The 71,860-nt window shown below is 47.5% G+C and overlaps 2 protein-coding genes across 2 annotated transcripts; both read right to left on the bottom strand.

Annotated features, from left to right (window-relative positions):
• Positions 1–39,033: 39,033 nt before the first annotated feature.
• LOC149359792 (solute carrier family 22 member 7-like) lies at positions 39,034–41,802 on the bottom strand. Its single transcript, XM_089567750.1, has one exon. It carries the CDS (start codon positions 41,800–41,802, stop codon positions 39,034–39,036), a length of 2,769 nt encoding a protein of 922 aa, XP_089423876.1.
• Positions 41,803–48,383: 6,581 nt separating this feature from the next.
• On the bottom strand, positions 48,384–62,348 carry LOC149359791 (endothelin-converting enzyme-like 1). The gene is made up of 7 exons (XM_089567749.1): positions 62,199–62,348; positions 59,960–60,031; positions 57,488–57,792; positions 55,890–56,409; positions 53,765–54,352; positions 51,234–51,617; positions 48,384–48,674 (listed from the first exon to the last, which is right to left on the bottom strand). The coding sequence occupies exons 1-7, from the start codon at positions 62,346–62,348 to the stop codon at positions 48,384–48,386; spliced, it is 2,310 nt and encodes a 769-aa protein (XP_089423875.1).
• Between the last annotated feature and the right edge of the window lie 9,512 nt (positions 62,349–71,860).

Raw genomic sequence — 71,860 nt, 5'->3', positions numbered from 1 at the left:
AACAAAGTGAATTCTAGCCTCGAGGCTACCGTTAGCTAACTTTTTGGAGACGACTGCAGGATTTTTTGGAAGGAACGCCATGTACCTTCTTCCTCTTGGGAAGACACTGATGTCCCGGATGGCATAAAGAGAATATTTATTAAGAATTAAAAGATTTCTACTGGAAACGCTCAGTTGTGTAAAGCGCGTTGGCAGCACGAGGAAATGGAATTACAGTGACATTACCCCTGAGCGAAAAACTTGGTTGCATATGGACGCACAACGTCCTATCGATGTGAAGCGAAACGCGCAACGCAAAATAAGACGCGGGGAGCGCTCATTCGGATAAAAGGTTCAAGCAACGCGTTCCACGATAAACACGCAGAGACAGCGCCATGTACATATCGTCAGCGTTCAACGGCTAATTTCTTGGTACATCTTCACGGTGGTTAATATTCTAGTTTTAAGGCTAAATAACGTGCTGATTATAAGAAGCAACGCATCAAGCAGATGCCGTTAACCGCGGATAAAGCCAAAGTAAAACTATAGACGCGGATAGTACTCGTTTCGCAACAGGCTTCCGTTTATTATCATTAATAGCAACGAGACAGATTTATTACAAGAGTCAGCTTTAGTTCTGCTGTTCCATTACCGCGGCAGTTCATCCGCATGTTCTATGGCACACTGCCGCCGGCCTGCCTAGCTGCATACTCTTCGTGGCTGGTCTTGCCAGTATTGATCAGCATGGACCTAGTTTGCGATGCGAGAAGTGTATGTTGCGAAACGTTCGTAGCGTCGGCTGCTTTTGTGAGGAAGCTGATTGCCTCAGCGGAGTCAGAATCAAGGTTGTTGCGTAACGTTCAGATAAAGAAATCCAGAACACTCTTTCAAGCAAACAAAAGCAGGCTTCTTATCTTTATTGGAAGTGATCAATACCAACACTCCCGGCTAAGATTTCCCGGGTTGAGTGCAACAGCGGCGCACTATTCTCGTGTGCCAAGGGCCCTCCAAAACAGGAAAACTAGTGTGCGCTGACGAAATCTTCTCTCATCTTATCACAAAGATTTCTACACCATACTATTTGCTTTCCTTCTTCTTTTAGCGAAGTGCTAGTTCGCTAACTTTGTGTGCACGAAAGTTCCCCCGAGGTAACCAAGTCGTAGTTGAACGCGCTGACGTTGCTGTATGCAGCATACATATTCTTTTGGTATACGTGAGGTTCAGTGACCCCGAGGGAGACATGGGCGAAGAGGGGCGTGGTAATACAGGGCTTCAGAATAATTTCGACCATTTACGGACGTCATAAAACACAAAAACATGTTCTGCATTTCGACAGCATCGAAATAAAGCGGTACAGAGATATTATCCCCGGATTTTTCGCTCAGCATCCGAACTTCATAGCCCCCGAGCCAGAGCGGGTGGTATTGACTGCATCTAACATGCACGCATTGCATTTTGCTGATATGTCGTGAAGGAAAATCTAATTCCATATTTGACTTCTGAACTGCTTTCATAAGCACGAAACATGTATGAAAGTTTCGGCAAGTGGCGCTGCAGAACTACCATTGCCACTGCATCATCCCGGCGGCAGGCAGAAGCCTAGAAGCTGTTCTGTTTTCTATCACCACACGAACGGTCGCGAACGGTGTTCAGGGCAGAGCTGTTAAGTGTATGAACTGTTAGTTTCTCGGTAGCGGAGAGTTATTACAGCCGTGCTGCCTTTATCACTCATTGGTCCTCAGTCGTCCAAGTACCATCACACATAACCCTTACAGAAATTTTTTCGACAGTTTATAGACTGCTATAGACTGCCCATAGGCTTTTGTCTATAAAGTCTATAGATTCTGTACCGACAACCTAGAGAATAGTCTGTAGGCAATTGAACTGCTTTAGACAGTCTGTAGACAATGTACAGATTTATGGCCATACATTTATAGTAGACTTTTGTCTCTCCTACTATACAGCTGTCTCGACGACGCCAGAAGGCAGCTCAGTGCTTGTTTTCGACACCGACATCACACGACTTGCGCGTAAACAACCGGAGAGCGCCCAGCACTAGTAGGCAAAAATAGCTTTCAAACTGCTCAAGAAATATCGCCAAATTAAAGCAATGCCTCTATTTTCCATTCGGAGAATGTTCTTCGAACACACCATTTAATGCACTTGACACAAGGGTCAGGAATGCTCACAGAAACATTCCTCGACCGACTACACGTTAACACAGGGAAGATGTGGTAGCAGCGGCTCATCTTCCAACGGATGAGCGGCCACTACACAGGGATAAGAAAGTAGAAACACTAGCTAGCAAAGCCTCGCAGTCTACTCGATCGATGAGCACACGAAACAGCCTAATCTGCGTGAGAAAAAATAACAGCGTAAGCACGGGCTAATCTGTAGGCGTATCTCAGCAGTTGTCCAAATACAGAGTCAAATAGCGAATAAAAGCGTAGTACAGCAACCGACAGAGAAAAGGAAAGACTGCCAGGAGAAAAACAGAGACGCTAATGTTCCACGGGCTCCTGTAGGAATGGAGATGGTAAAATAGAACAAAACTACTGCGGGATACCAGAGCGAGAGACAACGAAGTCTGCAGCAAGAACCCGGGATCTGCTGGAACAAGCAGTGCTTCATCGGGTGCTGTGGAAGCAGGCGTGCGGGTCAGCGCGGAAATTGGCCTTGGCGTCTCCGGCTGGCTCTCGTGCCTTAATTGAGGCAGTGGCAAAGAAGATGCCAGGAAGGGCCAGCGCTCGCCGTCATGACTGCTCGGAGAGCCCAGTAATGAACGGGACGTGGGCCGAGGAACAACTCGCATAACGGGTGGAAAAGTTTTAGGACAAGGAAACCAACATTACGTTCCATCCTCTCGAATAAGTGACGTGCCTCAGTTATCGCAGTGGCCTGAAGTGTTGTCCATAGGATGTCGCAGCGGGCAACTGAGGCCACACTAGCAAAGAATGTGTACACAGGGCAGTCAGAAAGGCACTGGTGACACAACTGCGCACATCACAAATATAGTACACGAAAAAGTAATCTTGTATTGTCATAGGTTTTGCATCTCTGTTATGGGATGTGAATAAACTGGCCCAGCAATGTATCCTGGTGATTTATTGTGCACCGCTGCTCTTTCGACTGGTGATTCAAGCGCTGCTTTCTATAAGAAGTTACGGATGTTTTGTTCTTGTGTTTCCTTCAAAAGTGTTTTGCTTTAAGGCGGTATCAACGTGCTCAACAATGTTCAATTTTGCCATACGTGAGGAAGGAGTAGAAAAAAAAAACTAAGGTAAATATTCCAGGAGGCAATATAACACACAGAAAGAAATTAATTTCTTAACTTGGCAGTGGTTTTCTTCTAGAAAGCTACTGCTTTGAAGCTAAGTAGTGAAATTAACGAAAAATAAATAGGTATAAATGAGGTGCCCGAGCTATACTTCTGCAAACTTATAATAAAGACGGAGTGTCCTAGCCCCAGTGAAACCAAATCATGGCTGTTGGGAGTCACATGAGCTTCTTTGAAGTAAACTTTTTATTCGCCAAAAATAATTATTGGAGCCTAACCAGAAAACTTCTGAACCAAAGCCTTAAGGAATAAAGTGCTAACTTCGAAGTTGTAGATCTCCATATGAAACAGCAAGTTATGTATGCCATTTACGTAGCTTCATTTACCATCCTTAATGAAACCTACCGCGTAATAGCTACAGGCCCATATCTCTAGCACAGTGCACCTTCAAAGCACCGTCGGAGACAGCGCTCGAAAGAAAGGGAAATTTGCTCACCGAGGCCCGTCTTGGCAGGCGGAAGAAGAATCGCTTTCCCTGCAAAGCTTATAAATTTTGCCAGCTTTTATTAGGGGCGGCTAAAATTGCTACTTTACATAAATCGTACATTGGTAGAAATGTTTCTGCGGGCTGAGTTTCAAAGCAATCTACAACTTCGGCACAGACACTTCCCAACAGCATTATCTGAAAAGTTAGCTCACTGGTCTTTACCAGTAACTCAGGTTTCCAGAATAGAAATTTCTGCTGACTCGGCCATGCCACTTTCAAAACCATTCAGTTTGTTTCAATCACCTAGCACATTCAGTATTTTTGTCAATCTTGGTTACTTTTAGCGGTGACACTCATTATGCTTGCTTCAGAGCAGCTGTCACCTTAGTACTGAAGGGCTCGTGTTTAACACTTTGTGAATTTAATTTCTTGCTTTCTTCGTCCCGGTGCTACCTAATTAAATTCGTTCTCGTCATTACTCTGCAAGAACTTCTCAAATCTATACCCCAGTGTTCGTTTTCTAATAAGCAATAGCAGCGATTCACTCTCTCTCCTACATATTTTAAGGTTTTCTTAAGAATTAATGCAAAAGGAGAGGGAATTGCCTAAAAGTGAAAAAATGGGCATAGTATGCCTTTCGATAATGAGCAGGAAATGATTAAAACGACTGACAACGCTATGGTACGTTCTTGAGAACCTAAATGCGTGCGCTATGTGTCGAAATATCTTCGCTGACTACAGCGACTAAAGCCTGCCAGGATCGCAATAATATTTAATCGACGTTATTAGCATAATGAAGCATCTTTAAAGCAAACCTGATGTGCTGAAGCCTCTAACAAGGTTTCGAGCAGAATGCCGCGAAGTTTATTCTATCTCAGCGTGCTTTGAATTCACAGTCGTGCGGCTAATTTGGGCCGGCCAGCATTTTCTACACGAATACTTGCACTGACGTGGAGGATTTGAAAAAAATTCGGACGATGACTTTGAACAAAGTGAAACAAATAAAGGAATTCTGAACCTTAAATTGCTGGGTGCCTTTTAAGTGCTTGTTGGACTATATTTTCAAAGATGGTTTTTTCGATTCACTCTTTTTACTGTCTATTGTTCAGCACTGATTTTGAAAGAGAAACAGGCGGATACTATAGCTCGTTGGTTATTAGACTTGATGGCAATAGAAGCCGCCGCCAATTAATTAGGCCACATAATATATGTCACTATTGCAAAACCTCTTAACAAAATTTCTGAGTTTGCGTGCACCTCTTGCAGTGACGTTATGAGGAATCTAGAAGAGTGCGGTGAGGGGCTAGTTGGTACGACATTATGAGAACAAAAAATAACTGCGCAAAAGGACGGGACAAGAGCGTTTGTCCCGTGTGGGTCTCTTTCTCTTGTCCCGTCCTTTTGCGCAGTTATTTTTTGTTATGAGGAAGCCAGCCACCCAATTTTTTCTCTAACCCAAAGGTTACATGCAACGATAAGGAAAGATGGAGGGAGTAGTCAGAATCGGCAAAGAAAGGAAAGTGTAAAAATGTTGCTCTTGCTTTTCTCGACCAACCCTGTTAGGTTTCTAGTCATGGGCACTTTCCATGAAAATAACGCAATGAATGTTGTCTCTACTGCATAATAATTAATTTCATTTCAATTTCATTTCGGCACGGCGTCGGTCGCGACGAATGCATAGGAGATAGAGAACCAAACTACTAATCATAATGGCGGCTGAAATGTTGGTGGCGCCGCGATTAGGCACCCTGCTGTTGCAGCATATACTCCGGCTAAGGGTGCGGACCGCGTGTGCGTGCATGCGTGCGCGCGCGCGCGTCTAGCTGTGTCTGTGTTGCGTCGAAGGATAAAATCCGCGATCAGCGTCTAGAAGGTTCTCAGCTAATAAAGTCGTGTCGCACGAAAAAACAATAACAATGAAGTTTGCTAGTCAAAGCGGAAGCCCAGGTGATACTTCTTTAGGTATTAGCCAACAGAGCACATGCTTAATGCCTTCCACTGGGACAACAACAACGTGAGTATACAAGAAGCATCCGAAGAGTGGCGCCAGGACTGTGTCACGTACCTGGATCAATGGCGGCCTGCATGAAAGCGTTTATTAGAGTGTGATCGGAGTTTGTGTTTACCCCCGTCGTGTGAACGCGCCTCATCTCCCTCTCGGGTGTCATGACCCGACTCCAATGCTTTGCGCCATATGTGTAACAGCGAAAAGGAATCCCTCAGGTGACATTTTCACTGAAGCGCAGGGGTTGCCGGGCAAGTGATCCGGGTTCTCGCGGATCAAGTCATGCTTGTGTTTACAAATGGTTACGATCAACCGCTAGCCTAACATTACTCAGATAAAGCCAAAGTCGGAGTGTGGAAACCGGCAAAGATTCCCCTGAGACAGGCTATTTCGCGTTGCTCGCACGGCATTGCACAGTAGTGCGAGGGGCACCTGCAGTACAACGCCGCGCCGGGTTAAATTAAAACAGAGTGTTGCCTGATCCTCTGTACTAATAGTTTGCTTATTCCCACGTCATCAACGGCACCTAAATGACCCGCTCGTGGCATGACAGCACTGTTTGCTTATTTGATCCCAAGCATGCTCTGGCCATTGCCGCTGCTTTCGAATGTCGCTGATACGGCGGCGCGCTCGGCCGCTCCTGTTAAGCCTGATTCGCCCAAGGCGAACATTTGGAGACACTGTATCTTTTTTTTCTTTCGTGTATTGAAGCTTTGGTATCGCACGGATGTGTCTTCCGGGGCACAGACAGCCAGTTTTTTATCATTATATTTCATATATCATATATTTCTTGCGACGTAGGTCGCAAGAAACCTACATCACCACCGCCATGTCCTCCGTGTCCGACCCAGCCTGGCCAAAAACGCTAAGAGGGAGCTAAGGAAGCAGGAGGCTTTTTTTTCTGTCATCAACGCTTCCGTTCACGCGAAGTCTCCATTACTGCCTGGCCCGAGAACTCCGGTGAACACATGGCACAAACAGGACGTCACCAACCTTCTCGTCGTTTCGAGGGGGTAAATGGGGAAGAAAATTGGGAAATTTATATGAGATTTTCTTTGCACCGCAGCACCTTTTCGCCCGGTCTTTTATTTTGCGGCCCTTATTACTCACTGGCAATAATCTTCCTGTCTAGTGTAGCCTCGTGCATGCTTCAATATTTCTCTTTAGTGTCTGGCAGTGGCACATGGTGCAGCTTCTTAGTATCTTATGAGCTGAATATCAACAGCAGATAAGTAAAGTGCAATGTACATTCTCTTCTAGGTTGCCCGTGCAGTAAGTGAAGTTCAGAACGCCCTTACAATTAACGCCGCATGTAAGAGAGCCGTCACACCTAACTATCTTCATGAATTGCGTTTAGCTCCGCTCATCTCGTTTCCTTTATTCGTTTTGGTCATAACTTGAAGAGATTAAAGCTGCCCTAAGTGACAACGCACTCTTGTGGAGCAAGTGTTAGTATGCCCAGTCTCAATGGGATCATTTTGGCGTGAACGGTCGAGTGTTATTTTGCGCAACATGTTCACTGACGCCTATTATTCTATATGACGGTGCAAGGCCTGTGAGGAATACGCTCTCGTTATCGCTTTTGGTGCTACGAGCAAGTACATGGCGAGTAACCAATTTCCTCGTAGGAGCCATATAAACTGTTAACTGCATACTGCTAACATTGCCAGAGGTGCAAATCAGGGTTTACAAAAATCATTGCCCGGTTTTCAGCTTTCAATACCTGTGGCCTGTGTTTACATCTTCACGTTTCTTTGATCTTCGTAGTTCCAGTAGGTGCGTAAAATTCATAGGCTCGTCCATGCACGGGCTCACGTAACTGAATAGATATTTAGAGGTAGTCACAAATGGCAGAAGACATACAATCCATGAAATTAGAGCAGTAAACACTAACGCGGCGCGCAAATTGCACTGGGTTGAAAGCATTCCCCCCCCCCCCCCCCCCCCCCGCGCAACGGCTGCCTGCCGAACCTGTTTGCCGAGCGCCTGAGGGCAACGTCACGTATAAAGCCAGCCGCTGCTGAGAGCTCGGTGAGGCTTCGACCCACGTTTGCTCCCGATTTCGTCCCGCGGGTAGCTATGAGGGTTCTCCCTTCTAACCCCTCTGTGTGCAGGCAGCATTCGTTTTTCCAGAGCCGAAGGGTCGATGTACGGAGTTTTCTGTGCATAGATTGAGCAGTCGCCAAGGGATTGCGACCTTTAAGAATTTCGTAAAAAGAACGAGGCATTTACGGGGCATAGACCTACCTGTCCATCGCCTTCGAATGGCTGCTTGCTCCAGTGGGTATAAGTAAACGCAATCATCTTTATGGGCAGGCCATCCGGGCTGCGCCAGGAACTTGTGCATACGCTTTGGTAATTCTGACAAAAGTTGCGATTTGTCTAACCGATGCTCAGGTAAACGCCGGAGAAGGTGGAATAAACAAAGTCATCCCTCATAATTCTAGACTGTTAGGAAATTACGTGCTCATGATTTGCATTTTCGCCGCTTTTTGGATTGCGTCCAATAATATATCCTATATCCTTTTGGATTGTGTCCAATCCTATATCAATCCTATTGCAAGCAGGGTATCACAATTTCATTACAAAAGAATTGGCACCCGGAAGGCCCACAAAATCAAAGGAATGTTCGGAAAGCAGCCATCTATATGTGGAATTGGCGTTCGCGCTTAAAGTGCTCGCATTAACTAATTTGTTGGTAGTTTTTCCTTTAACGGAACAAAAAACAGCCGCAAAACATCGCCATTTCTTTCCCGATACACCTGCGGTAACAACAGAAAAGCATGAAGGCAAAATAAAGTTTATTACGCAATTACGAAAAATTCGGCCTAACCACACCCAATGCTGATATCGGAGAGGATTTCCTACAGTAGTAGGCCTTGTTAGGCTGATGATGATGATGATTTGGAGGACAGTCACGATACTTTTGATTTAATGGAAAATTAGAGGGAATTTTACAATGTGCAGATAATTGCTGGCCATCGAATTAGTAGTTAAAAGCCTTCACACGCCAAGATTGTTAGGACGAATTTTTCTTCAAACAATCCTCTTGCATTCCAGGCGCGAGGAGATGAGCTTGACGCTATCTCTAGGTCCTACATTTGACAAAACAGAAGTAAGATTGGTTGAGAGGCGGGCTATCGGGTTGTTCATTCGGTTCGACAGGTGCGATTTTTGTATAGCTCCTAAATTTACACTATTACTGGTTTGGAGTGGCTATGGAGTGACAACAACAGCTGCTGATTGCCCAACTTTTGCTATCTCATTCCTGTGCTTCAATAGGCATTGCCAAACTTTTGTTATCTCTTTCCTGTGCTTCAATAGGCTCAGTCAGATCGAATGCCATTAGCGTCTGATGCGAGCTAAACAGAGACCACAACAGATAAGACTGCAAGAGGGCTCGCTTTAGTCAAAGCTTTGTTCATTGACGCACAGCCGGCATCGAAAGTCTACGGGACACGCGGGAAAGGTAGATTTCGTCTCAGCCATTGCCACTGACTTGAAGTCAAAATGTGGAGACTGCCCGGCTGGAAACAGCAGTGAGCGAAGCCTGCAAGCAAATTGCCTTTTTCAACGTCTCGCGTGTTCCATAAATTTCTGACGCCGAGTGTTCATCATCTGCGCCCAATGCCACAAACGAAGATAACGTAATTCGTTCAAAGCTTTGCCTAGAATTTTCAACCAAAATTTTCGAGTGGATGATAAAGGGCAGTGCATCATTTCGGCCCCACTCCCTCCCATTCGCCCACTGTTATTCTCCTTTAGCGCATGTGCGTAAATGAAAATGAAAAAGAAAGAGAAAAAAAAATGAAAACGGTGATTTCGCGTCCCTTCTGTCAGCTGTACTTTTTCGAACTACCTGAGTGCGCAAGCTTGGTCTACTCATTTTCTGGTGTGACAAAAACGGCAGCGTCCTTCTTTAGTCATCACTTTCCCGAGCAGGTGCTGCCACTCCGTGGGAGATGGAAACGCCAGCTGTAAACTCATAGGGATTGGTCCGGTGCGTCGTTGGTGATTTTTATTTGCCTCTCTGGCTTTCATCGCGGCGTACCGAGCATTGCGCAGGAATCCCGGAGTGAGCTTGCACGAATTCCTCTGCCTGCGTCCACAGGTACCGGCTGACGTGTTGGTTTCAAGCACGTCCACAAACAATTTTTCACGGCTTTCCCGGACAATCGAGTGCCGCCCACTTCGTTGGGGTTCTTAAGCCAGGAAGGATAGCTTTCCGTCCGCATGACTTGAGGGACTCGTTAATCAGCCAGCCACCCCGTTCCACCCTAGCTGAGCCCGCTTGACACGGTAAACACGTTCGCGCCTGTCTAGACTCGACTGTGGAGATTAATCGAGCCACCGTCTTCCCCTTCTGTGTCGTCAGAGAACGCTAATAGGCCAGTCCTTCGGTTTCCATGCACGAGTGGGACAGCCTTTGCTACTTGTTTGCCTCCGCGGACTCACCGTGGTTTCGTTATCATATGCTATCTGCAGGACAAAATCAGCATAGAAAAATTCGAATATAATGCAAACATTTCGGAGCGTAGACAGTATAAATAAGGTGCCACGGTCTAAAATCCCTCTTTACTCCAACCAGTCATATAAGTGCTACATTATTCCCTCTGCTGCAAAGAGTTATCGAAACGAGAATAAGCACTTAACATCTCTCTCCCAGAGTGCATGACGTTTGCATCTCCGGTATAGCGCACACAATATAAGCAGCAATGAGAAGCTTGCGGCTTAGCCAGAAAGGTATCCGATAGGCACCGTCTTCTCGGTGACAAGGCATCCGCGATTTATTTTCCAGCCAAGCGAGTTACAACAGATAACGGAACTCTCCGAGTATGTACGTCGGACTGTTATTTGGAACTGTTTGCTGCTTAATTTGCCACGAAAGATACCTTCGACGATTTGAAGACGCAAAATTGAGTTTTCGGTAATTTTTCGACCAGTCGGCGTCCCTTAAAATTGTGCGTAACTTCACTGGATGTAAAGTGTCCTATACATACATATATATATATATATATATATATATATATATATATATATATATATATATATATATATATATATATATATATATAATGTAATATAAATAAATGTAATAATAAAACTAATAATATTACACTAAATGTAATATAAAACTTCATTTCATCAACCAGTTTCATGGCGTTTAACAGTGTCAACCATCTTCATAACCAAAAACAGAGCTTTTGTAACACGTCATTTCATCCCAGAGTACTGTAGTTGTGTCCATTTGTCTTTACTATTTCTTTTCCCTTATATTCAGGCGAGTTTGTTTATTAACATTGTCATTTTTCAGGTCTGCTATCACGCGAGTGTTTGTTGCATTTTGTTGTATTTTTTATATTGTAAAAGACTGCATTTGTACCATTATTCATTTCCTGCGCGAAAATCGCATGTGGTGTAATTTGTTCTCTTTTAAACACTTAACATTTCATGCATAACTGCTGCACAAACTGCCATGTAAAGGGGGTGGGGACCCAGTCAAGCTTGCCTCAGAGCAGTTTTTGTCCCCACTCCCTGTATTTTTATTTGTACTAAAAATGCAAAATAAAGATTGATTGATTGATTGATTGATTGATTGATTGATTGATTGATTGATTGATTGATTGATTGATTGATTGATTGATTGATTGATTGATTGATTGATTGATTGATTGATTGATATACACACACACACGCGAGTGTGTTGCGCACAGCTTTGAGTTGGCAAGGGACTGGAGAGCTAAGCGTTTTATACTTGAATGCGTGCGGCTTTCATGACATATTAGTGCACATAACTGCAGGGTTCAATACCTACACATGAATGAGGCTAACAAAGCATCTTTTGTTGACTCTTTATATTATTCAAAGTGCAAAGTACTTTATAAACAGTGGTAACTAGCAAATAAAATGCACGCTAAAATGTTTCTCAAGCCACACAGAGCACAGACGACTTCAAACAGTGCACAAAAGCCTTGCGCTCTGTCGCATCCTACTGGAGCAACAGCAGCAGCGCAGACAACTGTAGTCTGACTGGGCAGACTTGCGATAGCACGCAGAAGAAGGAAAAGTCTGGAGACGAACAAAAAACATCGAAAGCAGTAGAACAAGGATGTACGCCTACGTAAACACGACAGCCGAAATGACTCGCTACTTGTATTTTCCCATCGATGCTTGGAACACATATACGTACTTCGCTATATGTGTACATCTAAACCGAACCTCTTGATGCATACTGATGAGCTGCAGGGTGACCGTAGTGCGTCGCCAGTGGCCTGGATGACTGATAAATAAATAAACAGGGCGTCATAAAAAATGGCCCTTGGTCGCCCTGAGGGAAACAGCCAGCCTCGCCGAGCTACGCAGCCGCACCCGGAGGCCAAGTAAGCAAATGGAAGCGATCGTATTCGGCCCAGCGGTGATCGGGAGACCCCTGTACGCTTCGGAGGCCAGGGCAGATTCCGTGCTCCTGTGTGCGCTCGTTCTGGCCGTCGTCCTGGACCTAGGTGGATCTAGGCTTCGTTCCAAGGAACGCTACTAAAGGTCGGAGGTCAGGAGTGAACAAAGTAAAACTAGCTTGATGTAGACTACCGGAAGTAGGAAGAAGAAAACGAGAAGTATATGAATGCTCAATTAACCTCGGAGATCACTGTTGGAAACTTCCGCGGATTTAATTTCAATAATTGCGATATGTGAGAATCCCTTATAAAGACAACAGACGATGTAAAACGCCCACTCAAACTATAGATATTACTTCTCGTAGGCAGAAATTAAAACAAGCAAAATTATCAGTAATGAAGCAACTTGAAGAAGCATAATTAAAAACTTTTGTACCTTTCATAAAACTCTCATAAAAATTTGCATACTGACGCCAGCTTTCCTGGAGAATACAAGAGTTGAATAAACGCGAACAGAGTTCAAACCAAGCGTGTACTGAAATTTGACTTACATTACGTATCGGCATTGGAAAACCAAACATCTGGTAAGCGCAGTAACAACTTCAGTATGGGTGCTTAGAAACTTGCATAAATAAGCCGTAGAGCTCTTTCAAGATATCACAAGTGCGAATGTTTGCTCAAGATTTCGGGCTCCACATCATACACGGAGAAAACACTGCGCAAACGTTAACCACGAACGAAGACATTGCTTCAAACTAGCCAGCTTAGAAGAAAGGACCACACGCAAGGGAAATGTAGGTGAAAATTGTCAGGTAGCGAAACCTCTTGTAAAAAATGTAATGAAAGAAATTTGTGTCGCAAGGTGAGGTTTATTAGGCGAGGGTTTTTCAGACCAGTGAGTCCGCATTTTGAAATTTTTCTCCACGAGAAGTGCATAAATTATAAAACTCATATAAGGCACACAAAAATTATTTACAACGCTAAACAATTCAGAGCGCAGTTAACATATTACTGCATAGCGTGTCACATATGACGCAGCGCCTATCTCTTGTCCTAAGTAATCGTTAACGCGAAAAAAGGAAGTCTCGCTTATTCAGTAGCATAGTGTGTACTGTCTGGCAGCAATTCCCGCCGTAACTCAATCTTCCGGAATATTTTTCACTTGTTTTTTTTAATGTACGTGGAGGACTGTTATGTGCTTGTTGTGGAAATTCAGCTGGTATAAAAAGATTTTCTTCATTGCACCTGGAGATATAATTATACAAAGGCTATTAGGTAATGTCATTGCTCGTTTTGTTACAGCATGCAGGTATTAATAATTTGGGAGTACAAGGCTTTTCACAATTTTAGTGGCAGAAGATAAACACCCTGTAATCGAATGATTTTACGTACTTTTTCACGTCAGAGAGATTAGGTGCCTTTCTCAATTATCCATTCCTCTTAATTAAAGCGGTTATCGGACTCAATTACGTTTTACGATGGAACTTTTGCCAGGTAAATTCGCCCTTATACAACGTGTGCATATTAAACGGAGGAAAGGCGCTTTCTTTGTGCTATTTCATGAAGCTTGTGCCACGAACGTTCAAGACGTATTCAGAATTTTTTATCACTAGTCAATAGCTATACTTGGTAGAGCAGGAGTTCGGTTTCAAGTAATATGTCTGGTCAAATCTTTAGGGGAATCCCCCAAGGTGGAGTAGATTTGTAATAAGGGAGTAATTACTCATTGGCATCCACCCGAGCGCAGCCATACGGCTACAAAGGAAAGCTATACAGCTTTCTCAGAAACTTCGTAGTTAACTTCGTAGCTTTCATTTGTAGCCGTATGGCTGCGCTCGGCTGGATGCCAATAAGTAATTACTCCCTTATTACAAATCTACTCCACCTTGGGGGATTCCCCTAAACATTTGACCAACACAGTTCCCACTTCGAGTTATTGATCAATCCGCTCTCGCCCTACCATAAGCTTGCCGTCCCGGTTGCCGGAGAAAGACGAAGACGGCGTTCCGAACGGTCGCGTTTTTGATGCTCTCCGCAGAAATGGATATATCGGCCCTAGGCCGAGGTACTGTTGCGGCTTCTGCTGCCAGTAATACTTACCGTACTGTCCTTCCCCGTCTGCCTGCTGGTAAGCTGGTTTTTAACTCCGTATTTCTGCATGCGGACCTTGCTGGCCGTCCCTATCGTGCCCAGGACTTCAGAGATGCCTTACGGGGTGTCGTTGACCTCTGTGACATCAGCTCTATCGGACAGTTTCAGATGTCTCACGTATGGATGATAACATGCAAGACAGCGTTGGCGAAAGCTAAGCTCATGAGCACTCAGGAGTTACAAGTGAAAAACCGCCGTTGTCTAGTGATTGACCCGGAACCGAAGACAGTAAAGCTCAAGATACTATGGCTCCCTGAACATCTTGAAGATTTTTACATTCGGGACGCCCTTCGCGCTTGCGGAACGATTACGTCCATCACAGTGGAGCACTGGAGGGTTCCAGAAATGGAGAGCATGCGCACCTTGAATCGACACGTTGCCTTGACTCTTGCTGATGGCGTCACTGTCAATGACGTGCCTCACATTTTGACAATTTGCGGTGTACAATATCTGGTTTTAGTGCCAGGAAGGCCACCAATGTTTCTCCGTTGCGACAAGGTTGGCCATATACGCCGTCATTGCCGCACTCCTCGGTGTGATGATTGTCGGCGTTTTGGCCATACTACAGAGGAGTGCGTAGTGTCGTATGCTGATAAACTACGCGGTGGCACCCGTGCCATGGACGACGCATTGCAGGAGCACTTGATGGACGCAACAGAAGTTTTGGATGCTGTTGGTGGCACGCCAGCCGTTGCGCCCATTGACTCAGCGACTACTGATCCGCTGTCTGGCCCCGTTCCTGCTGTGCAGCATGAGCCTACCCAGCCTTCACAGATGGTGCAGCTGTCTGCAGATGATGAGCGTCGATGCCTGGCGGAGCAGGGTCCAGCTATATGTAGTGTCAATGATGGCACTCTTGGAGCACGTGCCTGTGCTGTGCGTGGGCCAGAGGAAGACAAGGACGACGGTGTGGCTCCGGCGCCGAGTGTCTGCTCTGCTACATCTTCTGAGGCTCCTGCCGGATGTGCCACACAGGTAACAGAGTGCCAGCCTGGCTCTTCACTCCCCGACAGCAACTGTGATGCCGATGAGCAAATTTTAAGTGCGGCCTCGAAGCGCGGTGTGTCTCCGAGATCTGCCTCCTCTCAGGAGGACAGTGTCCCCGCCAAGCACAAGTCCCGCCGTCGAAAGTCGAAGAATAAGAAACCTCCTCGGCGCTGAAGATCAAGGAGAAAGGGCGTCAACTCTAGGGAGGTCTCACCTTCCGGAGTGATGCCCCCAGACACCGTGGATGCCTGATTGAAGCTCCAGTTAGCCACCATGGCGTCTAACCAGCAGTTGACTGTCGCAACACTCAACATATGTGGACTGCGTTCAAGGCAGAAACAGGTACAGTTACGCCGATTGCTTTGGGGCAATCGGCTAGACATTGCCGCTATTCAAGAAACTAAGATAGAAAGTGAAGTGGATACAGAGATAGCCCTGCGACCTTTCCAAACAGATTACAACGTCTGTGTGTCGCACTGAGTGGGTCTTTCGGCAGGTTGCTTTCTTTTCTTAAAGAAGAGTCTGCCTATTTCTGACTTTTAAGTACCAGGTTGACATAGAAGGGCGTCTGATATGTTGTGACTTTCGACGTCATGGCGAGTCGTGGAGGGTTATCAATGTGTGTGCTTAAAATAATCCGGTGCAACGAGCAGTTTTTTTTCATGCCATTGCAACTCTCCTAGGATGTGATCGTTATGTTGTTTTCATGGGTAACTTCAACTTTGTGTGCGACCCACGCGATCGCACAGATCCTAACCAAAACGCCGATAAGAACTCTGGTATATTATTGTCTATTACCGAAAACGCAGGTTTAATTGATGCCGGATTGCCATCCGCCTTCACATACATCAGAGGAGCCTCACATTCACGCCTTTATCGCATTTACGTTTCCGTAGATCTCCTTAAACGGCACATTTCATGTGATGTCAAGCCTGTTTCTTTCTCAGATCATGCTATGGTCATTGCGCGGATTGGAGAATGCGCCCGTCCCAAATTTCAGCCGCAGTGGGAACTGTGGAAGCTTAATTCCGAGCTTCTAAATGATGAGCATTTTCAGCAGCGAGTGATGACAGCTTTCGAATCTTGCTTGGTCATGGATGTCCAATTATTTGCAGCTTGGGAGATGTTTAAGCTTGAAGTTCGTAGCATAGCTATTGAGATCGGCTCCGTGAAGTCTTATCTTAAGCATGGTGAGGAGAAACGGTTACTTCAGAGTCTTTATAATCTGCATACGCTTGAATGTGAGGCTCCTGGCTTGTACACAGAGGAAATTGGTGCTGTTAAGTGCAACCTTCAGAAGTTTGATGCAGAACGCTATCGTGCGGCCCGTGTACGATCCCGCAGCAACCGTTCTCTGCACTCTGAGGAGCCTACTAGACAGGCCTTGCTAGATGAGCGTCGTCACGTGGCTGCCAAGCGAATTTCTGAGCTCTACTGTGGTGATGCCCTGGTCACAAGTACAGATGTCATAGTTACCGAGTTTGAAGACCACTATAGCTCTCTGTTTGCTGCCACGTCTAGCACTGCTGATGATGATCATATAGCGCGATTGGTGTCCATGATTAACCCACTCAATGAGGATGAGTGCAAGGCAATAAGTGGCTCTTTAAGCTTGGGTGAATTGCAAGATGCAATTGATCAATTGCCGCTTTCGAAAACTCCGGGGCCTGACGGCCTCTCAGGAGAATTTTACAAGGCATTTAAATCCGTTCTAGCCCCTGTCCTGCCCCGAATTTTTGAGACAAGTATTGATGTTGAATTTCTGCCTCAGTCATTTACGAAAAGTCATATTGTCTTTATACCAAAAACGGAGGATAAGGAAAAACTTCGATTTCTAGATGGCTACAGACCAATCACGCTTTCTAATGTAGATTATAAGATTTTTGCTAAAGTACTGTCAAATCGGCTGCAGCTTGCAATGTCTACTTTGATTGGGCCTCATCAAACATGTGGCTTGCGGGGACGATCATTACAATCTAACCTACATGTAGCGCGTACGGGGTTGCAGTATTGCAGTAACGCTCAAGAACAATTAGCAATGCTGCAAATTGACCTGGCAAGGGCATTTGATAGAGTGTGCCATTCATTTCTTTTTGCACTTTTAAATGACGTCAATCTCGGTTCAATACTTTCTACTAGCATACGCCTTTGTTACAAATCCTGTACCACGCGCTTGATTGTTAATGGCTGTCTCTCGCAACCAGTCCCAATTCAGTCTTCGGTGAAACAAGGGTGCCCACTGTCTCCGCTCCTGTTCGCATTATACTTGGAGCCACTTTGCATAAGTGTTATAAACAGTAGAGCTGTCAATGGTTTCCGAATAATGGGCCACGAACAGAAGGTATTGCCTTATGCAGATGACCTTGCGTTTTTTTGTACTGATAAGCCAAACGTCGATGAGGTTATTCGTTTAACGGAGGACTTTGGTTCGGTGTCAGGAAGTCGGATTAATCGCTCTAAGAGTTGCGGTCTTTGGCTTGGTAGCTGGGGTTCGACTCCTGCTGAATATGCTGGTATAACATGGACATGCAGGCCACCAAAGTATACCTTGGCGTCCCTTTGAGTGCCTATAAGCATAGCGCACATTATTGGAAAGACCGCGTGTCAACTCTTCAGCGCTATGCTCAAACGTTTGTCCCCCATGGCCTCTCAATTTTTGGCAGGGCGACCGCCTGTAATATGTGTCTCGCCACTAAAATATATTATGTACTGCAAATTATTAATTGCGCAAGACTTCCTATCCAGCGCTTTCACAGGGTTTTCGCTACTTTTGTGTGGGATTCGTCTTTTCAATCCATGAGGCGTGATAACCTTTTTCGGCCTTTAAGCGCTGGCGGCCTAGGTCTAGTTCACCTGTATGTCCGACAGATAGTGTCACGTTTCATGTTTTTCCGTGACACTACACACCCAATAGTACGTTCATTCCTGTAAACAAATTTAGTTCATGTTTTACCCAACCTCATTGTGTCTTCTATTGTTTGTGACCGTCCGTGTTTGTGGGGCATAATGCAAGAGGTGTATTTGGCTGTCCGTTTCCTACTTGTTCGTTTTTCTCCTGAGTTCCTCTTTTTAGTGTCGAGGAAAAAGTTGTATAAGGATTTGATTAGTGTGCTCATCCCTCCGCCCATGTACCGCTCTCTGTATTTTGGTTTACCGGGGCATGACGTACTCAAAAGAGTACGTAAGATGCCGGTCTCGCCGTGTACTAAGACCTTTTTCTTTAAGTTACACACCGGTACGTTGCCCGTTAGAACATGGTTAGATAAAAAGGGCATTTTTGTGTCTACCGTTAATTGCCGCCTTTGTGATGAACCAGAAACAATTGAGCATTGTTTCATCAGTTGCAGAGATGCAGTAGTCTTCTGGGATATCCTGCAACGCACATTACAAAAAGAATTCATCTGACTCCACATTCTGTTCGCTATCTCACTGCGCTGCAATTTGTTGATGAACCCCTGGACATGTTCTTTCTGATTGGACTGCACAGCCTCTGGAAAACCCGCATGATGGACAGACATTGTGAACCTGTTGTGTCTACAAAGGATCACTTCAGTCGAATGGTTGTGCATCTAAGAGACGTGTATGCCCAGACTGAGTACGAACCGGAGTGGCACTCACTATTAGTGATGTGCTCTGCATAGCCCCTTTTCTAGTGCATGGTATTTTGAATATGTATTGTTTACCACTGTTTTCATAATGGCTTGTACATAGTTCATGTACATAGAACATTACATCACTGTAATAAATACCATGTTGAAGAAAAAAAGTCCCGGTTAGCTCAATTGGTAGAGCGACTGCTCCGGTGAAGCGGTGGTCCCGGGTTCGAACCCGAGACCAGGACGAATTTTTCTTTAACTACGAAGTTTCTGAGAAAGCTGTATAGTTTTACTTTGTAGCCGAATGTCTGCGCTCGGGTGGATGCCAATGAGTAATTACTCCCTTATTACAAATCTACTCCACCTTGGGGGATTCCCCTAAACATTGGACCAACACTGTTCCAAATTCGAGTTATTGATCAATTCGCTCTCGCCCTACCATAAGCTTGCGTCGCGGTTAGCTCATCTGGTAGAGCGACTGCTCCGGTGAAGCGGTGGTCCCGGTTTCGAACGCCGGACCAGGACGAATTTTTCTTTAACTACGAAGTTTCTGAGAAAGCTGTATAGCTTTCCTTTGTAGCCGTATGGCTGCGCTCAGGTGGATGCCAATGAGTAATTACTCCCTTATTATAATATGTCTGGGTTTATGCAATTTTTTTTTATCAAAAGCATGACGAGAGTTCGGCTCTGCGAGATTTTGTGAATCTTTTCAATAGCATTCACGCCTTTTCAAAAATGAACTCACTACAACCTAATATTATCTTCTCAACCCTTGGAATTGAATAAAAATCTTTCGTTGTGGCCATGTTCGAATTTTTACCTAGTACAGGAACCATATTTTGTGACAATTCTTTTTCCCGCTCAGTTTTGTTTGTTTTCTATTTGTCGTAGCCGTGTTTGATATCTCAGCTTGCTATATGCATCACGCGGCAGTTATCGTGCAGGACGCCGCCGATGGTTGCGACAAATAGTAGTTAAAAGAAAATGCTTTTTGAAATAAATCATCGAAAAAGGGGGCTCTCAATTTCGCAATTTCTATTCAATCTCCCGACACATCCAATGCGTGTGTTTGCTGCCAGACCTACTACGCGACGATTTTGACGCAGTAGTGTGGCCGCTGCCACATTCTTTACGTTTATTGATTTCCAATGCCAGGATTCCTTCCCCGCGGCGTAAAATTCTTCGCTTTCGAGATATCAGAGAACCTCCTCCTCCGAATGCGACTGAGTTCCTTTCTTTTTTTTTTTTGGCCTTTTGAATGAGCCTTGAATGCTTGAGGAAAAATAAACCAAGTTAGCACCTGGAGAGGGTAAGCGGGTGAGAAAGTAAACTGTTGCACAGAATTGCGTTGGAGGAGTAGGAAATGAAAAAGCTTTTAGAAAAAAACAAACGAACAAGTATGCATGTGCATTTCTTTCTCAGAAACAGTTTGCTTTTCGTAGCTTCGTTCCTAATTCTTTACTCTTTATGCAACCCAGTCCCTCACTCTTCCTCGCATTCTTAGCTTGCTCCTTGTAGTATGCAGCACCATGACCGAAAGCGCGGAAAAGAAATTCTCTTCGAGGAAACGAAGGTGGCCTCTTTTGGGGAACTGGACGGGCCGAAGGGAAGGCAAATTGAAACACACGGCGGATTTAGCCAATATTCAAAGTCTCCAACTGTCCACACCGAGCTCAGTCTCACTGGTCCAAAGCCCACACGGATAAGGCAAAAATATCGGGGTCTATTCGCAGAAGGCATAATTCATCGAGACACACCGCCTGTCAGTATTATCGAAAGTTATTGGAGGAGATGTTTGGGGATTAAATATGAATTAAATATTAAAATAATTCGAAAGTGAATATGGGTGGTCAGTTTTATTGGTCTGGTGTTTTCTTTTGGCGAAAATTCAGCAACAAGCAACAATCCCATTCTCATTCCCTTCGTCTTCAGAGAACGAAACAGCTGTAAATATGTGAGAGCGACAAGGAGACAGCCTTTGTGCTGAATAAATATGAATAAGTGCTGAAGAACGAGTGCCTCGGTTTTTACCTCATTTAGTTTTCTTGGTGTCGCCCGCTAGGCACCAAAATATTTCTGACCTCACAACCATGATAAAACATTGCAATATTCACTGAGCATATATATTAGGGAACAAAGGCAAGCTATTGATATCCTAGTTGAGATTAAAAAATGGCAGAAGCTTAGCTCAGCTAGGCCAGGATATACGTAGCGAGAGTGCGATTAAACTTTATTTCACCTTGTCGTTTAGCTTGGCTTCTCTCCGGCTACGTCCAATGTTTAGCTTTGGTAGTTATCTCCCCGTTGCGTCTAATCGCGGGTACATTAAAGATGGTACATTTGTTATGCAGCAAAGTGTGACGCATATATTTCATTCTCGGTTTTTCGTCTTGTAGTTGAAGCCTGGCTTCTTTCGTGTCTCCGGCTCACTACCCATATCTACCGACGGCTCTACCGACCCGCCTTCTATATATATATACAGCTGCACCAACCCCCCTCCTCCTACAGCGTATGCGCACAGCTGTTGCGACTCGGTTTCGCCGGCACGCCGCGACACCGGCTCCTCCTGTTACGTCACGCCAGATGGCGCGGCGAGCGACGGCCACCTGCTGCGGCGGTTGCCAGGCAACGGCTCAAGATCACGGTGTGGACACGGTGAAACTGGTGCAACGGCGAAATGGCGAGACTTGCGCGTAATGTAGCGCTCGCTACAAAAGTAGCAAGCAGCGTGGGCAAGGCATATAATGCGAAGGCACGATAACCGAAGATCCTTCGGGTAACTAATTGAGTTTCAAGAGAAAGCAAGCGCAGCAGCCGCTGTAGAGAGTCAGTTGGGTCGATAAGATTAGAAAATTTTAGGGGAGAAGGTGGCCTAAGCTGGCAAAGGACAGCGTTTATTGAACGTATATGCCAAAGGCCTTTGTCCCGCCATGGATATGGTCTGCCTCATGTTGAAGATCATGATGACAGTTATGGTATATATTTCGCATGTAATGGGTGTATAACCTGCGAGTTCTAAAGTAAAAACAAAGCATCCGGTCTTAGTTCGTAATGTGCAGTTAGTCCTTACATGAATTATCACGACCCCTCAGCTACACACTGCTTTCTTCATCCAGAACGGCCTTATGTACACTGCAAAAAGCCTGCAAGGTGCTGTGCGTGTGTGCTGGTGCGTGACATATGTAAGCTGTGTGTCATTGTCCGTTCATACTTCCGCATCAAAAACTGCGGAAGCAAAACATACAAGCGCATGTTACCATCACCTTGCTTCTGGGCCTGTATAAATCGTAAGTAGTGTTCTCGGAAAAGCTGCTCCATGGACTACGTCCTCATACTGAGCTTGGGACATCTATTGAGTGTATAAAGAAACAATGCCCTCCTTAGACCCTAAGTAAACAATTTCCCCGATGTATTGGGCACCAAAATCCCAGACGCAACTGCCATGAAAAGTGTTTATTGCTGCCAAAAACTTATTTTTTCCACTTTTAGAACCTGTGCCCCATCTAGTGAGTTGAGTACCAAGATACCATCGTTTCTCTTCTCTTCAAGGACTTACAAAAAGTTGTGATTCAGTCGTTTCTCTTCTCTTCAAGGAGTTACAAAAAGTTGTGATTCAGCGCGAGCGCTCTTTATTGTAACGGTCGAAGAAAGCAAGTGTATCTAAGTTGATTTCAACAGGCGGAAATGTACTTATAAGCGCTCCCAACCGTGTAAACAACCCACACATGCAAAAGAAGTGAGCGAAGAGGGGGCTGTAATTTTTCAGTTTGCTTCGGAAAATTCATGCTTTTCCGTATGTAGGACATTTCCCAGCACGCAGCCGAAAGCTGACAACGCAGCCAGTCCTGTCTTGTGTGTCTTGTCTCCGTTTTTTAGCGCCAGTACGCCTTTTGCGTAAACATGTCATGCTACAACCAACTAGCTCAAATCAAAGTATTGCAGTAAAAAAAACATTTAAATCGTGCTTCGGAACCAAATGATGGTATCCTAAGAATTGTAGCACACTTGACAGTTCTGATCTCAAGTATATCAAAGCCTGCACGTCAACTTCGTGAGTTTTGTTTTGCTTTAAAGATGCATCTATGGAAGCAGAGAAATACGAGCGCGACCGCTGATTATTCGTCGTCAGTGCACGAAGCACCAAGCTGTGCACCAAAATATGTCCTGTACAAGCTACAGCGAAAGAGCCAATGTTCTTATTTTTGTTTTGCTCTCATTAACTTCACAGCTTCCGTTCTCGTTTGCTGCCAAATGTTTACTGATTATTTCGGAGCAAACCATTGCATTTTGGGCAGCTTTAAGCGCTTCTTTTTTCCACGAACTTTTACAGCTACATAACTTTAAACGAAAGGTAACTGCTGCTTTCGTTGTTCAGAACGTTTTTTTTTTTGCGTTCCAAGAACAAACGAGCGTCGACAGACCTGGAGCTTGCCGTAAGATCAGTTAGTAAATGTCTTGCGTACGGTAAGAGAGTGGACACTTTGTTGACTTTTTATTAAAGGTGACAGAGGAATTGAGGCCATGCATCTCGGGCTAACCACTTTCCCTTCCGTATTTGAGGCATCAAAGGTTTGCGTTTGCTCATATGTGGTGAGGCATTGCGCATCAGCTTGCAACGTGCCACGCCAAGTAAAAGATCACCGGCTCACTGCGGGTTGAATTTCTGGGTACCTCCGAGTTCAGAACTTTACTTTATTCCTAGTTTGTAGTTTGGATTAACCTAGTTCTTCTATTCACAATTCTTTCGCAAAAACAGCCCATTAACATCAAATAAAATCCGGTCGCCTTGTTTAGAAAAAACAATAACATCGACACAAATATTCAAACATATGTAACAGATGAAACAATAGAAGTGGAAGCAAAGGCCAGAAAGAGTGGAAGGTTTGGTTAAGCCATTCTGTGAGACAGAAGTACGGATGCGCGATAGACTCGAGTCCACGAGGACCAGAGTTTTTCAGCTTTTGTATTCGTGAAGGTAGAAGGGAAATCAGAGCGCCTAGCTTGGGCGCAATAGCTGAAAATCGAAAAACTCTTGAAATTGTAAGTTCAAGCGAATACAAAGTACACAATCTGATAAGCCTTATGCTCATGCAAAAGCACGAGTTTGGAGAAGCCGAAGCTTTGACAGTCCTCGTGTGTGTTGTCAGTTTTTATCGCGGGTCGTGGCTTCTACTTTTAAGAAAGACGACGCGTACGAAAAATGTTCCAGGATGATCAGGGGTAATTTTAAAACGCTGCGAAAAAAAATAAAGGGTATTTAACCAGAGATATATATTTAGGGCGAAAGATGTGAATTTATGAGGCTCATAACTCGAACCTCTTGGAAGTTAAACACCGTATACCACGCCCTACCCTGCCATACCCTACCATACTAAGCCTTGCCATGCGAACCCACGTGACCTGACTATTTTGTGAACATCTTAACGGACGAGACATTGTCCACCTGCGGGTACGTTTCATCTGTTCTGTCTCCCGCGTAAGCGCACAGGATTTCAATCAATGTCATTAGTTAGTTGTTCTTCCCTCACGCACTGCACGACGATAACAATTTCAGACGAAATCTTTCTGTCAAGCAACTCTCCTCTTAAAGTATCACCTCTGCTCGTAGTTTACCATTAGACTGAATAGAAGCGGTACCAAATAACATTAGCCTCAAAGACGCAAGGGTGAACGCAGGTCCGAAAGAAATGTCAACAATACAGCAGATATTTCGCTCAGAATGAATGCCAACTTGCTTCAATAGGACACCGTAAACCAGAGGCAGAAATAGCAGCTGTATCTCTGTAGTGTCGCATAGTACTCCGTCATTGTGCTTCCCAGCGCGCAGCTCATTCCGTAACGCGAATCATCTCGTCTTTCAAATGGCACGTTAGAGAAGAGGTGGACGACGAGTACAAAGCGCACGTGTAAGTGAATGGTTCCCGCAAACCCTTTTATAGCGAACTCTCCGCGATTGCCTCCTACGCTCGTATGACTCCCACAAAGGACTACGCTTTCTCTTTCTCGGGTGCAGCTTTTCGTCGTCTCTAGTTTGAGAACTGCGCCGAAGGAGTAGGTGACTCCAGTAGAAAAAGAAGCAACGAGCATGGCTCTGCTTCCAGGATAACAAAATAAAAAAAAGATGAACCAAAATATTGAAAAAACGAGAACGCACCCTCAAAAGAAAAATCGCTTCACGTTTGCAGCATCCTTCTTTAAATTCTGCGGCATAAAAATGCTATCACGCACACTCTTTGCAAACGCAACCTCAATATTTGTTTGGGTCCATGCATTTCGCAAATTATAACTTTCTTTTGTGCAGTTCGGGTTCTCTTTTAGGGGACGTCTTGAGCACAATAAAAGGGCGTAGCCGCTTATGCGTCGTCTTCGTGTTAAGCTATCAGCGTGATATCTTGCTCTCCGCAAGTGGGGCGCTAACGGCATGCAATTTCTTGCTGTTTAAATGCTGTTTAGGCAGAAAGTGTGAAGGTTTTCGCGTGCAGAATTAGTAAGAAAAGTTCCTAACGCATACATTAAGTGGTGCTCTCAACGCTGAAGTACGAGGCACTTCGCTGAGGGAAATAAGTAGAAAGCAGACCTTGAAAGCTAAAACATCCTCCGAGTATGTTTTGAGTGCTCACAAAAAGATTGATTAATTTGTGCGGTTTAACATCCCAAAGCGACTCAGGCTATGAAGGACGGCGTAGTGGAGGGCTCCGGAAAATGTCGACATCCGGGGGTTTCTGACGTGCACTGACATCGCACAGCACACGGGCCTCTGGCTTTTCTCCTCCATCGAAATGCGACTGCCGCGGCCGCGATCGAACCCGCTTATTTCGGGTCAGTAGCCGAGCACTATGAACACGGAGCTACCGCGGCGGTCATGCACACAAAATGGCGCCTGGTTTCTTACATGTGTAAATCTGGTGAGCTGTCACTGGAACTAGAGTGTTAAACGTTATTTGCAAACGAGCGAACAGGGTTATTCATTTGCAATAAAAGCGCAATATTTTTAGAATTATTTAATATCTCGTACCTTTACTGCGTATAGTGATAGAGAGACTGCTCATTATAACAGCTGACATTTTAGTGAACATCTTCGAACTTCACTGAGCCTAGTTGCAGTCATTTAAATGGCTTTTGCAAATCTTTCACTGGCCGATTGGCATTCAGTTTGATGACTGGTGACTGAATGAGTGTTTGAAATAGCATTTTTCAATACTATAACTAGCATGGGACGTTATCTAGAGGAGCGGAGTATATTATTGTAATCATAATGAGATTTTAAAAGCTTCTGTTCCTGAACGGCCTGTGAAATGTAAAGTCCAGAGCATCGAGGTTTGATAATTTGAGATATTGGGATATCGTTATAGAAAACTGGAAATAAAGATCTGATCCCGTCAACTCTCCAGGTTTAACTTCTTTTCTTCAACCCAAGTTTTATCAAAATCAGTTCGGCGTTTGCATTCTTAGGAGATTTGTTTCTCCCTAAAATATTTTCAGTTGAAAATAGGAGTTCCGAAAGAAGATGACCTCACTGTTAAAATGGATCACTTCTTTTCACTCTTAGCGTCGACACCAAAAGCACTGCCGGCAGGTGCATTGCATTCTTCCTGCTCGCTAGCTTCCCTAAATAGTCACGCACGAAGGCCCTTGAGACTATTCAGTTTGCCTTTCAACGGCACCAGGCAGGCACGACATAGCTGAGCTGCGATCGCCTGAGGTTGATTTGGACCTAAAAAAATAGGTCCATTTTGAAACCAGGAGCTCTTTTTCTGCCTAGCATGTTATCGGTGTTCTCCTTTTCATAAATCCAAATGGTATCATTTGGAGCACACACCCTTCATAACTTTGCGCCGGGTTCTATTAATCTTCTCGCCAACTCTAGCCGCGTTATTTTTTCGTTTAGGAAAAGGGTGCGGTACGCTTGCATTTACACATGTTTTCTTGTAACCGGTGCTATGTTCACATATCGTTCCATCGCGTTGAACGTTGTCCCATATTTCGTTGCGTGCCCGCTCTGACCTTTACCAAGAAACAAGCGTGGGCGTTTATACGTCGCGTGCTTTGCCCCGAGTTTAGCCCGCCCTCATTACTTTCTGAAAGGCCACGCATAAAATTAACATGAGGGGGTGTTTACAGAATGCCGAAGCCCTGTTACACGAACGAGGTTTTCTTGCATTACGAGTTACCATGCCACTAGGCCCAATCCACGCGATATTCCCAGAACGCAACTTTCTACTATTTATGCCACTATTGCGGCTTTTCACGGCCACTCGTGACACGGCCCCAACATGCACTCGATGCGTTCTAGAGACCTGATTTTGCGTTGGCCTAAAAAGTAGTGAGAGTATCGTGACGTACTTCTAGCGTAAGCTTCCGTCTACAATATATAACTTGATCTCGAATATCATTCATACTCCTCCTGTCTCAATATCTAGTATTGTGCCTAACCGGCAGCAACAAATAGAGCAGATGGGCACAGCAGCGCCCCGTTTTTCGACTGTTCTTTAAAGGTTTTCAAACGTCTCCAACATCTAGCCCACAGCAGTCCACTTCCATTCATGTAGTCCGCTTTTATCTGTAAGGTGCAAAAAAACCGGAAAAAGTATAAAGCTCTCAGATCTGAAACGAACACTTCACGCCTTTTTCTGCTACATCAGTATGAAGAAACGCCTAGGTTCGAGTACGCCGAAGTGAAAGCCGATAAATCACACAAATTGGTCAGGAAAAGTTTTTCTACTGACACGTGCAGGGAGACGCAACTGCAGGACTGTTTATTTATTTTGTGCATTTACAGTACTGCAAAGCTCATTTAGGCCCAGGCAGGAGTGGGATGATGCAAAATATATTGAAAAATAGCACTGAAGTGATTAATAAATGCAAAAAGTTAAACAATGATTCTTGTACGCATGACACGAAGTACACTTGAAGATTGTGCATATTTAAAAGCGTCAAAAATTTCTTTCGGTACCGGATTTCAATTCTCAACTCTGTGCGGAAAAGGCTTCACTTCAGCGCGTTAGTTTTTGCAAAAATACACTCTATAGAAAGGTTGGGATACTGCACAGATATACGTGTCTTTATAATTTTTTTACCTAAGACGGTGTTCCTATGTTTCTCTTGCCGGTCAAGCTGTTTCGGAAGTAAAATATTCGCTGCAATTTTTGATCGCCGTGCTAACGTTGGGAATTAATTTTAAACCATAAACTCAGCGGGTGAGTCAAATACCTAAATTTGGTCAAGATAAACCTGGCAGCCTTTCTGAATATTTCTCTAAACGATCAATATGCTTTTTTATTTAAATACGAGCCCCACATGATGGATTAATACTCTAGCTAGGGGTGTGTAATGATTTTGTTCGCAAGAAACTTATCTTTTTCAATGCTGACGAACATATCTGTGCAAGGTGCCTTCCTCAGTAAAGATCGGAAGGTAAAGTGACATCCCGATCCTCATACTCTTAAGCTGTTTTTTATGCAGGAATTATCAACCTTCTACTATAATGAGCTAATTTATTTTTGGGTGTTGTCCTTAACAGTATCGTTTTATCAAAGTTCAATTACACGTCCCATCCATGGCAGTATTTTTCTACTTATATTATATCTTTTGGTAACTGTCCGTGATCTCAGACATAGGTATTATATTTATAGACAATGCAGTTATCAGCGAAGAGGTTTAGCGACACCAATTTTGGGACTTCTTCAGATAAGTCATTTATAAAAATTTAAAAAAGCAGTGGTCCCAATGCACTTCCCTGCATAACACCAGAAACAGTGAGTACATCAGAAATGTGCTCACTAATATTTACAAGCTCTTCTATGTTGCGTAAGGATGCTCCAGTATACCCAATAAGAAAGTACAGAAGTAAGAAAGTATGTAAGAAAGTACGGAACCTCAGGGACGTAACTGCGGTCAGCGCTACATTTTCTATAAAAGGTATACTTAGGGACGCAATCTCGCTCTGAAAAGGTAGGTTCAACACATTCCGCATTTTACTGCCGTCCGCCTCCAGCTGCCGATGTTTTTCGACTGCTTTAACTGGTTCTTGCTTTACCGGAGAAACCTGCCGAACTTTTGGCGGGAATCTTTATCCAACTAAGGAATATTAAAATTGTTGGATCTCGCATCCTTTTCTTTTGCCGCCAATTGATTCTTGGTCCGTACAAACGTTGAAAAATAAACATGCTCTCTGCTTCAGGAGACCTTTAGCCCTCTGTGTTTATTTTAGTGATTGTGATCTTTTCGCGAACTGCTTTTATAACTGCGCCCACATAAGCGCATTTGCAAAAGGCGGATGCGAAAAGGTCCCACATAAATTGCTGCCCTATCGAGCTGGCATTTCGTTCTCTTGCACTTCGGTTTCTTCAGTTTCTTCTAAATATATAAAGGCGCGTAAAAACGCCAAAGCTTGCGAGAAAATGCGATAAAGAACGCTAATTATACAAGCTGCAAATCAACAAAAAATAATAACACGCAAGGACTCTCCGCAGCCTTTCCGCCCGCGCTCTGTTCTCGTTATCGCCGCAAGCACGCGCCCTTGGTCGTCAGTGGGCGGGGTATAACTTTTTTTTTAGCACTGAGATCTAACGCATGCTGCTTAAAATCCTTGCTAAATTTAAGCTTTCGAAGCCACTCAGGTTTCTTTGAGCATATCTTGTAGAGCGCGTTCCCTCAGTGCGCAAAAAAATTTGATCGAAACTCATAGAGAGAAATAAGACAGCTTTAATTTTCGTTGAAAAGAAAGAAAACAGTCTGCTTGACGTTGATTTTGAGTCCCATTTTGCTGAAATTTGCCCCTGAAAGCTATGCGATAATGCGATGCAAGCACCATGACACATTATAAGCTCTATACATTGAGACATTTCCGTTTAGAGAAACGCACACGCAACGCCTGATGACGAAGCCCAAAGCATAGCGCTTCGGCGGGCCAGACGGTTTGAATAAGTAGCATTTGTGCGCAAACAAAATAAAAAGACAAACTTTTTTCAGAGATAAGTAGTGCGAGCAAGGGAAGAGTTATTTCAGTTCAATAACAAACTGCCGAGAGGGACCTTCTGCCCTGTTTTGCATATCATGGTTTCAGTATATCCTCCTCCAAATTTATTGAGGAGGATATACTGAAACCATGATATGAAACAGATTGCACCAAGTATGTATGACTTGGTGCAATCTGAGTTGTTATCTTTAGGCACTAATTGTGCTGTGAATAGAGCGTGCGAAATTGGAGCGCTCATTGGCCAGAGTGCAATGAAGGCAAAACGCAGAGAGAACGCAGAGAGAACGCAGAGAAAGAATATTTTTGGCATGGATGTTGATGAGTCGCACTTGGTAATATTTTTCAGGAAACGAAAAGTAGTTTAAACTGTTCCGAAAAGTGTCTCATAAGCGACAAAACCTACACGAACTGTGCACGATTTAAACGCGGCGGTAAAAATATAAACGAGAGGGCAGTGTTTCGCAACGACAATGACATTACAACCGATTCCGTAAGGCCCAAGACTTCAAAAACGACCACCAAAAGAGACCCAGGAGAAAAGTAACGATGGGACTGACAGAAAGGAAAGGAGGTACACAGCCGCAAACCAGTTTTTTAGAGTTCGAGAGAGACGAGCAACGCAAACCTTCTGTGCCATTCCGAACGTCCTCTCGGTGCACCCGCATTGGGCGCGTCTGGGAGCACGCCCGTATGTGGGTTCGTATGGTAACGTTTCTTAACTTTCCTCTCACGCCTTCCACTATGTGAGCTTTTTCTCGTGGACTCTCGGCGATTTATTACAGCCTAGACTTTGCGCGTTTCCAGACCTTTCAATATTATGCGAAGCATATTAACGTAGGTTTCGGGCCTTCGCGCGACCGTCACACGCGCGTCACACCGGCTGCAGATGGGGCCTCATATCGCGCCGTCGGTCGCCTCCCGGCGGTGGCCACCATTGACCTTGAAGTGAGATCACATGATGTGACGTCACGTGATGACGTCACACCGGCTGCAGATGGGGCCTCATATCGCGCCGTCGGACGTCGCCCGGCGGAGGCCTCCACGCTTCGGTTTCGCGCCGTCGCGCGCGACGCGGCTGCGGCGCCACCATCGCTGCATCACGTGATATGTGACGTCACGCCAGGGATGAGTAGGCGCGCGCCCGCCGTCGCGTCAGTCTCTGTGCCCGCAACCGCGCCAGCGTCTTTGCACCGGGCGTGTATGCGGTCAAGATGCCTACAAACGCTAAGGACATGCTTCGCATCCACTGGGCTTAACGTTGATAAGCCTCCATTTTTTTTTTTATGATTTCAGCATTGAAGTTCTGCGTTGCTTAAAAAAAATATTTTTACTGCGTACAATTCTTGCGAATTTTTTTGTTGCTGTCGCACAATTCAAGCGTGAAATTCAAGCAAAAAGAACTAAATCTTGGGTAAAAAAATTTTCACCTCAAGAGTGTGTTAGGACTAGCGTGTATTTATCGAGGCGCGCTGCCATCGAGGTGCGCAACGCACCATAAGATCAAGGTGCCGCCTGCCACGAAATGGACAAGGCCACCCAATCTCCGAGCAGACAAAGAGAGAAGCCAACACTTTTTACGACATGGCTTCTCAGAGCAAGGCACACACGACGGAAGACAAGCCAGGCCATAACCTATCCGCATAATTTCCAGAATTCTTCAATGATTCTACTGCGTCATTCTGTCAGTAGGCTGCAGAGTAGCGCAGAAACAGACGTAAAGCCCAGGAACAAAATGCAAGGAGATTAATCATTGTTGTGCCGAAGAGGTTGCCCTCCACTCAACTTGGATGCAGCGAAACAGAACGATATCAGAAATAGAGGAAAACATGAGCAGAGAGAACGAGCCTAAACTACAAGGCACACTTAAGTTCTACGAAAAGCGCCCAGTTCTGTAAACTCCATCTTCTGGAGAAACATTAAATTTACCTGTCTACCTCGTCATCGAGAGCAGGCAAACATGAAATGCATTTCAGAAAAGGCATATCAAACTTTAGAACGTCCACATATGATGGTGGCCTCGCCCAAGACATGGGGATTCCGTTAATACTTTTTTCCTTACCTTTTCATGGCGAGCGACCGTACGCTGTGCTGACTTCCCCGCTTTTGGTGTGTGACGACACGCGTGTCCAGCGCCACCCTCTAGAAAAGAAGAGCTTGCAGCAGCACACGCTATAGATGGTTCTCGCGGTCGACTGCACATTTCCTCTCGTCTATAGCAAACTGATGAAGATAGATGAAGACGGCAATGTGCAGTGAGAGGCTACCTGTTATGCGGTCGGTCCCAGTGGTCTAAGGCAGCTGTACTATCGGGGATAAAAACATGTACTGTCGGGGACCAAAGTGGCATACTCCACGCGGCGGGAGCCGGAGCAATGGAAAACTGCGTTGCAACGCTATCTACAGGCGGCATCTCGGTCCCAGATAGCCAATATGTGACCTTTATTATCAGCAGGCATGTCGCTTGGCTCGTTTCAGTGTTTCAAAAATGCGCTGCTTCCACGACAAGTTAGTTACGCGCGCGGGGGCATTTGATCGCATCATGACGGTGCGCGCGCCGGCTATCAAGCCATATCTCGAACGCGCGTTGGAAAAAAGAAGACACAAAATGAAAAGAGGACCACCAGATTGCAACTGCCGCGGCACCGCTCAGAATTTTGGCGAGCAAAAGCACGAAATGTTCGATGTTCACCGATGTTCGGGAGGCATCACTTGCCACGGCAGTAGGAAATTTTTTGTTTTTACAAGGCCTCTAAAGTGCACCATCGACACGGTTGCCGTGCAGTGGGACTCTGTGGTTATTTTTGCATTGGCCTTATTTGATAACCATTTCCGCAGCTCTCTTGAAAACGAAGGAGGGAAGGAAACCTTCCCGCAATAACGGTGACAGCAACTGCTATACTGCGTTAACGCGAAGGTGGTCTTCTTACGAAGACGAACCACAGGAAAGCCATTTTGTGGCAGTACTTTTCTTAGAACATTTCTCACTTTTCTTCAACTTACGGGTGCAAGAATAGTTTGATGTGCATTCCAGGCTTCTTCCTGATATTCAGCGAGCTCCGGCCGACTCACTCTCTGGTTCCCCTGGTAGATAGAGGGTGTGGTAGATGGTCCTTGGCGGTCCCTTGTTCATTTTGTGATCTCTGGTTCCCCGACGAACATCACCCGGCAGCGCAGTGGCGACCGTGTCACCCCACCTGACAGCACTTCACAGCGACACAAGTCACACAAGTCCTCGCCAAAATCTCGGCGCCAATCACAGTCCCCAACTAGCAGTAGGCATCGCCACCGGCATCACCACCACCGTGGAAGGGAGGACCCCGCCCGGTCACGGTCACAAGAAAGGCACCATCGCAAGCATCATCGGTCACCGCGGCATGAAGTTTTGAAAAGGTAGGAAAAGAAACTTGACTTGAAGGCTAGATACGGAACAGTGCAGTGTCAGAAACTCACAGTTGCTTTTTTTTTGCAGTACTATGCTTGTAGTGAGAGCAAATTTGCATTGGTTTGCAGTCACTGTACAATTGAGTATTGCACTTATGTTGGTTCCTATTGTTTTCTGGTTATTAAGTTTGCCAGCATAAATTAACTTGAAAAGCAGATCATACATTTTACTGAATACCGTCCAAAAACTGTCTCACTGCAGAATTTTCATTTTTAATGTTTCTTATCCCACCTTCTGCTTTCATGCCGTACAGCAAAAGCCCATCACCTGTGAAGAGGTCCGGAACCCGAAGATCACGGTCAAAAAGCACGGGAAATAGAAAGTAGGCAGTCATTATCTATTTTGTACACTAGTTTCACAGTTGTAAATACACTTTGTATGCTACCATAATGTCCAGAGGATTATTTTATTTCTTCATGTGATGCTTTGCAGTGACAGCTCAGGGCAAGGGTTGCAGATTGATGAGGTTGGTGGGTAGTCTGAGGAATACTTTTATACAGCCATTGATGATTCTCATAATCCTTGTTTGCTGGTTAACTCGTCAAATTTGTCATTATTTGCCATTTAACCTGTTAAATTTGCCAGGAGAAGCTCAGCTCTTAACCTACCGCCTAAGCCTAAATCATATTTTCTATTAGCCTGGTATATATCAAAACTTTGAGCAGTTGCTCAAATTTAAGCACTGTCATCTACGGGCATAATATGTTTCGGCCACCAAAAACAAACAAGTTGCATTATTTCTCACTCATTCGACCTTCCGATCCTTTCAAATTAATGCTGTGATCCCGTGACACACCCATGTTTGACAGTAAAAGATCACCCGATAATTTAAATGCATAAGCATGTACAGTACTACTCAGATAACTGCCTTTGCCTTGAGCAGTTATGCACGGATGACCATGGCAACAGCCCAGAGTGAAAGTTCAGCAAAAACCACAAATGCCTGCATTTTAAGAGCACTATACACTCATATAGATCTCAGTCTCATGAAATAAGTGCCTTGAGACCGTGACATGTCTTTTGATTCATCGAAATAAGCCACTTCATGCTTGCTTCAGTTTGGTGTGCTGTTGTTCGAACGCATTTTCTTGAGGAACCGTCAAGACCGCCTTCAAAGTCTCCACAGGGTCCGATATGGTCGGCACACTGCCAAGAAGTGATCCGTGCATACTTGACATGTGGCTGTCTCCTACTGTCTGGCTGGTGAGAGTGACTGTCATTATTTTGCAGCGTCTGCTTGCAGTCTGGGTGATAACACTGGGAACCTGATGCAAGAAAGCTCAATGGTTCTGAGTCTGGCAACACCAGACCGGGACAGCAGCTCAGCTAGCACCGTTCAGGACAGACCAGAGGGCTTACACGCTACCGCTATTCTTCTGTTGTGGCTAAGAAGCTCACGTTTTATGCCACCCGATAAGCGGAAGGGGTCGCATCACATGGTCGCCTTTTGACGAGCAGGTCAGAATACACCTGTCATTTTGTTCTTCGATTCGCTTTCTCAACACTTCTGCCGAATTTCTTCTTCTCAGAATGCTCCGAGCGGCATTCTAGAACGGCGATTAGAATTTCCCATTATAGTAAATGTGTATATCGTAGTGATAGCGCAATAATGACCTGCTAGGTCTGGTTCTGGCGCTAAATTTGCCTAGTACTTTCACCGCTAATGACCACATTCTGGCGTGACCTGGAAATTGTGAATACTGCATTACATTTACTTGACCCATCTCTACAGCAGGCCTTAAGCTTCTGCTATATTCAGAATTTTTTTTTAGGTGTGAGCTGTTATACAGAGTAAATTTCGAGAATTCGCATGGATGAAGTCCGTCCAGTGTTGCTGATCGAAGCGACCAGTAGCGAGGTGAGGTAACGAATAGAGAGGCTGCAATAAAAGAAAGAAGGTAATTAGGAGGAGAAAATGGAGGAATGCTGTTACCGGCTGAGTGATTGAAAGGAGGACTTCATGCAGTGATTCCGCCCTCTGTGAAGGCCATCGGTCTCGTGAACCGGTTTAACCGGTTCCCCTCGTTGCAACAGCCCCGAAGTGCTCGATGAGAGGGAGCTCAGCCGAGATTGCCTCTGCATGGTGGCCTGAGAAACGAATTAAAGAGAAAAACAAGCCGATGGTAGTGGGGCAATCACTTTTCTTTTGTTAGTATTCTCGAGAGCGAAAAAAAAATAAAATAAAGAGAGTCCATACAAGCACAGCTTTGTCAGGTTTAAAGCAGATACAAAATAAATTAAAAGGACGCTCGTTACACTCCTGCTCATGAGGCTGGCTGTCGACAGGACCCAGTTGGGCTTGATGTTGAGCGCGGAACGGCAGATGATGAAGACCTCGCGAACCTCGCTTCATCGAGAGCGGTGCCAGGGACAACACGTAGAGGGCGAACCTTCAATTTCCTGAACACTCGCTGGTGTTAAACGAGCAGGTCTGAAACAAGAGCGTAGGTAGCGCTAACCCGAGCAGCCACCGCCACCCAGCCGCTGGCTCAAGCTGATTATTTAACTGGCCTTGTTTATTTCCTAGTTTAGCAATTTTTTTCATAGAAGCTTTGTGCCGTCAGCTTTCTTTCGTTTGTTTGTTTGCTTCCTTGCTTGTTCCAGTATAAATCTATTCACCACCACCGTCTCAGCTGAAAGAATACTGAAGCGAAATAGGGACCTATTTCCCGCCTTTACATATTTTTGCGCAGAATGGGCTTATCTAGTCTGCTAGGTTCCGCATCTTCTGCCCTAAGTAGCTTGATTCCAAATAGGATATCAACAACACTCGTTTGTTTCCTGGCTAATTTGGCTGTCTTCTTGTCTCTTAAAGCTAAAAAAAATAACTTTTTAAAATTGAAAATTGGTTTTCGGGGAAAGGAGATGGCACCGTAATTGTTTCACATCTTCGTCCACACCCTAATCACACCATAAAGGGAGGGAGAAAGGTGGGAGTTAAAGAAGAAAGAGGTGCAGTAGTGTAGGGCTCCTGAATAATTTGGACCACCTGAGGATCTTTAAACAGACTATGTAACAAATTAATTGAGATTACGTAAAGCAGGTGCGAGATAGGCATTCCATCACTCGTCACCCAAGCGCAAGAATTTTTGAGCTAGCATCAATAACAACGAAGTTGTAGACGATTAAAAAATACGCTCCCCCCCCCCCCCTCAGCTCGTATACGTGGGGCAACAGAAGAAAATAAAGAAAACAGCTCTGGAGCTCTGACGTCATTGCTTCCGTGGGTCCAGCGAATGACAGCGCGTGGCGGCCTGCCGACGTCACGGGACTAGTGACGTCTATTTTTACTATTTTTGAGTTTCAAAATCGGTCACTACGAGGACACCAATCGGCCTGCGAATTTTAAAAAACACGGTTTTTAAAAATCCGTAATCAATTGCCGGCTCAGCTCTGAAGACTCATACTTTTGGTTTGAATGCTTCTTAGCGTCATTTCCAAGGACTGAAAACATTCACAAGCGACTTTTAATTCGTTGCATGGTCCCTTTAACGTACACTGACATCACACAGCCACTGACGTCTTTTGCGTTTCGCCTCCATCGAAATGTGGCCGCCGCGGTCGGGTTCGAACCTGGGAACTCTGGCTCAGTAGCTGAGCGCCCTAACCACTGAGCCGCTGCATCGGTGTTAATACAATTTATAGTCCACTATCCTTTACGAAAGCCAGCTTAGTCTTCAGATTGACTGATGTCGAAATTTTGCTGTACTTCTATTCGCGATTACTTTCTAAATGCCTTGTATAAAACAGAAAATAATATTGGAGGGGACACTTAAGCTCCTCCTGAACGTCTTCACTACCAGTGTACACATTTCTGGATAGTAATTTAGAAGTGCCTTACGCATTCAAATATCCCAACGCTGCAAGGACAGGTCATGGTTCATCTGCTGTCAGAGAGGTGCTGCGTCCTCTCCTCTGCACCACTGCTTAAAAACATCGAAATAGCGAGTTCCTGCTCGCGCGGGATGGAATGACCTAGGTGTGTTCTTTTTAATTTGTTTATTGCTGTATATTTAATTAATTTAATTCAGTTGTTACGGCACTCTGCTGCTGGCCCGAAAGACGCAGGTTCGATCCCGGTCGTGGCGGTCACATATTGATAGAGGCGAAATTTAGAGGCCGGTGTACTGTGCGATGTCACTGCAAGTTAAAGATCTCCAGGTGGTCGAAATTTCCGGAGCCCTTCACTACGGCGTCTCTCATAGCCTGAGTCGCTTTTGGACGTTAAAACCCCATAAACTAAATTTTATATTAATTGCACCATATAAAAAAACTGCTAGACTGTGTTCATAACTTATGGCCGCATTTAAGAACGGAGCTTTTCTACTAGAATTAATGGGTCAGTGCCCATATACGTGGAATTGTTCATTCTCGACTTTACATTCATAGATCCCTGGCAGTCGTCATACCACTCGTGGCGCAGTTGTACAGCGGTTAAAAGGACAATAAGGAGAGGTCTATCAATTTTTTTTGTTAGCAAAATCTAGTAAATTACTGATTGTTTGCGAGCGGTTGCTCAGAAAAGAAACCCCAGTTTCACCAGCCCCATCGGTAGAAGCATCCCCCATCGATGTAGCGCATCGCTTAAATTAAGGACAGGGCAGTGAGAAATGGAAAGAAAAATGATAAATGTAACGTTCGGAGACTGGCAGAGGGCAGAGTGGGTCACGGATCGAACAGGGGTTAATGAACTCCTTGTCGAAATCAAGTGCAAGAAATGGGCTTGGGCAGGGCATGTAATCCGAAGGCATGGTCCTCAATGGTAACGCAGTGGATTCCAAGGGAAGGGAAGCGTAGCAGGGGAGGCAGAAGGTTAGGTGGATAGATAAGAGAAGTTTACAGGGATAGAGTTGGCCTACCAGCCCTCCCCTATTTTCAAATATGATGTTGGCGTTGTGGCTATCATAATAAATATGCAAATATTTCAACGATTCAAAATAGCAGTTTATTTCCCCCTTCTCAGTTTCAAAGAGCAAGCGCATGCAGCCACCCAACACAGTAAACATTTCAACCTTTTTTCCAGAGGAAAGATGGAGTCTCTGTATTGCAATGTGCACGTGCTTTCAACTCTCATTTTATGCTTGGGAGCTGCATACTTCGGCCCTCTCTGCAGCGTTGGGCGTGAGAACTATAACGGACGCTGTCATCCTCGTCCATAGACGAAGGGCCTATGCCTTCGTGACGCATCTCCTAGGCAGAGAATTAGCGGCCAGACGTTACAGCCTCGATCGGAGTAAGGCACTCATATACTCCGTAGACCTTGAACGGTACATAACACAAATCACATAAGCATCGAAAGGCGGGCCTTCTTAGCTGGTGAATACTAAGTTCCGTCCAAGCTCAGTTTCATCATTTGGCAATCGTCCCGATATTAAGGCGTAGGCACACACGTGTCAAAAAAGTACCTGGAATCTTCTCACTCCAACGTTCAGTCAAACCGAAGAGCGAAGCCGTCTGTTATTCTACATGGGCTATAACTCGTAAAAAAGGTCGTGGGACAAAAGTTCCCGCGGTATACGGTTTTTCTACACTTCAATCCTCAGTACCAAATCTGAAGTTCAAGCAGCATGTGCATTTTGCTCTCTGACATTCTAGTCGCCATAAATGGCTATGAAAACATTAATAAAGCTGATTGTCAAGTAGTTTAGAGAGTCTGAAAAGGGCAGCGAAAGCGAAAATAGCGGAGAGACAAAGAAAAGTTAACCTGTCCTGCAGGAAAAAGTGACTTGAGTCCACTCATCGCTTGTCGAGCGGCACAGGTTTATCGCGCATGCGTCGCCCTTGGGACGCGGTGTTGGTGATCGTGTCAGCAAGAGCCGGCATTGTTTCCGGCGGCGAGATCTCGAACGGCTCGTCGGACAACAGGTCTGGCAGCGTCGAGCACTCCTTGGCGTCCGGCAGGCGTAGCGCGAAGACGGCTGCGGTGACACACAGCAAGGCCACCACGCTCAGCGAGGCCGAGGAGACCGGAAGCAGACCAAGGTAGACGGCCAGAGGTGTGGCGATGCTGGCCGCAGTTGAGAAACACGTGCACAGCGCCAGTCCCGAGCAGCGCACTACCGTAGGGTAAACCTCGGCAGTGTACAGCGTACCGATGGCCTGCGAAGCGTCGACGCTCACAATCGCCGTCAGGAGGAAGGCCGCGGTGAGAACGACGTCGTCATCGCTAAGCGTCGTGGCCATCAGGCAGGCGGCCGCCCCGAAGAAAAGTGCCCCAGCCTGCGAAGTCCTGCGACCCAGGCGCGCAGCGGACACTATTGCGACCAACTCGGATGGGAAGGACAGCAGCGCCGACAGCACCAGCAAGGTTGCCGGGTAGAAATCTAGGTAGTGGATCTTCAGAGACGCCGCTTGCCAGGCGAACGCGGTCACTGTCCAGTAGTAGTACAGGATGACGCTGTTCCACCAGTCGCCCCGTACGCGCAGCCCCTCGCAGCAACCGACATCGGGAGCACTATCCGAGCAGCCCCGTTCTAGGTTGCGCCGCGCGCGTGCCCACTGCTGGCGTACTTCGAACAGGTTCTCGCCGTTTAGAGTGGCGGCGTGCAGGATGACTGCTTCAGCCTCTTCTATGTGAGTCTGGGCTAGAAGCCAGCGCGGAGACTCTACCAAATGCGCAAAGAAGACCAGCATCACGAAGCAGGGCAGCATGCTGATCAGCTGGAGGACGTACCAGCTGAACTGCAACCACATCAGGGCTGCAGCGATGATAGCGCCGAAAACCTTGCCCATCATTACTGTCATCGAGTACAGCGTGCGTCGTTCAGGCGCCAGCACTTCCACCACGAGCACGAAGCTGGTGTTGAAAAGCGTGTTAGTGGCAGCTCCCAGAAGGAATCGCATGGTGAGGAAGCTGTTCAGGATGGCAGGGAACAGGATGACCACGCCGGCAGCCTGGAGCGCTACAGCAGAGAACTGCATTACTGGCTTGCGGCCCAGCCGGTCCGCCAGAGGCCCGGAGACAAGCAGTGCGCAGATGGCCCCCATCCCGAAGGCAGAGCAGCTCAGCGGCATGTACCACGCCCTTTCGCACACCAGATCGAACTCCTGGACGAGGGACAGGCCGTAGGTGGAGGGCTCATACTCCCAGCTCGTGCAGGGCACCGTGGTGGCATCCGTTGAGTTCAACTCCGCGTACATGCGGCATTGGCTGTAGCGGCCGTCCGCGGTGAGTGGTATCATCTGGCGCTTCCATTGCTCGAGCGATATGTTGCGCATGTTCTTGGGCCTGGCGCACCAGTGGTCGACTTCGTGCTGGGCGATCTGCAGCGGCAGCGTGTGGAAGGGCAGCAGGAACGCGGCCAGCAGGCCGAAGTGAAACGTGACCGTCTGGAAGGGACCATGCCTGCCCGCCAGCAGCGAAGCATCTTCGCGTCGCGAATAGCTGGCCGCTCCTCCAGTAGTAGGCGGCGGCTGACCGGGGTCGTGCTGCAAGGTCATCATAGAAGTGCGTGACACAGAGCGCCTGTTATGTGCTGATGACGGATAGCTGTCCTGCAGATCGCGCTGCTGGTCTCGCCGAGGTTGCTGGGGTGACGACAGGCTCTCGGGGGGCCTTGTCTGCTCATCGGATCCCATGCCTGATGGCGCTGTGATCGCATGTGCCACACTGACCTGCCGCTGAGGCAGCCGAGTCTGGCTGGGGCTGCTCCAGGTGGCGCGTAGGCGGTTCAGCAGAGGGTACAAAAACCGCTTACCCCTCTCTCTCCACTCGCCGGAAATTGCCCGTAAGGCCGTCAGCTCCCGCATGGAAGTTCTTCCCGTCACAGCCGTCGGGTAGGACCCACCCGCCTGCGGGGGTAGGTCAGCAAATTGGAAGTTCGTCGGCTGCAGATATTCACGCGGAGACAATGTCGGTTGAGGCAGCGGTTGAGGCGGCGACGTCGCATATGAGCTGGGAATTGGATACACCGCAGCCTGCGACGCTAAGGACGGAATGCCAACTTGTGTTTGCGGAGCGGTAGAGAAGATTGTTGTGGAGTAGCTTGATCCCGGTGGCGAAGTTGGCGCTCGCGCTTCACTAGACGGCGGCAGTGCATTTGGCAGTGGCAGCGGTGGAGGAAGCGGAGACTGCATGGACAGAGGTACGGTAGCGCCAAAGGCTGCTGGTGCCTGCGTCGAAGCCGTAGGCAGCAGGGGCGTCTGTATCGGCATCGATGCGGCTGCTTGGGTCCCTGTGAGCAGCGGCTTCCTCTCGGTGACGCTGCTCTGCACTGGTGGTGGCGGGGGCGGCATCTCGGATGGCGGGGTCCGGAAATCCTCAAATGTACGCTCCCGCTTAGGGCCGGGTCGCCGCAGCTTCGAATTCCTGGGCATCCTTGGGTGAAGGTACTTGACGGCGACTGCAGTACGCGTTCTCCTCCAGAAGGTTGTCTTAGCCTGAAGCGGACAGCTGAAGGCCGAGGCTGCTCGTTCGGAAAACGTTCTTCTTCTGGCGCACGAGAGCGGCGCGCGACCTCGAGGCTCTCCTCGCTCGTCGTCTTTCTTGCCGTCACTTGTCGCCATCACACCGCGAGAACACTGCTGTATCTTCAACAAAATTAATGAGGATGAGGGAAACTGTTTTTGCATGCAGTACAAAAGACGGTGGGTGCCCGTATGAATTAAGGACCCAATGCAGTCAAACTGCATTGCATCCGTCCCTTTCTAGAATTTATTCGGTAACTTTTTCATGTTTGGTCATTTAACGTCACTGAACGATTGAGGTTAGCTTATGTTTGTTATTTCTCTGGCATAAAAATAAAAGATGACATCATAGATGAGGTTAAAAATTTGTTTATTACTAGCTTTCGATATGTCGGCGGACTATCAGGGGATCGCGCGAGGCAGACAGATCAGACAAAACTGCCGGAAACCTGTCACGTCTTATGGATATCTTGGCAACTGCTTCTAGTCCGCTACAAAACGCGCCACCTTTCCCAGGAACGTATCCTGGTGTAGCTGCGGCCCTGACAACATAGTAAACGAGGTCTAAAGTCTAAACTTCTTTTGCTGCTGTTGCAGACAAATATTTATTCGACTGTCTCCAACGTGCAGGAGATGCTGCAGGAGCAAACAAAGCAGCAACGAGAAACGCACAAAATTAAGACTAATAAAGTTCACGTGAAAATCAATAGCGATAATCCGGCTGATGATGATGATCATGGTGAATGAAAAAAAATCAGGGGGGCACTTTGTTGACCTAAAGTGCGGTGAGGTGAAAGCCTTTGCGTTTGGCAGGTTTCTGTCTTATTCGACGCCTTTCTGCAAACACTCTTCAGCGTGCTAGACAAGGAGAACTACACATGCGTTGGCAACAAGTAGCGTAGCCATTAACACGCTCGGCTGCGGAACGGAAGGATGGTGGTTCGAATCTCACCGTGCATAAAGATTTTCTTTCTGATCTCACTAGAAAAGCGTGACCCTCTGCTGACAACCTTCTCCTCATAACTTTTCGACGACAACGATGAGGCATTAAAGGTTTTGCCTTAAAAACGCGCCAGATAGCACATCGCAGAGTTCCTCACCCTCTACCCGTGCCATTTACGCTACCTCTTCCTAGCTCCCCCTCGCCCTCACTGATATTCCTACTCATGAGAATACTGTTAAAGTCGCCCCACAAGCATAAATGCCCAACTCAGCTTGTTACACGCAAGAAAAGCTGCTACACTCGCGGACAGCTTTCTGTGGTTATGCAGTGGAAGCTACGAGGGCGAGGCGCAAGTCTTTCACAAGCACGCTCTGATCACGCGCTCACGAGGGAGAGATAATAGGCTTTTAAACTGGCGGCGAGCGCTCGTAGCTTCCACTGGATAGTCCCAGAAAACTGTATTGACCTTTTCACGACTCCCGGGAAAACAAGTTTTCTGGGATGTAGGCAGAACGTGGGGTAGCTTAATCCTCAACTCTTTCCTGTACTACGAGCACAGCTCAGGGCCCATTATGGAGGTGCCGTCGATCTCTTTTCGAAAAGACGAGGCTGGACGGTTATCGCAACCACTCTCGCATGGTCTCAGAGTTGCCGTCTCATTGACGCGTGGCAAACGAAAGCGCTCTGGACTTTCGCCGATTGTTTGTGTCCCCCATTCCCGTGAGTCAAGAGAAACGCGCTTCGCCATCTACAGCCTTACGGCCCCACAGTAGCGCTTGAAGCGGACAGTGAGAACTCATGATTCCAGTCCGGTTTGAATCTTATATGCGAACAGCGGAAAATGGACTCTTGGCTCGTAATTTACAGTCCGTCGTTCCTCTCTGTTGAGGGAAGATGACGGTGGCCATGTCTGCATGGCAATGTGTTAAAGGACTACAGACATCAAATTTTCGTTCCGTGCTTATTGCTTTGAAATGATGCGTTCAACCGAACGCATGGCTATGACCAACCGATCGACGGCTGTGACATATAGCCAACCTTTAAGTCACGTGATGCACAAAACTACTTGCAATATAAACGCTAATACGTTGTTTTAATTCACTGCAACACTGGAACCAGCCTGCTTCAAAAGCTTTAAGGGCAACAAACAAGGTGTAAAAATTTATATAGTCGTTTTTTCGTGCCTCACGGGACTTAAAGGTTAGCTATATGTCACAGCCATCGTTCGGTTGATGAAACCTAAATAGAAAGAGTATCATTGTTTGTTCTGTAGGATTCAACGTCTCACAGCGACTGAGGCTCCGTAGTGGAGGGCTCCGGATAATTTCGACCACCTTGGGTTCTTTAACGTGTACTGACATCGCATAGCACACGGGCCTCTAGGATTTCGCCTCCATCAAAATTCGACCGCCGAGGCCGGGATTAAACCCGTGCTCTTCGGGTCAGCAGCAGAGCGCCATGACGAATCAGCCGCCGCGGCGGCTGAGACTTCAGATGGAATAGAATTCAAGGAATGGGAAGAGTCGCGGCGCTGGACATTCTTTATTTCTAATTTGCTTTGGGAAAGGAAATAGCGCAGTATCTGTCCCACATATCTTGGTGGACATCAGAACCGCACAGTAAATGAAGGGATAAAGGAGAGTCTGAGAGAAGAAAGAAAGGAAAAGGTGCCGTAGTGGATGCCTCCGGAATCATTTCGACCACCTGGGGATTTTTACGTGCACCGACATCGCATAGCATACAGGCGCTTTTTGCGTTTCGCCTCCATCAAAACAAAGCTGCCTCGGTCGGGTGGACACTCCCCCACAGACCGATCGTGGCAGCATCTGGCCTCGCGCTGTGCGGAATCAGAGTGAGCTGTGTTTTCGAAACAGTAATCGAAAGAAACTACGGCACAGCCTATTCGAACTTTGTGCCAATTATTAGAAAAGCTCACAGTTAGCAAGAGAAAAAAAATATCACCTGCGTGGCGGGAGCTACCGAAACGATTTAATTTTTGTCGAATCCTATGTAATCTCAATAACGACAACACGCGTTCTTTTACTGCTTTTCATCGCATAGCGAAAAGGCTAAGACCAAAGCGTAGGCAAGCGCAAAGGCAATGCATTCCATAGTCATGACGGTTAACCCGCTAAGCTCCCACTGCTGGTTGGTGTCTGGCCAGCTTGCGGGCAGGAAACGCAGCGCGAGCATGGAATCATTACTGTCTATGAGGATGGTGACCAGGTAGGGCTCGCCGGCTATGAGGTGCTGCCGTCTCACATTGGTCCGGAGGCACGGAGGTACTTCTTTCGATGAACCAACGAAAATTTCGCCGTTATAAAACTCTTGATGAGGGCTTTCGGATGGTATACGCCGGATTGAGACGATTTCACATAACGTAATGGATGTATTGATTGTTTCATGATGTGAAGGTTTGCAAGCGGAGCACGGATGTGCGGGGTACTAGCCATATAGACTGCATATAGCATCAAAAGAGCGTATGAACACGGACCCTGATGGCATATGCCGCCACCTCGTTCGCAGCGGCAAGCTTAGGTCATCCATCTATCCCACCCGAGTTCCTAGCTCCTAACCTCCCCACTCCGTTCCGCCATCCATCCACCCGTCCGTCTATTGCACTCGCGCATGACTTTCATGGGCTTAATTTTTTTTGCAGAATAATTTTTCACGATAAGAATAATCTCGAGGCGTTCTGACACAAGTGTGCCGCCCAAACGGAAGGTTTTAATACGGCGGTACACATCAGTGGACGGTTCCCACAGTCCAACGTTACCGTACCGCTGATCCGTCACACTATATCCGTGCAACGTAGATGGCTGCTGATTTTCTTTTTCGTAACGACGAGGGATATATCTGAGAAAGCGGAGCAGTTCAAGAGCACCCAGTGTGGTCACATCGGCCAGCCATGTCCAATAATTTTCGCTTTCTTGCGCACCACACCATGCGCACTAAAGCTTCTTGGGAATACTACTGCCTATCCCTTTCTGCACCTATCAACGTTTAGAAAACCGGCTATCACCTCTAGAGCAACGGCCAGCTCCTCCCCTTGGAAGCAACACGTCCCTTACCATCCTTACAGACTCTAGAGAAGCGTGCGTAACTACATGAACGGGTGCATAGGTCGCGCCGCGATCCGGATCCTCGAGAGCGCGACCCCACCAAAAGTCACACGTAGTATTTACTGGGTGCCAGGACACACCGACATAGCGGGGAACGAACGCGCCGACGAGATAGTTCGAGGGTATACGAGCCGAGCTTCCTCCCAATCGGACGATTCACCCGACCGAGTCGGGCCTACGTACTCAGACATTCTCAACTATACTATAAGGCGGTACGGATCCTCTATCCGCCGCCTCATCGTGATCTAAATCAACAAGAGGCAGTCTACTGGCGAAGACTGCAGACAGGATCATTCGCAAACCTGCATATCCTTAGCAAGATTTACCCGACGCAATATCGGGACACTTGCCCGTGGTGTGGTAGCAAACCATGGTTGTACCACATCACGTGGGGCTGCAGTAAGAGCGATAGCTTTCGCAAAGACCCGAGTGCAGAACAGTGGGAGAGCCGGCTCTCCAGCGACGATCTGGGTTGCCAACAGGGTCTGATCCAGCACGCCCAACGAGCAGCGAAGCTCAGCGGAGCCCTGGAATAGGGGCACCGACCCTGTGAGAAGAAGGAAGATGGACCTCTTCTTTCTCGTCTGCTACTAGCACAAGACCTTTCTAAAGCAATAAAAGTCTTTCCTATCCTATCAACGTTTGCTAGTCAGCCAGCGCTGCGCCCTTAGAGGCAGAATTCGTAAAAAATTTCCCTCACTGTATCCGTCTTGCACAACCTTACGGCTGTTGCCATAGTGCTGGTATCAAGCTATTTCGTTATTACACTGCTCATTTCCAACCCATGCTTCACTGCTTTGAGATTGCTTTTGAATGAGGTAAAATCTTTTAATTTCGTCAGCGAAACTAATTGCAAGGTATTATCTCGACTGAGCATTTCACTTCTACTGCTCGTAACTGGCGGGGCCCATCGTCATTTTCTTCTGTTATGTCCGCTGCGAAAAGTCGCTGCCTTGTTTTTGCCGGAAAACTAGAGACTGAACGAGCGAGTTACTTGTTCTTGTTATTCATCAAGAGTAATGTCATCAAACCGCGGGGCATGTCTAAACTGGAGTCTCAGCGTGCAATTTTACTTTGCATAAAGGCTGACCTAAGACATTGGTTTGTCACGGTTTCTGAGGGGTGGGCCAAGTCACGTGCTCATATTGCAGCCTTCAACCAACCACAGTGTGGAAGTCTAATCATTGCTGCCGAGTAATAAAACTGCTGAATGAAAACGGTGACGAAGGTGAAACATCTAAAGGCACAGCAGCATACAACATGAGTCTCGGTGCGTCCTCGTTTTAGTCGCGCAGCTTTATTACTCTGCAACCGTCAACAAGTTAGCCCGCGGGAATGTCGAGATTCGTGATCATTCGTTTACCATGCACTGCTTTCCTTCGTACTCTTGGCGTGAGGGGGTGAAGGGTTGTGCTGCGCAGTGACTTCTGTGCACTGCTTGTGGGAAGTTCACTGACTGTGCCGGTAAGCTAAAGGCATCGCTCTACCTACGAGGAATCTTTCACGCCGGTCAGTCCGTAAAGTCGGTTATGGTCGGCCATGCTTCTATGGAACTCGAGAAGCAGCAGCTTACGACACACCAATCAGTGGCGCTGTGTACGTCGAGCCCAAATATGACGAGCCTGACGATCACGCAGATTGCGTTCGTTGTATACGGCGTTCGTAATAAGGGGACTTCCCATGTTACAGCAAAAAATTTAAAGCCAGAGACAAGTGACGTTTATTTCTTAAAGCAGCTTCTAATGTACGTCTGCTTCTTCAAAGTAGATGCACAACAGACAGACACAGACAGACAGAGACAGACAAACATTACCTCATGAGCTGGACTACGCTTCACTGATGCTTCCACTCAGGACATCACTTAATACGCCATTCCCGCATCCACATCTAGGTTGCTTTAATTTCGTGAGGTTATTTTTGAACTCTTTGAAGACATTACACAAACTTGAAATCGTATTTTTAGGCGTAAAACAGTTAACATTGTTCATAAATCAAGCAAACAAGCACGTCGCACACTGTAGCCGACGAAGTCCAACATCGCTTGCTCACAAACCACTGAGTTCGAAGTGCTCTCTTGAGTTGACAACCGTGAGAGTAGCATGCACCGCTTAAAGTGAACAGTTTTGCTTCGCTCAAAACGCAGGGTGTTTTAAGAAACCAAACAATGCAAGTCGTCTGAATAACACAAAGAACTCTGAAATGTTCGCGCTATTCCATTTAAAGTCCCTGCATACGCTCCATAACACTCTGGCACGCTTGTACTGTGCATGTTCAAAAAAGCTGTGCACCAGTCTCAGCACCTGGATCTTGACACAACTGCAGGGCTACACTCGCAGTTAATGTGTAGGGAAGGTGAATAATTTTCCCCGCATTTATATTTAAAAGTGGTTTTCTGATTAAACGCAACGCTAGCTATACTTCAATGGATAGATCGCCTGTTTTTTGGGGAGAGTAATAGTTATGTATGTATCGTTAAAAAAGAAATGCCTTGTGTACAGCTACAAACTACGCAAATTTGAGTTAACTTTCGCCTATCTACAGATTTTTAAACAGAAAAAGCGCTTGTGTTCAAGCGCAACATAAGTGCCCAATGCACTGTGTGATACATGTCATCTTTAGGTGCCGAAAAAACTGCACGCCCCATCGGCGTTCATGGGGGAGTCGGGCGAGCAGCCGAAGGCGTCCGCGAACGGCCGGAAGTGACGCAGCGGGAGATTGCAGCGATCTCTGGAGGAGGAGGCTTCTTTCCCGCATACGGAGTGGCAGTGACTGATGAAGAAAATCTGGTCATCTGTGAACGTCTCCAGGTAGCGCAGCCTGTAGTCAGTCACTTTCCGGGGGTCGTGCGCCACTGCGTCCTTGTAAGCCGCGAACGCGATCTCCAGAGCCACCAACGACGGGAATACCTGCGACGACCCTGTTTCGCTCAAGCCCTGATTCGAAAGGATATTAGACTTAAGGCGGGATACAACCTAAAAGCGCACTAGTGTTTTGTCCAGGAAAAGAAACTTTAGTAACGAAAGAATATACTGAATCTAGGCAGCATGTAGTCGTGAACGTAAGCTCACGTATTGTACCACGAGGCCCTCAGTATACGAGGCCGTATTGCGTATGTTCCAAGTTCACTCAATTGACCCTTGATCATTCAAAGATACCGTATATTAACATCACAGCAGGTAGCTAGCAAGGTGAGTAAATTGTCAACTGTGGTATCGATACTCTTGAAAGTAAAGGCTTTCCAGCAATTCTTTTAAAAGGCGTATGCAATTCCCTCATATTGACTCCTTCTTTTAAAGATTTCAGCTACTCTGCTAAACAAAAGCGAACCTGGAGAGTAAATCACTCCCTTCAGGAGTACAAGTACTCCCCTGCTCAAAAATATTCCTGGTGGCTGAAGAATCCATAAATATGGATTCTTCCAAATATTTGGAACTTTTGCTCCGGTCGACAACTTTTGTGTATACGGTCTGAACGGTCTCCGTGACCGAGTGATTCCGGATGCAGTGTTACTATTGCGGTAAGTCTGTGTTCGCTGCTAAATGCTGTAGGAGAATGCCAGGGATCTAAGTGGGCAGTCATTGTTGAACGAGAAGGCGATCAAAATAAAAGCCTTATGCCGCAGAGAATGTAAATTCAGAAACAGTCAAGAAAACTATTGAACAGTTTGCAGGTTCTCTGGTCGCGATTGTTTAACCTTCGCTTCGCCTGCTCGCACGACAGCATTAGATCTCGCAAAGAAAAAAATCAGTGAGCGCATAGTGTCCTTCGGACTTACGTCTTTTCATGTTATGTACCCGTAGTGTAGCAGTGCATTAAATGAATGTCGCCATTCTCACTGACACATCGGTGACCGAATGACACAACAGCTCCTGAGAGCAAGGACAAAAATTGGACGGGACACTCAAGCTCCGCTGTAAGGGTATTGACGCGATAGCCTAATGGGTTTAATGCCCACGTATGTGGCTTCGGTCATTATCGACTTCGCACTCATCGATCCCTGGGAGTCATCATACCACTCCTGGCGGAGTGGTTGAGCGGTTAAGAAATGGGCCACTGCCCTGCGATGGAAGGTGCTGCCACCGGTGGGCCTTGTATGACCCAGGCTTCTCTTCGCGAGAGGCCAATGATTAATTCAATTACCATCTGTCATTGTGGCCAGTTTGCTCACAATCCTGTGGGCAACTTGGGCTCATGTCACAAGATCATGACACACAGGTGGCCCACCTGATTGCTTCTCCGGGGATTTTTCGCTCACAACACCAACGACGCCGGCGACGCCGGATTTTCTGCAGAACGGGAGCCTCGTAACGCTATCGCGTTAAAAGAAGCAAACAAACGAACCTGGAGGTTTGTTCCTCTGTTTTTCTGTTGCTTCGTAGATTTAATAGCCGTTTTGTCAAAACCAGACACTTATTGACGTTACATAGAATAGTTAGGCAGCTGCGAGTTACACCGGGCGTCAAATTTGCAGGGCGCGCGCAATTTGTAAGAGACGTGAACTTTGCTCTACCCATTGAGCATAACCTAAAATCAAACTACGGAACCTGCGCTTTAGAGCGGCAGCATGGCTGACTCTCTCATTCTCAGCCAGCGCGCGAAGCCTAGATGGGAATCTACTTTTGTAGCGAAAGCTACACTAGTATTGAAGAAGCGTAGGTCGTTGGGCCAGTTGGTGCATGGTAAGTAGAAATCTGCCTTCTGCGACAGCACCATCGCCTACCTCTCCTGAAAAGCCCGGTTTTATTCCCACTGCATAAAAAAACGATCTTCCGCCGTAGGACTTCATTGGTTTGTTTGGTTTCCAGCGTTGTCCTGTGTACTTCTCCTCCTTGTGAACGCGTCCTTTCCGCTGGTTTTCTACTTACCATGCACCAACTGGCCCAAGAAGCTACGCTTCTTCAATACTATGCTTCCTTTCTGGGCATCTTTCTACAAGTTCAACCTCCATGAGACCAGGCTGCCTTTTGCGTCAGCACCATCGCCCACCTCTCCTGCAAAGCCCGGTTTTATTCCCACTGCATAAAAAAACGATCTTCCGCCGTAGGACGTCATTGGTTTGTTTGGTTTCCAGCGTTGTCCTGTGTACTTCTCATCCTTGTGAACGCGTCCTTTCCGCTGTTTTTCTACTTACTTAAGCTACACTAGGCTACTCAGCGGCTCATTTCGGGCGGTTGTCGCCGGCCAGCATTGCGCATGCACCGTAACCATGGAAAACCATGACAACCATTGCAGCCAAGCAACCGGTTGCAATAGTTGTTAGGCATGCTCGGTGCCTAACGTACCTTTCGCTATGTATATCCTAGCCTATAGCCGAGCAATGTGACAGCATTTTCTCACTGACGCGGGTGTACCTTTAAACGAACACATAAGCACTCAAAGTTGTTATGTCTGTGTCCACCTTGCCGTACACACGCCTTCTCTCATGGTCGCCAGAACAGTGTAAACCACTGCACCGAATCACCCACCTGCACCATCGGGTACGCGGAGTGGTTGCCTTCCACGTTTCCGAGCTCACACTGCGCCCTGTCAATGTAGCCGGTCTGGTACCACCAGCGCTTGTTGGCTCCCGTGCTGTCCATGCCGGTACCGTGAGGGTCGAAGCTTCTGGCCAGCGGCTCTGCCACGATCGTGCCCAGTCCCGCATAGTTGACGGCGAACGTCCCGTTCAGGTAGTAGAGCGGCGGGGCGACCGACCCCAGCGACACGTCAGCGCGGTTGGCGATGTAGACGTAGCTGACGTGGCGGTCGCTGGGGAACATTCGCCTGCCGTAGACGTCCGCGAACTGGGACCGCTGGGCACGGAGGGCACGGTAGGAACGCGACGCGCTCAGCAGGTTGCTCACGAATCCCTGCGACGTAACGGTAAGCCCGCAATCACTGTTGAGATCTTTCAAGCGCGTCCAAAGAGGCCATCAGTCTGCGAACCTTTAAAAAATGCAAAATCGACGTCAAGAGGAGTTCACAAAGGCTTCTGCTAGGAAGGATCCTTCGAAGGTGCGCCAGAGGCTGGAAGCCACCTAAAATTTTGTTTTTAATGGGACAGCATTAGGAGGGCCGCGAAGGCGAAAACTGTACGGCGGCGTCTGTGCGAAGCCTCCACTTGCTAGGTGGTGTTTAGGGGGTTTACCTCTCTTCACCTGTCACCGAGAAGAAAATGACTCGTACACCAGCAGGCCTACGTGCTCAGTGTACAGCCTCCCAAATAACTATCTGAAAAATGAAGCCATATTCCTAAGGAAGAGAAACCTAGCTTTCAAAAGGCACGCCAGTGGCTGAGTTTGAAACAGCCACCTGCCGATGGAGCGGTGCATCACTTCGCCACTCCGCCACTGCGTCGAAAATGGTATGCGAGGAATCGCTGCGATCTTTGATTGTGACACATTTTGCATAGTTATGTAGTCAGAATCGGAATCGAATCACAGTTGGTATAGATTTGGGAGTGAAAGGCAATAGACTTAGAATTGGAATAGAGTCAAAACTGGAATGGATTTGCGAACAAAAGAAGCATGCTATAGCATTTCCACCGCACTAATCCAATTGATCACTAATTTTTTTCGTGACACAGACGTACGGATGCCGGCGTTTCTCATGAAAGGAACCTCTAATCTGAAGCCGAAATACGGCGGGCTTGATCTTGAAGAATGGGCAACATGACAAAAAAAAAACCTGGAGGGGGCACTAAGCTCCGCTTGAAAGGTATGACGCAACAGCGTTAATGAGTTAATGCCCGCATATGCGGAATCATGTGAAATCATGTGAAATCATGTGTAGGTCATATGATCTTGTGGCGTCATCACAACCTACCCACCGGATTGTAGCTGAAGAAGTTGCGATAGCGCTCGCTTGCGTTGGAACGGAAGCCAATTTTATAATTAGCGATAGCAAAACGGCCATCTATAATTTTAGAAACGGTAGGATCTCGCCGGAAGAGGCAAGGATTCTGGCCAGTAGACAGCTAAACAGAAAAGTTAGCCTAATTTAGACTCCCGCACACGCGCCCATTCCTGGCAACGACGCGGCCCACGAGTTAGCCCGAGATCTCTACTTCCGGTTAGCTGTGGAGCCGCCCGACTGCCGCAACATGTACGAGCGTCTGCAAAATTATACGGAAATTGTTGAAAACTATAGGTTACAAAGGAGACTGGTGCCACCACCGGATAAAAGTCTAAACAATAGGGAGGCAATCGCAAGGCAACGCCTCCAAGCTGGGAATACGTAAACCCGGTCTGGGCATATCATGTTCATAGAGATCAAGAAAACGATAAGTGCAAGCACTGTGGGGCGAAATGGACTTTCGACCACATAATCTGGGAATGCGCTAGCTCTCCAGGGGCTAACGAAAGCATAAATTGTAGAGAATCCTGGGAATCCCTGCTGCGGAGCGCGGCCCCTGCTTCACAGCAACAAGCCATCCGCCAAGACCTCTTCGCCTGCTTCTAATCGCACAGGTCCCGGCCCCCGTCACCAAGGCCTGCGTGCCGGGGACGGGGAGTAGGGGGCTTCCTTATCTGGCGGAAAATAAAGTTATCATCATCATCATACCACCGGATTAAGCAAACTGCGCATCGTGGGAGGTGCCAGTTAAATTAAGTATTGGTCACGAGAGATTGCCCTCGAATGGCAACCTGGGTTTCACAAGACCATTAGGTGGCAGCATCTGCCATCGCAGGGCAGTGACGCATCGCTTAACCACTGCGCCACTATGGCAGGAGTGGTATGAAGGTTCCCATATATATATGAATGTAAAGTAGAGAATGACCAATTCTGCATATACGGGCCTTAACCCACTGACTCTATCGCGTCGCATCCGTAAGGTGGAGCCTAAGTGTGGATCCCCTCCAAATTTTTCGCTCACGCCGTCGCTGACGACGACGACGACGACGGAGCCGCGTATTCCGCTGAACAGGAGCATAAACGTTGTCGCGTTAAAAAAATACGCAAAAGACTTTAAGCTGGAACTTCGAAAACGATGCTCTGTGTTGCTAGTGAAACTTACGAGCTGCGTCTTGTCTGCCACAGCGTAGCCATTGGCGAACGCTTGGCGCCGCGCGTCATCGAAGAACTCGCTGGGTGGCAGCAGGGATATCGAGAGGATTTCCAGCTTGCGTTGCGCCGCCTTTCGGGGCCCGTCGTGGATCCAGGAAGACTGGAGAAATTTCCTGGTAGCCGCCGACCTCAGCGTGCGCTCGAAGTAGCTCAGGTGATGCCTGGCGTCTCCGGTACCGAACACATGGGTCAAGTGCTCGGCCACGCTCAGCAAGCCGAACAGGGATTCGGCGTATTCGAAGCAGCCGTACTTGCGGGCTTTGCCACGGCTTTCGTCGAATGCGAGATCGGGTTTGTTCGCGACGGCCCACAAGTGAGTCTGGACGAATACCCAGGCTAGGCCCACGACCAGCAGGTGCTTGCTGTTGTCTTTCAGCAGCCTGTCCAAGCTGGCCAGCACGGCAGGGCCGTCGACAACGATCCAATGCTCGCCACTCCACGCGAACTGCCCCGAGAACTGCTTGTTGAGCAACGCCAGCCACGTACCGGGATCAGCTGAGGAAGTCGCGTTGCCGAGGTCGCGAATCTTGAACCAGACCTGATCGAAGAAAAGAAGATGAATGGGCCAGCGTCAGAAGACAGAACGCCCGTACGCAAGATATCCAGCCTGCAGGTAAGGATATAAAAAAATGACAACACTGATGTTCTTCCTCAGTTGCACAGGAGCACCACCTCGCTTCCAGGAGCAGTGCCGAAGCTGCATTGCAAGTTTCCTTCGCGCTGCTACGTGATAGTAGCCTGTCTTATGTCATTCGTGAATTACCTTTCTCATTTTAGGGGTTCCTCTTTGCATTGCAGAGCAGTAGGAACGTTCACGATGGACCTATAGCGTTTAAACGGCTTCCACATCTTCTATATGCATCAGATACGTTGAATTTGCTGAAATAATTTTTGGGCATTAGTAGAAACACTGCTCAGGTCATATCGACTACATAAAACCCGAAAGACAGGACACAGAGCTATTTTCATGAAGCTCACACTGCATTGAGTGCTTATGTAGTGCGACGGTGTCTGTACTCCAGGGTGCTCAAGCGAACCTCCTAGTGTCCTTTGAACGTACCAAGGACAATGGTATCGTAAGGACGCGCGACAGCAAACGCTCGGTGTTTACGGCACGAAGGAAAAAAATGTTCTTGAATGCGCGCGCTCCCGCAGGCGCATCCCAGCGCACGGCCCTCGACCTCATTTCCCCGTGACCTTGGCAAAGCGGCGCTCGCGGTCAGGCGGTTCTAGATGGTCAGCGCCGCATCGAGAAGACTGGGAGAGGGAGACGCAGCTTGACGGCATGCTGCGGCGCCAACTCAATTTCGGAGCGCCGCCGCCCGCTTCGAGAGATTTCAAGCCTGCTTATTTAAGAGCATGTTAGGTTAAGTTTTGCGGTTCTAGGTCAGGCTTCGAGCAGCGAGAGTAATCAGGGCCCGGTTCTCGGCAAGCTTATCGTGAAGAGCGAGCGTTATGCTCAAGTAATTTATTGTGTCAGCTTCGGCAGCTGAGCATGCAGTGTTCAATGAGCTTTGGTTATAAAGCCCCCGTTCCTTTGTTCTCTGTGCGCTGCCTGTCCATCGTCTGGCTGCCTGCTACCCGTCCTCCTCCCAATCCACGTGCACCTCGAAGTAGTGAGTTGGAAGAACGTGATCTTTACACAATGGATACGCGAAAGGAAAATAAAAAAAGGATATGGATGTGAAAGTAAAGCCGGACTGTCTTGCCAAAATTTATAATCTTCACTTTAAGAGGTGAACTATTCCTATCGAACGCTAAGCAGAAATGGAGCGTTAACTGTTCGGCACTTTGGTAATGCGTAGTGTTAGTGATCGACGTTTCTCTGTCGTACTAGTGCTTTTGAGCTAGAGATTCGAGCAAAACTGCAAAAGGAGATCACCATTTCTTTAAGTCCAAAGGAGCGCCCTAGCTAGTTCGATAGTTCGATGCTACCAGTAACCATGCATTACTATCATAGTCATCAGCATAATAAGCTGTGTCCATCTTGGTATCATTAGATAATACCTTCAGCTTTATTACTGGCGCAGTAGTAAGCCCCAGAACCAACATTTAATCGAGCCGTAGCCTCTTACCTGCTCGGATTCGTCAGCCACAATGTCTAGCTTGGCTGCCAGAATAGCCTCCTCCAGTTCCCGAAGCGTCGTCGCCGAAACGTTCGACTTGGTCACCGATAGCACCTGGTAATAATCCTGCACGTAGCTCTCGTACTGTGCCTGGTCCACGGACTTACGGACTCCCTCTTGCCAGACATAGCTCAGCTTGCCGCGGCTGAGGACGAGTGCTACCGCAGCCTCTCCGGTGACGCTAGCGGCGTTCCGCGGCAGCTCCAGCACGCGGACGTCAAAGAGCAAGTTGAGGTTCCAGTTGATGGCCAGGTCTAGCATCAGGTCCAGGGGGTCCACGCCATCGACGTCCGGCTGCGGTTCCTCGGGCCAAAGCATACCACGCCGCCTGCGGAATTCTCGGAACTCGGCGAGGCTGCGCTCAGTCTCAATGCGCCCCGGGTCGACGCAGCTTTCGAACAGCAGCTCGGCACTAACCCGGGACCCTTCCGCGTTTCCGTCCAAACCGCTGGAGCCGCTGTCGATGGCCCTGCAGCGGTGTGTAGTTCAACCCGAACAGAGTCCTCAGACATTTTGCCAACCTCAGGGCCGAACCAGAGACAGCTACGGCTTCCATTAAGCTCGTGAGAGCGTCCGCATCATGGCCCATAAATTCCCATCACCTTACAGGTGGTACGCAGGAGCTTTCTTTCGTGACATACTACGACGTTGATGACTACTGAGAAGCCCGTGCTTTATCTTCAGGGAAAGGAAACTCACATGTCGCTGTTACCAAAGCAGTAAAACTCGAAATTCGGTTAGAAGACCCCAAAACCACCTGCTGACTGCAAGCAACAGACAAGTAACAAGTTCTAATGTTTCGGTGCTATCGCGGGTGCAGCGACGCTGACGTCGTTTACCCCAAACTTTCCACTCTACCGTCATACACTTGTACCTGGAAAAATTGCTGGCTCCTGCCGTCGCTTGCAGCTGTCCACACTACGCGCTCCCTGATACAGGTAATATTCGTCTCCTGCCGCATTTATTCCTGTTACCGAAACACCTGCTGATTGACGGCGGGATGCGCTTTTGTCGATCAGACCCGAGTCGTTTGTCCTGGCACCAGGAGCAACGCTCAACATGAGCCAAACTGTAGAGGCAACCACTGCATCCTTATTCAAAACAGCTAACTCTTTCTTCTTCCGCCTCTCCGCTGAGGCTGCACCATTAATTTCTCCATATGTATTTTCCCACTTCCTAGCAACTACGAGACCCTGAACCTGATCGGTGCCTAGCAGTTGTCTCCTCCAATGCGTCACCCCTTTACGTGGAGAGAGCGCCCCCCGCTGGTGCGATGGGGGCTAAATACAAAATCGCTTGAGTTATGTGCGATGTCAGTGCACATAAAGAACTCCAGGTGGCCAAAATTAATCGGGAGGTCTAGACAGTGGTGTCTTTCATAGCCTATGGACAGCTTTGGGAGGTTAAACTGGGCATACTAAACTATAGGAGCATCGATAAGGCTACCAGCAGACTAACAACTGCCCTTCGCAAAAAGACATTTGTTTCCCACTGAGATAGGAAGTGTAGGCAGTGTGTCCTTTCACCGTGGCGTAGGGACGGCGTACCTGAGGTACATCCTTTCGACGAGCGACTTCGGCGGCCTCTCCTGCGCAGGCTTGCCGCAGACGAACTCGTAGAAGTCGTGGCACGGATCGGCCAGCCTGTTGAGCGTGCTGAGGAGCTCGGCAGCGTGCGCCATGCAGTCCTCGGTCTGGCAGACGTTGATGCGCTGCACGTGGTCCTTGATGAACAGCAGGTAGGCGAAGAGGAGCGCCGACGCCACCACCAGGACGGCTATGGACAGGCACCGGCCCGTGCGACAGAGCTGGTCGCGGGTGAGGGCCGAGACGCGCCGGCTGTTCTCTTCCTGCTGCGAGAGGAATCACACAGCGGTGGCTAGACATCCGTATGAAGAACTCCTTACGCGTCGCTTTACTCCGACAAAGTGGCGCCATTCCGCTTCTTTTTTAAACCTCGCTGCCCATCAGAACACTGGAGCGCCTTCAAAAAGGTTAAAGCCTCTCAGCGCCTGTAGAAAAACGAGAAGACATTATTTTTAACCTCAGTTAAGAGTTTCTTGTGAAGGACTATTATCCCGTCATTGCGTAGCCATTCCTGCCATCGGCTAAGACGCGGCGAGTCTTCATCCGCCACGATGTCTCAGTGGTCACGGCAAGCACAATACCAAGGGACTGAATCAACACAGGCTAGCGTTAGCTCAAGATGACTACCGTAAGTTCTCCACACTAGGGTCGGATAGTTTTGGCCTTATCTCGGGAAACTGGAACAAAATTAATTTGAGATTGAGATCGCGTATTAGTCGCCGTATGAAAACTCTAACCACGACCGTACGATTACGGTATCTGTTCTAGCTTAACGGCCATGGTTGATGCAGCGGCATCGTGAAGAACACGTCACCGGAGACAGCCGCTGTATTTGCATACCGCGTTAAGACGACCACTAGAAAACAGGAGGAGTAACTGCTCCCACCCAAACACAGCCGTTTGGCTACACGGGAAAGCTGAGCAGCTGTCACAGAAACTGCATAATTGAATAAAAATTCAACATGGTCCACGGATCGAACTCGGGACCATATACCGGTCCCAGCTAGCCGCTCTATCTACTAATCTAACCAGGGCTGCTATCAGATGACAGAGCAATGCCCGAGTGATCAAGAGCTCGAAGTAGGAACCATGGCCCCGAGGTAGAGCAGAGAAAAAGGAGTGCCACTACTCCCTAGCAGCCCTTGGTAGCTTAGCCAAGAAGAGCGACTTCCCTGGACAGGCGCTGGGTCTGGGTTCGGTTCCACTGATCAGGGGGGATTTTTTGTCAAGTAAGGAGCTTCTGCGAAAGCTGCGTAGCTTTATCTTTCGTATAGCCGTATGGCTGCGCTTGGGTGGGTGGCAGTGAGTAATTACTATTTCAAATCTACACCACTATGGGGGATTGTCAACAGGATGAATAGGAGAGCGCGAGAAATTAAGTGACATGTAACTGCCTTCTTTTCGTTGTATTAATGCCTTTGCAGACAACCTGAACGCCCGGACCTTAACAGATTTCGTATATTGACGGTATTACATAGAAGAATAGCGAAGCAACTGTACCGTAATGCGCTTTCAACGAGGTGGCGTCAAGGAGTGGCTGGCTCAGTGATGATCGCTGTAACGGCCTTCTCATGGAATCTTCTTTGTTTCTTAGTTCTTAAAAAGATGGGATGCATGAAACCTTTATGGAGTTGCTGTGGTGGCAACTGTCCTAATCGGAGAAGGCTCGAAGACGGCCTTAAGAATAGTAGTTCCTCAATGGCAATCGATCGCATCGTTCTCTTCCTTTCTGTTCTGTGTTTGTAGCCGGGTTTGCGCCTTGCCCAGGCTTAGATGTTTGTCATCAGCCAAAATTTTGTTTCGCGGGGAAATTCTTCTCATTTCTCTCCTCCCTGAAAACTTATGAACATTGCTTCGAGGGCCAATCTGGAACAGAGAAATCTCCGAAAAAGGAAAATCAATTTACGAGAGGTTTCAGTGAATGGCGTCACTAATTTTTAAAAATAAGCGTTTTAAGTTGAGTGATCTTTTCCCGGCATAGTAATACCAGTGTGGCTGATGTCAGAAAACCGGCGAATCATGTTAACTAGTAAAGTTAATCAATAAATTTTTATACTTAATTTTTTAACTATAACATGTGCAGCTTTCTGTTCAAATCCTGTCGCGTTGCGCGGAGCACCCTGTACGAAACCCACATACCCCTACCCCCTCCATTTTGTCTCCCTAGCACCCCCCCCCCCCCGATTTCACCCGCTTTTGCAAGTTGGTCAAAATTTGGCAGTGACCACTCCTTACCCTTCCAAACATATTCCTGAACAAACGCAACCGTCAGACGTAAATAAAGTGGTAAGTGCCGTTGTGAACGAGCACTGCACGGAAGTTACTGAAGCGAAAGCTACACTCAAGCCAAATCAGATCGCTAAAACTGCTTTAAGGTCACCCGCATTACCCGTCAAAACAGCAGTCATCTAAGATGTAGTGTGCACCACTCACACTTATCTTCGGCGGCGACGACAGGTATCCTGGTCGCTTGCGCTTGCGCGTCCGTGAGTCCCCGCTCTTGACCTGTGCCACAAGCGCCACAGGGAAGGTGTGGCTGTGAGGGTTTATGCAATAGCCAGTGCATGTCGGCGGCATCGATATATCTAGAAAAAAAACTCCCGCCTTCTAATGCGGTTATCAACGACCAAAGTTGGTAGACGAGTCGTCGAGGATCTGCACATAGCGCTGCCACCCACAACAGAAGGACTAAAGGGACATTTCCTAGGACTGGAGAAATAAACTACTAGTTAAATCAATACGAGAAAACATGCATCCCGAGCACAATAAAGGTAGGAGTGATGCAAGAGCTAGAGCTATAGAGAAGTATTACTGCAGCAAAAATGGCACGTATTATGTACACGCGGCGGGCCATACGCAGCAGAGCATCTGCACCGGCGCGGTCATACACGAGAGAAAGGAGGTGGATGGACCCTCGGTGAAAACTAGTATAGTTGAGTTAGCTGAGGAAGTGGCGATAGCGCTGGCAGCCACTCATTCTGACGCCACGCACATAATTTTTGATTGTCAACACGCCTGTCGAATTTATATGAGGGAAAGAGTAGCGCCGCTTGCCAGCAAAATTTTAGCAAACGCGCAGCTTAGCTCAGTGCAGAGAACAAAACAATTGGTATGGGTGCCCGGACACTAGGGAATAGGTGGGAACGAGGCTGCGCGCACAGCCACCCGAGCGTCTGTCCTCCGGAGTTCTACTGAATTTCCAGACTCTGTCGGGACTCCTGTACCGAATCCGCTTACCACATATGCGGACATTACAGCCTATCTGCGCCTCAGCAGACAGACGTTCCCAGAGCCCACCAAGGACCTGCATGGATAGAACTGAGGAGCGACACCTCAGAAGGCTGCAAACGGGGTCGTTTCTAAGCACTGCGATTATAAAACCCATTGACCCGACTTCTTCGCGGTACTGTGAATTTTGTGAGGTGTGGGCAGACGCATACCATGTGGTATTTGCCTGCCAGGAAAATACTGAAATAAAGAGAGTAAATCAGCAAACGAGAAAAGGCTGGGAGGTGACCTTGTTCGACTGCTTGGACCTGGAGTACCAGAGGGCGCTAGTTCAATGAGCGCGGGCAGCTGCTAACGCCAATGGTGTCCCGGAATGAGGACTACCACCCAGGCAAGGGTGGGGTGAAAGCCTCCACTCTCCTCTAAAATAAGGCGCAGGGTATCCATTAAAGTTCTACCCCCACCGCCACCGCCTTCCTTCGGCGCAACTAAGTGACAGCGAGAGCTGTTAGTGGCCATCGGTGGCGTGGACAGAATTTAGGCTTCAGCCTAAGTTCGACCCGCCTGCCATGAAGGCTTGCTAGTTTGAGGTGCTTCGAGGGGAACTGCACATGTGTTTACATTGGCACATGTTGAGAAGTTGACACGGAGCTCTCTGTATACATGCCAACAATGTATTTATTTAATTGCGAAAGCATGCTCGTGGTATGTGAATGGAGTTAACAAATTAAGATGAACCGAGATTGCTCGATGAAGCTAATTAACGAGCCGTGGTGAAGCCCCCAGTGTTCCAAGCCAGGAAGCCCGGTCGGGTGGAAGCCTTTGCCTTGAAGGTTGCAAAGACACAGGGACTGCGACTAAGGCAATACCCATAGACGAGCTGTTAGGTTCGCTTCAGGGGATCGAACTGAACAAGTTACTGAAAACGGGTATGGGATCATGGTTGCCACCTCCTGGTGAGAAATTATTTGAAGCGCCCTCAACCTCCTGTTCCTTTTGCCGAGGATTTCAACTCTCTCCATACTGCGCAGACATTCCATGAGCTGGCTGCATATTCCGGCATCGGCCGCATCGAGAGGCATTTCAAACACGTCAGCCAGTCATTCAAATGGAGTGTGGGAACACTCGGCTGTACAGCAGGCAGTGACGATCCTTGTCCGGGAAAGCACCACCACAGAAATACGCTCTTCCCTTGTCTGGCTATAGCTGTCCACCTCAAAGGGAGGGAAAATGCGTGGCCGCACTTTCCTGATGGGCCATTGTTCCCCTATCTACTTCTTAATTCAATCCAGGGGCATGGCACTTGCCCCAATATTAGTTTTCTGCGTTGGTCGCTTTAGCCCTGAAACGCTTGCTTGTTAGCTCTAGGGGCAGAAAAGACAGGTTTGAAGGCCGTACGCTAGAAGTCATGCGACAGGAACGCAAGGACGGCCGATCCACTCACGCTGCTGTCGCTGCGTCTGGCTGGCTTTCCCAGTGCGTCCTCCGAGCGAACGACTGGCTCGGCCACCGGAGGCACCGATGGCGTCGGCTGCTGGCCAGGAGGGCTGTCTTCTCCTTCTTGCTGCTGTCCACTCTGGCTGCCCGAATCCATGGTGCGATTCACGACGCGAAGTTGGGGTAAAAAAGAGTCCCGCAGAACGAACGGCCTTCTTCAATGGCTTCCGCATGTGTCGCGCGCCGCCTGCTCACGTGGCTATTTCTTCATCCTCTTTCTCTTCTCCTCATCGAAGGAGAGCAACACGTCATTAGAAGTAGTAGCGGTATTTCATCTCGTGATTTTTTGTCTTGGTCTAGCCTCAATACTTGGTACACATTTTTTTTTTTGCTAAAGTTTGCTAGTCTCCTAAAATTGTGCCAAGAGTCAGGCTCACAAGACTGAACGCAGGCAGACATTTATTCGTAATTTTTGCGCTCAGTTTCTCTAACTGTGGTAATCCTATATAATATTCAAGCAGTACGGTATCGCAGTAAACATATGTGAAGAAGAGTATACCTCAGCGCACAATTTAAACCTTTTTTTTAAGTGAGTGGTGTCTGAGTGGCACCTGGTGTGCTCTCGTCAAATATCTGGAAATTGGTACGATGAGAACTAAGCCTTCTCCACCGGGCAGGGAAACGCAAATTACGCTACTTGGCCTTGGTGTAGTTTATGCACAGTAGTCCGCCACTTGCTGCTGAGTAATAGAAGTGCATCCGCGTTAACTTTTGTCACTGCCGAAGTTTGCCGCAGTTATCGACATCTTCAGTGTAACGTAAGACTTCCCCCAAGACTGCTTCTTCCCTCGCGCCAGGCGCTGTTACAACACCGCACGAGGCCTTTAGGTTACGTCATATAACACAGCTGGTTGACACGAACACGAAGAATGGTGCATAGGGCATCGTGTATACCGTGTACCTGCACGACTCTTCGTGCAATGTGCTTATATGCCGAGTATTGCCTCGGGACATAAAAGAAAAAAAGAAAACTTTGAGATCACTGCGGCTACCCGCATTGGAGCGATGTGAAAAATAAAAGTACGCATACTATATCAATGTCCATGGTCATTTTAACGTCTAAGTGAATTTTTCGCGTTTAATTAATTCACTAACTGCACTTCATCAACCAATTATTTCCCACGGCAAAATTTTATCACACACTATCTGTCACAACCACACTTTCACAGATTTATCTTAACAGAACGACGTAATCATGCGGAGTCTTTTTGCTGACGTAACAGAACCATATAATGGTTTCGCATTAATTAATAACGACAGATAGATTAAGCCCATAGATTAAGTCAAGCGGGGAGTGATATGCATTTTGCACGTGCAGGTAGTAGGTGCCACGAAAAGCAGTATATTCAAATGAGAGTATCCTTGCTGTCAGGTGCCGAATTATGTTGGCCTCAAAACGTACAGGACACCCAGGGCCTGTAACCGGGCCTCCAAAGCGAGGTCGATTGCGAATAAATGCCTGATGTCAGGGCCACCCACTGAAATGTGACCGCTACAAGACGGCTCAGATGGCAGGATACAGTGACCACCCACAGCTGGAATAGTGCACGCGAGCAGCGCCGGAGATTTTTTTTTGTCGATAAATAAGAGGCGATGTCGTGCTTCGCTGTGCGAATAGCACTTTTTCAAAACAGAATCGAATACGAATAGCGCTCTTTTGCTGCCGAATAGATTACGAATGAGGATGCTAAAAAGCGAATGGAACACTAATAGAACTGATCCAAATCGAATACGACTCGAATATTTTTACGAACCTTCAGTACGTTTGCGAATATTGGTAGAGAAGGAAGAACCGCGCGAAACAGCGAATTGGAAGCGGCAGCGCTGGGGTTCGGCGCTGTAACTTATGGAATTGATATCTACAGCTATAATTGCATTCCATTTCATACAATTCCATTCTCTCGCGGGCACGCAACTCGAAGTCTATACCGTCTTGTTATATGCATACGACCTGGGAATCACCTGTGTACTGCTGCCACTAAACGCATGGCGCTCCTAGCGGCGTCTGACGGCAAAAAAAGTTTAGGTCACTCTTTCAGGCTTCCCCATTTCTGCGCATGATTAGCCGATTGTGCGAGTGCGCGCTTATTTCTGCGGTGACAGCGCCCGAAAAGGAATTAACGTGGTTGGCATTCGAGGTAATGGGCATATACGTCCGACATCGCAAGATATGCTTGACGCTTACTGAGGTCGTAGGTCACAGGTACCACGTGGAGATGATGATGAATACATCGCCTTTTTGTCTGAAATTAGAACCTTCTGAAGTACCCGACAGGTGCAATTTGTTTTCCTAGAGATCGCATGGTGCCTCCCTTGTGTGTCAGACCAAGCGGGCAGCGGCAGAAGCGTGCGTAAAAAGTGCTTCGAAGGCAGGCTTTCGGTGAACACGCTGATTGAAGAACTACAATCGCTTTCACCTCCTAAGCCGAATTATACAAGCTAGTGGCATAATACTTCGGCCAGTAGCAGGGAAACAATGTAAAGAATTCTTTAAAAGGCAAAATTTTACCGTTCTGTACTTCAGTCTCAAACGATCCAAAGTTGTAAGAAAACGCGGATTCTGTAAACATATCCAGGTTTGCATACAATAGCCACACACATGCGCTTGCATGCACGTGGGCGTTTTTTGAAATTGTGTTACAAGAAATGAGTTTATCCCAACGCAGGGGCGTCATAGAATCGACGTCAGTGCTTTGACGGTACCTAAAATAAGCATAGGATGTTGTTGAAACTCTGCCCTAAAATTGTCAGCATGCCAGAACTCCGGCCACAATCAGCCACTCGCCATGTTACTCTAACTCGCACTAGAACCGCTCTTCAAGAGCGGATGCAGCAACGTGCCTTTATCGAACGGGTGCCATCTGTGTTCATATTGTACAGGTAGACTCATGGGCAGAGAACAGATGCGCTGACGTGGTGGTCTACTAAAGTGCAGTTCAAACTACCATCGCCACTTCTTCGATGTCGGAAGAATGACAAGACAGGAAGTTTTCATGCAAAAAATGCGCTCTGGCTCTAACATGGAAGGTTTTCGCCCAATTTCATGTCCTCAGTAGAGGGCTCTTATCGATAACCATCCAGGTCGAAATTAACCTGATAACTCTAACCAAGAATATCAAATATAAATGATATCTTTATCAGCGTGCACTGTATACAACTGGACCAGACAGGAGGGCAGGTTATTCAAGTGAACTTGGAAGAACAGGGAAAAGGAAAAGAAGTAAAATCAGTAGATCAAGCAGAAAATGGAGGCTATAGAATAAGTGAGCACTATCGGGCAATCGGCATGAATAGTTTCCTTGTGGAGCTGTACCCAGCGCTTTGCGTGTGTCTCTGCAGTTCATTGGTCGTTATGGCACATCTCCACGTGAATTTCTATAATTGACGCTGGAGGCTTTTAATGCCTGAGATTGTCAGTAATAAAACCATCGTTGTGCGAAGTTGCCCCTCACGGTGCCTGTTAACTCAGTATGCTACCTTAGCCATACCTTTGGCCCCCTACTCCGTATTAGCATTCCGAAGGACGCATTGAAAGGCATGAGCACATGATAATACAATACCCAATAATTCTGCACAAAGGCGTTTTTTGACGGGAAAGAGTTTATGAGCGCCATTAATTATATATTGTAAGATTTCACTTTAAAAATCAATATAGCCGCAGATCTCCTGTCGGCAGGTTGATTTTCTATTTGCATTAACGTTTTGGCAACCGTTAAAAGCGTTCCCCATTGGTTTTTCTATGGCAGTATTAACTGCTCGACGCAAGCGATGGAAACACTATAAAAGAAAGATTTTGATACATATCAGAAGACTGGACCATTGCCCTCAATATTTCTATACCAGTTCCTTACAGTTTTCCAATATTAAAAAAATTTGTCCAAGAATGTTGCACATGACACGTCACTTGTTCTGCAAGGCATTATTTTATTTTTTACCAAAATATGCCGCTGATTGTGCGTTTCTGTCAGCATTATGCTTAGCATTAGTTCAGCGATTTGTCAGCATTATTTTGCCGTATAGGAGCCTTATTTTACGGTCGGCCGAAGGATGGGGTACTGAGCTGTTCCCTACAGACCCAGCTGCGGTCTACTGAGCAATGTTTCTAACCTGCAAAGGAACTGTGGGGTCTGAAACAGGAACAATGCTCAGTCGCTCTGCACGGGAGCAGTAATTTGTAACTCGATGCAACATCCAAGAGTGAACAAAATCGAAAAAGAACCGGGCACTTTCTTCAGACAATAATGAGAAACGGATCCTCCGCCTTCCTGCGACTCTTGATTCAGCTGCATCCCGGCGGCGGCGGCGGCTCTAACTAGAAGCGCCGTGGCTTTTATTCCTTGCCTCTGCAAAACAGCGTGCGTGTGCGTATAAATTAACCCTAATTAGCCAAAGACGACGCCGTCTCAGCAAATTGAACGGGGTTTTCAAAAATATAAAGAAGACAGGAGGGAAGACGCTAATCTTGTCGAAGCCCTGTCCAAGTGCTCTTCTTAAAATCAGCGAAGCATCTTCTTGAAAAACGCCTTTCTAATCAGACGTACCGAAGAGTGAAAAAGGGACAGGTGGGTGTACTAGTGGCTTTTTTTAATGATAATAACCTTTGCACACGGCCTTCCCTCTCGGATTATCGGAATACGGTTGTTGAAGGTGTTACAGTTTTCACCCCGCTAGTGTGGGCATGCGTAAAATATGCGCACATTAGTTAGCTTGTGATGAAAGTTTCTTTTAAAAAAATTGCTTCATGCCGACTTTCATCGCCTTTGCTCGGTAAAAGAGCTATGGCTACCCCTCCAGGTTCGTGCTGCCAGGCCAGCCTCCCAGGAAGCGGGCCATTGCGAAGGCACATCAAACAGCGAATGCAGCAACAGACACTGAGGTGTCCTACAATGCGCTGCACTTTAACAACTACTTTCGATGACGAAATAGACAATCATTTTATATGAGAGTCTTGTTCGTGGGGCAACTGTATCCAGCATGTTCTGCACACACAAAACGGAGGAACGAGAATGCCTGTGTGAGTGCAATTGACGCCATGCTGCGCTACGGTTTAGGCGAGGTCTCTGTAAACACGGACTGCAGATGGTGTTGTTTTAAACTGAATTTACTCATGATAGTGTAAATGACATAACTGGCGGCTAGAACACAAGAATGCCTCATTTGTCCTTTCATTTGAAGTTTCTTTTTGCAGCATGACACAAATTACAACATCGGCAGTGTCGACGAGGAACTCTTCAAGAGCAGTTTGAAACGCGGTTGTTTGAACTTATTTTGATCTCAAATTTAGCATAACTTTGTTCATCTAACAAGAAAACTGCACATGTCTGCACAAGTGATTTTGGCTACCTTGCAAAAAATTAAAGGGTGATTATGCCCAAGGTAACACGGATGCTCACAGCACTTATGTGTCGCGCTTGTGCCTTTGCATTTACCTTTCGCCTTTTTGCTGGGCCTTCATTGTTGCACGGTTCGTCCTCCACCCGTGAACAGCGTATCTTCCCGAGCCTGACCTCATTGTCCTGGAGCGCCGCGTGTCTCTACTCAGCATTCTGCTCCTGTCGTCCTGTTCGGACGTTCTGTTTACGGTCCCTGCTCCACATCGGCTTGCAAATGTTCCTCCGCCCTCGCATGTCGCCTACGCGCTGAGTCAACACGAGCTACCACACGCTGCTGTTCCGCTTTGTTGATGGTGCTGCAGTTCGTACAACCCAATGGGCACGTCGACACTTGGGGACTGTCTCCAACGCCGGCGCGTAGGATTTGTTTCTGCGACAGCGTCGGATGAATGCATGAATATCAGGAGCCTCCCCTTTCAAAAAGCGTGTTGGCTGCGCCAATATGCTCGACATTTCTTTTAGAGCGCAACTCTTTGGCGCCCGTTTCTGCGTTTCGCGGCTTCGCCGTCGCCGTTGTCTGTTGTAACCAGCAGTGGACACCCTTTAAGCTGCGAAACCAGTGGAGCGGGAAAATGGAAAGCAGAGGGTGAAATTGGTAAAATGTTTTTTTAGGAAAGGAAATGGCGCACTATCTGTCTCACCTTAGTCGCGCTTTAAGCTGCGAAACCAAAGGACCGGGAGCTTGGAAAGCAAAGGAAAGGTGCATAACTGCCCTCTTGGAACAGTGGACACCTCAATCGTGCTTTAAGCTATGTGGCGGTAGTGACAGATGTGCGCTGTATGCGTTAGCATTGACAAAATTCTGCCATTTTAGGGAAAAGAAGGGCGCATAACGGCTCCCTGGTTCAGTGGACGCCTGAATCGCGCTTGTAGGCACGTTTTGTGATGAGATAGATATGGGCTGCATGCGTTAGCGCATAAAGACAAACAGGAATTGCTTACCACTTATGCTGGAGAACATCCCGTTCCGTTCGCTTTAACACCTGCCACGGCTGTGACAACCTCGTGAAATACTTGCATAGACCTCGTCTTTAAAAATCAGGCAATGGCTCAGCAAGTCAAGCATATATCCATCCATTTATCCGACTCCAAGGCTTAGATCATGAAAATCAAGAATTGTTAGTGGAGTGTTTCTTGAAGAAGAAAAATGAGTGAAAAATAGCAAGTTGTCTGTAATTGTACATACATGTCTTCCTAGAATTCTTTGCCTCAATATATCGAAAAGCTGAATCCACTGATGGATGGATGGAAACAACTTTATTACACAAAAAAACCTTCCAGGGTGGTCCCCTACTGGTCCAGGAGTCCACGGGCTTGTGCTTCACGTAAAGCTCGAGAGAGAGAGAGAGAGAGAAAAACCTTTATTGTACAAGGCATTCGGGGCACGCCCCAGGGTCCCCGCACGACCCCACTGCACTGAAGTGTTTATGTTCCTAAGGTCCATAACACTGGCGGCCGGACGGGTGCGATGGTCTGCACGGCCGGGTCCTCAGAGCGCAGCAGGGTCTCCCAGTCCTCCCAGGTCTTGAGGTTCTCTAGGTCCCGCGGCGGAGGGTCCGCCGGGCAGAGGGAAAGGATGTGGAGGGAAGAGGCGAAGGGTTCTGGGCATAGGGCGCATGCCGGAGTGGGGAAGGAGGGATGATAGTGGGCTAGGGTAAGGGGTGAGGGAAGAGCGTGTGTCTGTAGTCTGCGCCAGAGCGTTGCGTGTTTGTTATCTAGGGAGGGGTGGGGCGGGGGGTAGAGCTGGCAAGAGGCTCTGTAGGCCTGCGTCAGCTCGCTGAATGAGTGCACGCGCTCCTTCGCGAATCCCCGATCCGAGGGCACCTGAGCCCGGTTTAAAGAACCTCGGGCTAAAAGGTTGGCGGCCTCGTTTCCGGGATTCCCGGAGTGCGCGGGCACCCATATCAGCTCCACTTGGCGGGGCGGAGGTGCATCGGGCGAGTGTATTATGCCAAAAGCAGGGACATGGACTCGGCCTCGAGCAAAATTTAGAATCGCAGTTTTAGAATCACTTAAAATGTACCGGGCGTCCGTGCGGCTGATAGCAAGTGCGATGGCGGCTTCCTCTGCAGCTTCTGGGGAGGTGTCTGGAGGGAGAGGTAGTCTGAGAAGGGCGGATAAAGAGTAGTCCACCACAGCTGCTGTCGGTTCATCTCCCGTGCAGGCAGCGTCTACCCATACGGCGTCCGGCTCGGGGCCGTACGCTCGATGGAGTGCCTTCGCACGGGCTCTGCGGCGCTGCTCATGGTGGGACGGGTGCATATTCCTCGGGAGCGGCCTGGTGAGGAGCTCCTGGTGAAGGGGTCGTGGGATGGCGAGGAGGGTTGGGTCGTTGGCCGGTATTCTGATTCCGAGGGAGTCCAGGATATACCGACCTGTGGAGGTATGTGTGAGCTTGATGTATTGGGCCTGTCGGTGGGCCTCCACCAGTTCCCCGATCGTGTTGTGGAGGCACAGGCCTAGTAATCTGTCTGTGGGTGTGTTGAGGGGAAGATGAAGTGCTACTTTGAATGCCTTGCGAATCAAAGCATCCAAAGCATTTATGTCATGTTTGGATAGTTGTAAGTATGGGGTAGTGTAGAGCACACGGCTGAGGACAAAGGCATGAATGAGGCGACATAGGTCGCGCTCCTTCATGCCTCTGTGATGTCCCGAAACCCTTCGGATGAGGTGCGATATCGTGCCTACAACCTGCTTGAGTTTCTTGAGGGTAGTGGTGTTTTTGCCATCGTTCTGGACGTGCAGGCCCAATACACGGAGGGTGCCAACCGCAGGTACCGGGTCACCATTCAGTTCAATGACAATGGGGGAGCGGGGACAGCGGTGGTTCTTAGGACGGATGACGAGCAGTTCGGACTTCTCTAGGGAGCAAGACAGTCCGATGGTCCGTGCGTAATTTTGTGTGAGTGTGGCTGCTTCCTGTAAGGTGTTCTCTATGCCGCCGTCACTGCCATGGGTGGTCCACAGGGTGATATCGTCGGCATAAAGAGTGTGCTTGAGGTGGGGAATACTTGCCAATTTTCGGGCGAGCGGGATGAGGGTAATGTTAAAGAGAAAGGGGGAAAGGACGGACCCTTGAGGGGTACCGATACTCTGAAGCGTGTAGGAGGGGGAAGACAAAGGGCCGAAGTGTATCTCAGCTGTGCGGTCAGTGAGGAATGCTTGAATGTAGGCATACGTGCGCACACCCACATTCAATGGGGATAGGGCAGTCATGATCGCCTTATGTTCAATGCGATCAAAAGCTTTGGAAAGATCCAAAGCTAAGACTACCTTGGTGTGACCTGGAAGAAGCGGGTCAAAAAGGTCGTGTGTGAGTTGCAGCATGGCGTCCTGTGCGGATAGATGGGGGCGGAATCCCACCATGCTATGCGGGTAAAGATTGTTGTCCGCCATGTGACTTGTGAGTCTCGCTAACACAACATGCTCGGGGAGCTTCCCGAGGCATGAGGTTAGCGAAATAGGGCGAAGGTTTTGGATGGCAAGTGGTTTGTTGTGTTTGGGTATGAATATTACCTTTGCGTGGCGCCCCGACTGCGGGAGGCTACCCTCCCTCCAGCACTGGTTGAAGTATTTCGTAATCTGAGTGATTGATCGGTCGTCCTGATTACGGAGCATGGAGTTTGTGATTTGGTCTGCACCAGGTGCGTTGTTGGCGCGGAGAATCAGGAGGGCCGCTCTGATTTCCGTCTTCGTGATGTCGGTGTCGAGTGTGGGATTTGCTTGTCCTGTGTAGTGGGGTAAAGGTGTGGGGGCGCCTGGAGAGGTGTACATGGTTTGAAGTGTGTCTAGGAGTGTGTCGGGATCGTCAATGTGTTCGTGTGTGAGGCGTGTCACGTGGTGTTTAGTCGCTGATTTGGTGTGTGTGGGGTCAATGAGGTATCGGAGGAGTTGCCATGCGCGTTTGCCGGACAGGTTTCCTGCGATTCCGTCACATATCTGTCCCCAGTCGGACCGGCAGAGTTCCTCAGAGTGTTGTTGAATTTGTGTGTGCAGCGCGGCCTGCCGCTTCTTAAGCGTTCTGTTGTGTTTGTTGCCTTTCCAGCGTTCCAGGATGCTGTGATAAGCCTCCCAGAGGTGGGCTAGGTGTGTGTCGTGTGTAGGGGTTTCGGTTGTAGTTTCAATGTGTCGCGTGTTGTGGTGAACGTCATGCGTGAGTGATTGCACCCATGCGTCGATGTCCACGATGGGAGTGTCTGGGAGGGCGGTGCGCACA

The sequence above is a fragment of the Amblyomma mixtum genome, chromosome 2 (assembly GCF_055824585.1).
Source record: "Amblyomma mixtum isolate Tamu chromosome 2, ASM5582458v1, whole genome shotgun sequence".
Lineage (NCBI taxonomy): Eukaryota > Metazoa > Arthropoda > Arachnida > Ixodida > Ixodidae > Amblyomma > Amblyomma mixtum.
This window is presented reverse-complemented; position numbering and strand designations above follow the sequence as displayed.

What these genes read in the sequence shown, in the direction of transcription:
- LOC149359792 (XM_089567750.1), bottom strand. Translation starts at nt 41,802, where the DNA reads ATGGCGACAAGTGACGGCAAGAAAGACGACGAGCGAGGAGAGCCTCGA.
- LOC149359791 (XM_089567749.1), bottom strand. Translation starts at nt 62,348, where the DNA reads ATGGATTCGGGCAGCCAGAGTGGACAGCAGCAAGAAGGAGAAGACAGC. An exon ending in CCAGACGCAGCGACAGCAGC is followed by an intron (nt 60,032 to 62,198) that starts GTGAGTGGATCG and finishes CTTGTGGCACAG; the next exon opens with GTCAAGAGCGGGGACTCACG. An exon ending in GTCGAAAGGATGTACCTCAG is followed by an intron (nt 56,410 to 57,487) that starts GTACGCCGTCCC and finishes ACACCGCTGCAG; the next exon opens with GGCCATCGACAGCGGCTCCA.